Genomic DNA, 72,089 nt, shown 5'->3' on the forward strand with positions numbered 1-72,089 from the left:
CAGTCAGGACCCGTCCCCCCAGCCGAAGGCGGAGGGAGGCTACCCTTTCGTCCACTGAGTTGAACTCCAACGTGCAGGGTTTGAGCCGGGGGGAAACAAGAATTGCCACGTTAGCCCGTCGCCTCTCACTGCCGGCAACGCCAGAGTGGAAGAGAGTCCAGCCCCTCCAGCCGGAATTTCTCCACTTCGCGCACTAGCTCAGGGTCCTTCTCCCCCAGTGAGGTGACGTTCCACGTCCCAAGAGCTAGCTTCTGTAGCCGAGGATCGGACCGCCAAGTGCCCTGCCTTCGGCGTCCGCCCAGCTCACATCGCACCCGACCTCTCTGGCCCCTGCTATGGGTGGTGAGCCCATTGGAGGGGTGGCCCACGTTGTCTCTTCGGGCTGTGCCCGGCCGAGCCCCATGGGAACAGGATCGGCCACCAAGTGCTCGCCATCGTGCCCCACCTCAGCGCCCGGCTCCAGAAGGGGGCCCCGGTGACCCGCGTCTGGGCGAGGGAAATCTGGGTCCATGCTTTGTCTTCTTCATAATGGTGTTCGAGCTGCTCTTTGTCTGATCCTTCACCTAGGACCTGTTTGTCTTGGGAGACCCTACCAGGGGGCATAAAACTCCCGGACAACATAGCTCCTAGGATCATTGGGACAAGCAAACTCCTCTACCACGATAAGGTGGCAGCTCAGAGAGTATGACAATTATACTGTTATATTGAATAAAAAAACTACCTCATTTCTTTGAGAACCTTAAAAAACATATTTTTTCTAGTAAAACTGACAAAGAGAAATATCTCTACACTGTAAAAGAAAATCTTTAAAAAAAAAACGGTCATCTACTGGCAGCTATGGCTGCCAAACGAATACTATAAAATATAAGTAAACACTCAATATGACAGTTATTTAATCATAACTCCTTACACCACACATGAAAATGGCTAATAATGCCTGAAATAATGTATCTTTGGCAGTTTTACTCGGTTCACAAAGACACAAGTTGTTTTTTTATTCTATATAACAGTATAACTGTCATACTAAATATGAAAGGTTTATAATCATAACTCCAAAACCAAACATGAAATGTGTCTATAAAAGCCTGTAATATTGAATTTATGTGAGTTTTAACGGAATCAGGTATTTTGGAAAGGTTCACAAATACAAAAATCAGGTTTTACTGGCCTCATATTGGTCAAACTCAAAATGTCCGTTTTTGAAACATAACTCCAAAAATACACTTGCAAAATGTCTAATAATGCCTGAAGAAATGCATCTTTGAGAGTTTTACTGAAAAAAAAACATTTGGTAGGGTTTGCAAAAACAGAAAGTAATTTTTTACTCAATTTGACAGTAATGTACTTAGAATCCGGAGCTAATGCGAAAAAAAAATCAATAATAATGTATTCCAACATAATTCCTAATCCAAACGTACAAAATGTCTAAAAATGCCTGTGATATTGAAAACTTGTGAGTTTTACTAGATAAAGTTGTTTTTCTAGGGTTTGCAAATACAAAAATGAGGTATTACTCAATATGACTGTATACTGTAACACTCAATATGACAGTTATTTAATCATAACTCCTACACCACACATGAAAAATTGCTAATAATGCCTGAAATAATGTATATTTGGCAGATTTACTCGAAACATGTGCTTTTTTAAATCTTGCAAATCCAAAAAGTAGTTTTTACTCAATATGACTATAATTTACTTAGAATCCTGAGATAATGCGAAAAAAGCAATAAAAATGTATTCAAACATAACTTCTAAACAAAACATGCAAAATGATTATAATGCCCAAAGATATGAATTTTTTTAGTTGTACTAGAAAAATGATCTTTTGTGAGGTTCACAAAGACACAAGTTAGTTTTTTTATTCAATATAACAGTATAACTGTCATACTATAGATACTATATAACAGTATGATTTTCATACTAAATATGAAAGTTTTATAATGATAATTCTAAAACCAAACATGAAATTTGTCTAAAAAAGCCTGTAATATTGAATTTATGTGAGTTTTACCCGAATCAGGTATTTTGGAAAAGTTCACAAATACAGAAATCAGGTTTTACTGGCCTCATATTGGTCAAACTCAAAATGTCAATTTTTGAAAGATAACTCCAAAAATACACATGCAAAATGTCTAATAATGCCTGAAAAAATGCATCTTTGAGAGTTTTACTGAAAAAAACAAACATTTGGTAGGGTTTGCAAAAACAAGAAGTAATGGTTTACTCAATTTGACAGTAATGTACTCAGAATCCTGAGATAATGCGAAAAAAGCAATAAAAATGTTTTCCAACATAACTCCTAATCCAAACGTGCAAAATGTCTAAAAATGCCTGTGATATTGAATACATGTGAGTTTTACTAGATACAGTTGTTTTTCAATGGTTTGCAAATACAAAAATGAAGTATTACTCAATATGACTGTATACTGTAACACTCAATATGACAGTTATTTAAACATAACTCCTACACCACACATGCAAAATGTCTAATATTGCCTGAAGAAATGCATCTTTAAGAGTTTTACTGAAAAAAAAAAAATTTGGTAGGGTTTGCAAAAACAAGAAGTAATGGTTTACTCAATTTGACAGTAATGTACTCAGAATCCTGAGATAATGCGAAAAAAGCAATAAAAATGTATTCCAACATAATTCCTAATCCAAACGGGCAAAATATCTAAAAATGCCTGTGATATTGAATACATGTGAGTTTTACTAGATACCGTTGTTTTTTTATGGTTTGCAAATGCAAAAATGAGGTATTATTCAATATGACTGTATACTGTAACACTCAATATGACAGTTATTTAAACATAACTCCTACACCACACATGAAAAATGGCTAATAATGCCTGAAATAATGCATCTTTGGGAGTTTTACTAAAAAAAAACATTTGGTAGGGTTTGCAAAAACAAGAAGTAATGGTTTACTCAATTTGACAGTAATATACTCAGAATCCTGAGATAATGCGAAAAAAGCAATAAAAATGTATTCCAACATAATTCCTAATCCAAACGGGCAAAATGTCTAAAAATGCCTGTGATATTGAATACATGTGAGTTTTACTAGATACCATTGTTTTTTTATGGTTTGCAAATGCAAAAATGAGGTATTATTCAATATGACTGTATACTGTAACACTCAATATGACAGTTATTTAAACATTACTCCTACACCACACATGAAAAATGGCTAATAAGGCCTGAAATAATGCATCTTTGGGAGTTTTACTAAAAAAAAAACATTTGGTAGGGTTTGCAAAAACAAAAAGTAATGGTTTACTCAATTTGACAGTAATGTACTCAGAATCCTGAGATCATGCGAAAAAAGCAATAAAAATGTATTCCCACATAACTCCTAATCCAAACCTGCAAAATGTCTAAAAATGCCTGTGATATTGAATACATATGAGTTTTACTAGATCCAGTTGTTTTTCTATGGTTTGCAGATACAAAAATGAGGTATTACTCAATATGACTGTATACTGTAACACTCAATATGACAGTTATTTAAACAAAACTCCTACACCACACATGAAAGAATGGCTAATAATGCCTGAAATAATGCATCTTTGGGAGTTTTACTCGAAACATATGCTTTTTTAAATCTTGCAAAAACAAGAAGTAATTTTTTACTCAATTTGACAGTAATGTACTCAGAATCCTGAGATAATGCAAAAAAAGCAATACAAATGTATTCCAACATAATTCCTAATCCAAACGTGCAAAATGTCTAAAAATGCCTGTGATATTGGATACATGTGAGTTTTACTAGATACAGTTGTTTTTCTATGGTTTGCAAATACAAAAATGAGGTATTACTCAATATGACTGTATACTGTAACACACAATATGACAGTTATTTAAACATAACTCCTACACCACACATGAAAAATGGCTAATAATGCCTGAAATAATGCATCTTTGGGAGTTTTACTCGAAACATATGCTTTTTTAAATCTTGCAAAAACAAGAAGTAATTTTTTACTCAATTTGACAGTAATGTACTCAGAATCCTGAGATAATGCAAAAAAAAGCAATACAAATGTATTCCAACATAATTCCTAATCCAAACGTGCAAAATGTCTAAAAATGCCTGTGATATTGGATACATGTGAGTTTTACTAGATACAGTTGTTTTTCTATGGTTTGCAAATACAAAAATTAGGTATTACTCAATATGACTGTATACTGTAACACACAATATGACAGTTATTTAAACATAACTCCTACACCACACATGAAAAATGGCTAATAATGCCTGAAATAATGTATCTTTGGGAGTTTTACTAAAAAAAACATTTGGTAGGGTTTGCAAAAACAAGAAGTAATGGTTTACTCAATTTGACAGTAATATACTCAGAATCCTGAGATAATGCAAAAAAAGCAATAAAAATGTATTCCAACATAATTCCTGATCCAAACGGGCAAAATGTCTAAAAATGCCTGTGATATTGAATACATGTGAGTTTTACTAGATACCGTTGTTTTTTTATGGTTTGCAAATGCAAAAATGAGGTATTATTCAATATGACTGTATACTGTAACACTCAATATGACAGTTATTTAAACATAACTCCAAGACCACACATGAAAAATGGCTAATAAGGCCTGAAATAATGCATCTTTGGGAGTTTTACCCGAAACATATGCTTTTTTTAATATTGCAAATGCAAAAAGTAGTTTTTACTCAATATGACTATAATGTTCTTAGAATCCTGAGATAATGCGAAAAAAGCAATAAAAATGTATTCAAACATAACTTCTAAACAACACATGCAAAATTGCTAATAATGCCTAGAGATATGTATTTTTGTTAGTTGTACTAGGAAAATGATCTTTTGTGAGGTTCACAATGACACAGGTTAGTTTTTTTGTATTCAATATAACAGTATGACTTTCATACTAGATATGAACGGTTTATAATGATAACTCTAAAACCAAACATGAGATTTGTCTAAAAAAAACTGTAATATTGAATTTATGTGAGTTTTACCGGAATCAGGTATTTTGGAAAAGTTCACAAATACAGAAATCTTGTTTTAATGGCCTCGTATTGGTCAAACTCAAAATGTCGATTTTTGAAACATAACTCCAAAAATACACATGCAAAATGTCTAATAATGCCTGAAGAAATGCATCTTTGAGAGTTTTACTGAAAAAAAAAACATTTGGTAGGGTTTGCAAAAACAAGAAGTAATGGTTTACTCAATTTGACAGTAATGTACTCAGAGTCCTGAGATAATGCGAAAAAAGCAATAAAAATGTATTCCCACATAACTCCTAATCCAATCGTGCAAAATTTCTATAAATGCCTGTGATATTGAATACATGTGAGTTTTACTAGATACAGTTTTTTTTCTATGGTTTGCAAATACAAAAATTAGGTATTACTCAATATAACTGTATACTGTAACACTCAATATGTCAGTTATTTAAACATAACTCCTACACCACACATGAAAAATGGCTAATAATGCCTGAAATAATGCATCTTTGGGAGTTTTACTTGAAACATATGCTTTTTTAAATCTTGCTAATGCTAAAAGTAGTCTTTTACTCAATATGGCTATAATGTTCTTAAAATCCTGAGATAATGCAAAAAAAGCAATAAAAATGTATTCAAACATAACTTCTAAACAAGACATGCAAAATTGCTAATAATGCCTAGAGATATGTATTTTTGTTAGTTGTACTAGGAAAATGATCTTTTGTGAGGTTCACAATGACACAGGTTAGTTTTTTTTATGCAATATAACAGTATAACTGTCATACTAAATATGAAAGGTTTATAATGATAACTCCAAAACCAAACATGAGATTTGTCTAAAAAAGCCTGTAATATTGATTCTATGTGAGTTTTACCGGAATCAGGTATTTTGGAAAAGTTCACAAATACAAAAATCAGGTTTTACTGGCCTCATATTGGTCAAACTCAAAATATCAATTTTTGAAACATAACTCAAAAAATACACATGCAAAATGTCTAATAATGCCTGAAATAATGCATCTTTGGGAGTTTTACTCGAAACATATGCTTTTTTAAATCTTGCAAAACAAGAAGTAATTTTTTACTCAATTTGACAGTAATGTACTCAGAATCCTGAGATCATGCGAAAAAAGCAATAAAAAGGTATTCCAACATAATTCCTAATCCAAACGTGCAAAATGTCTAAAAATGCCTGTGATATTGAATACATGTGAGTTTTACTAGACACAGTTGTTTTTCTATGGTTTGCATATACAAAAATTAGGTATTACTCAATATGACTGTATACTGTAACACTCAATATGACAGTTATTTAAACATAACTCCTACACCACACATGAAAAATGGCTAATAATGCCTGAAATAATGCATCTTTGGGAGTTTTACTAAAAAAAAACTTTTGGTAGGGTTTGCAAAAACAAGAAGTAATGGTTTACTCAATTTGACAGTAATGTACTCAGAATCCCGAGATAATGCGAAAAAAGCAATAAAAATGTATTCCAACATAATTCCTAATCCAAACGTGCAAAATGTCTAAAAATGCCTGTGATATTGAATACATCTGAGTTTTACTAGATACAGTTGTTTTTCTATGGTTTGCAAATACAAAAATTAGGTATTACTCAATATGACTGTATACTGTAACACTCAATATGACAGTTATTTAAACATAACTCCTAGACCACACATGAAAAATGGCTAATAATGCCTGAAATAATGCATCTTTGGGAGTTTTGCTCGAAACATATGCTTTTTTAAATCTTGCAAATGCAAAAATTAGTCTTTTACTCAATGTGGCTATAATGTTCTTAGAATCCTGAGATAATGCGAAAAAAAAATTTATTCAAACATAACTTCTAAACAACACTTGCAAAATTGCTAATAATGCCTAGAAATATGTATTTTTGTTAGTTGTACTAGGAAAATTATCTTTTGTGAGGTTCACAATGACACAGGTTTGTTTTTTTATTCAATATAACAGTATGATTTTCATACTAAATATGAAAGTTTTATAATGATAACTCTAAAACCAAACATGAAATTTGTCTAAAAAAGCCTGTAATATTGAATTTATGTGAGTTTTACCCGAATCAGGTATTTTGGAAAAGTTCACAAATACAGAAATCAGGTTTTACTGGCCTCATATTGGTCAAACTCAAAATGTCAATTTTTGAAACATAACTCCAAATATACACATGCAAAATGTCTAATAATGCCTGAAGAAATGCATCTTTGAGAGTTTTACTGAAAAAAACAAACATTTGGTAGGGTTTGCAAAAACAAAAAGTAATGGTTTACTCAATTTGACAGTAATGTACTCAGAATCCTGAGATAATGCGAAAAAAGCAATAAAAATGTATTCCCACATAACTCCTAATCCAAACGTGAAAAATGTCTAAAAATGCCTGTGATATTGAATACATGTGAGTTTTACTAGATACAGTTGTTTTTCAATGGTTTGCAAATACAAAAATGAGGTAGTATGACTGTATACTGTAACACTCAATATGACAGTTATTGAAACATAACTCCTACACCACACATGAAAAATGGCTAATAATGCCTGAAATAATGCATCTTTGGGAGTTTTACTAAAAAAAAACATTTGGTAGGGTTTGCAAAAACAAGAAGTAATGGTTTACTCAATTTGACAGTTATGTACTCAGAATCCTGAGATAATGCGAAAAAAGCAATAAAAATGTATTCCAACATAATTCCTAATCCAAACGTGCAAAATGTCAAAAAATGCCTGTGATATTGAATACATGTGAGTTTTACTAGATACAGTTGTTTTTTTATGGTTTGCAAATGCAAAAATGAGGTAATATTCAATATGACTGTATACTGTAACACTCAATATGACAGTTATTTAAACATTACTCCAAGACCACACATGAAAAATGGCTAATAATGCCTGAAATAATGCATCTTTGGGAGTTTTACCCGAAACTAATGCTTTTTTTAATATTGCAAATGCAAAAAGTAGTTTTTACTCAATATGACTATAATGTTCTTAGAATCCTGAGATAATGCGAAAAAAGCAATAAAAATGTATTCAAACATAACTTCTAAACAACACATGCAAAATTGCTAATAATGCCTAGAGATATGTATTTTTGTTAGTTGTACTAGGAAAATGATCTTTTGTGAGGTTCACAACGACACAGGTTAGTTTTTTTTATGCAATATAACAGTATAACTGTCATACTAAATATGAAAGGTTTATAATGATAACTCCAAAACCAAAAATGAGATTTGTCTAAAAAAGCCTGTAATATTGAATTTATGTGAGTTTTACTGGAATCGGGTATTTTGTAAAGGTTCACAAATACAGAAATCAGGTTTTACTGGCCTCATATTGATCAAACTCAAAATGTCAATTTTTGAAACATAACTCCAAAAATACACATGCAAAATGTCTAATAATGCCAGAAGAAATGCATCTTTGAGAGTTTTACTGAAAAAAAAAACATTTGGTAGGGTTTGCAAAAACAAGAAGTAATGGTTTACTCAATTTGACAGTAATGTACTCAGAATCCTGAGATCATGCGAAAAAAGCAATAAAAATGTATTTCCACATAACTCCTAATCCAAACGTGCAAAATGTCTAAAAATGCCTGTGATATTGAATACATGTGAGTTTTACTAGATCCAGTTGTTTTTCTATGGTTTGCAGATACAAAAATGAGGTATTACTCAATATGACTGTATACTGTAACACTCAATATGACAGTTATTTAAACATAACTCCTACACCACACATGAAAAATGGCTAATAATGCCTGAAATAATGCATCTTTGGGGGTTTTACTAAAAAAAAACATTTGGTAGGATTTGCAAAAACAAGAAGTAATGGTTTACTCAATTTGACAGTAATGTACTCAGAATCCTGAGATAATGCGATAATGCGAAAAAAGCAATAAAAATGTATTCCAACATAATTCCTAATCCAAACGTGCAAAATGTCTAAAAATGCCTGTGATATTGAATACATGTGAGTTTTACTAGATACAGTTGTTTTTCTATGGTTTGCAAATACAAAAATGAGGTATTACTCAATATGACTGTATACTGTAACACTCAATATGACAGTTATTTAAACATAACTCCTACACCACACATGAAAAATGGCTAATAATGCCTGAAATAATGCATCTTTGGGAGTTTTATTCGAAACATGTGCTTTTTTAAATCTTGCAAATGCAAAAAGTAGTCTTTTACTCAATATGGCTATAATGTTCTTAGAATCCTGAGACAATGCGAAAAAAGCAATAAAAATGTATTCAAACATAACTTCTAAACAACACATGCAAAATTGCTAATAATGCCTAGAGATATGTATTTTTGTTAGTTGTACTAGGAAAATGATCTTTTGTGAGGTTCACAATTACACAGGTTAGTTTTTTTTATTCAATATAACAGTATGACTTTCATACTAAATATGAAAGGTTTATAATGATAACTCTAAAACCAAACATGAAATTTGTCTAAAAAAGCCTGTAATATTGAATTTATGTGAGTTTTATCCGAATCAGGTATTTTGGAAAAGTTCACAAATACAGAAATCAGGTTTTACTGGCCTCATATTGGTCAAACTCAAAATATCAATTTTTGAAACTTAACTCCAAAAATACACATGCAAAATGTCTAAGAATGCCTGAAGAAATGCATCTTTGAGAGTTTTACTGAAAAAAAACATTTGGTAGGGTTTGCAAAAACAAGAAGTAATGGTTTACTCAATTTGACAGTAATGTACTCAGAATCCTGAGATAATGCGAAAAAAGCAATAAAAATGTATTCCAACATAATTCCTAATCCAAACGGGCAAAATGTCTAAAAATGACTGTGATATTGAATACATGTGAGTTTTACTAGATACAGTTGTTTTTTTATGGTTTGCAAATGCAAAAATGAGGTATTATTCAATATGACTGTATACTGTAACACTCAATATGACAGTTATTTAAACATAACTCCAAGACCACACATGAAAAATGGCTAATAAGGCCTGAAATAATGCATCTTTGGGAGTTTTACCCGAAACATATGCTTTTTTTAATATTGCAAATGCAAAAAGTAGTTTTTACTCAATATGACTATAATGTTCTTAGAATCCTGAGATAATCCGAAAAAAGCAATAAAAATGTATTCAAACATAACTTCTAAACAAAACATGCAAAATTGCTAATAATGCCTAGAGATATGTATTTTTGTTAGTTGTACTAGGAAAATGATCTTTTGTGAGGTTCACAATGACACAGGTTAGTTTTTTTTTATTCAATATAACAGTATGACTTTCATACTAAATATGAACGGTTTATAATGATAACTCTAAAACCAAACATGAGATTTGTCTAAAAAAGCCTGTAATATTGAATTTATGTGAGTTTTACCGGAATCAGGTATTTTGGAAAAGTTCACAAATACAGAAATCAGGTTTTACTTGCCTCATATTCGTCAAACTCAAAATGTCAATTTTTGAAACATAACTCCAAAAATACACATGCAAAATGTCTAATAATGCCTGAAGAAATGCATCTTTGAGAGTTTTACTGAAAAAAAAAAAACATTTGGTAGGGTTTGCAAAAACAAGAAGTAATGGTTTACTCAATTTGACAGTAATGTACTCAGAGTCCTGAGATAATGCGAAAAAAGCAATAAAAATGTATTCCCACATAACTCCTAATCCAAACGTGCAAAATGTCTAAAAATGCCTGTGATATTGAATACATGTGAGTTTTACTAGCTACAGTTTTTTTTCTATGGTTTGCAAATACAAAAATGAGGTATTACTCAATATGACTGTATACTGTAACACTCAATATGACAGTTATTTAAACATAACTCCTACACCACACATGAAAGAATGGCTAATAATGCCTGAAATAATGCATCTTTGGGAGTTTTACTCGAAACATATGCTTTTTTAAATCTTGCAAAAACAAGAAGTAATTTTTTACTCAATTTGACAGTAATGTACTCAGAATCCTGAGATAATGCGAAAAAAGAAATAAAAATGTATTCCAACATAATTCCTAATCCAAACGTGCAAAATGTCTAAAAATGCCTGTGATATTGAATACATGTGAGTTTTACTAGATACAGTTGTTTTTCTATGGTTTGCAAATACAAAAATTAGGTATTACTCAATATGACTGTATACTGTAACACTCAATATGACAGTTATTTAAACATAACTCCTACACCAAACATGAAAAATGGCTAATAATGCCTGAAATAATGCATCTTTGGGAGTTTTACTAAAAAAAACCATTTGGGAGGGTTTGCAAAAACAAGAAGTAATGGTTTACTCAATTTGACAGTAATGTACTCAGAATCCTGAGATAATGCGAAAAAAGCAATAAAAATGTATTCCAACATAATTCCTAATCCAAACGTGCAAAATTTCAAAAAATGCCTGTGATATTGAATACATGTGGGTTTTACTAGATACAGTTGTTTTTTTATGGTTTGCAAATGCAAAAATGAGGTAATATTCAATATGACTGTATACTGTAACACTCAATATGACAGTTATTTAAACATAACTCCAAGACCACACATGAAAAATGGCTAATAATGCCTGAAATAATGCATCTTTGGGAGTTTTACCCGAAACTAATGCTTTTTTTAATATTGCAAATGCAAAAAGTAGTTGTTACTCAATATGACTATATTGTTCTTAGAATCCTGAGATAATGTGAAAAAAGCAATAAAAATGTATTCAAACATAACTTCTAAACAACACATGCAAAATTGCTAATAATGCCTAGAGATATGTATTTTTGTTAGTTGTACTAGGAAATTGATCTTTTGTGAGGTTCACAATGACACAGGTTAGTTTTTTTTATGCAATATAACAGTATAACTGTCATACTAAATATGAAAGGTTTATAATGATAACTCTAAAACCAAACATGAAATTTGTCTAAAAAAGCCTGTAATATTGAATTTATGTGAGTTTTACCCGAATCAGGTATTTTGGAAAAGTTCACAAATACAGAAATCAGGTTTTACTGGCATCATATTGGTCAAACTCAAAATGTCACTTTTTGAAACATAACTCCAAATACACATGCAAAATGTCTAATAATGCCTGAAGAAATGCATCTTTGAGAGTTTTACTGAAAAAAACAAACATTTGGTAGGGTTTGCAAAAACAAGAAGTAATGGTTTACTCAATTTGACAGTAATGTACTCAGAATCCTGAGATAATGCGAAAAAAGCAATAAAAATGTATTCCCACATAACTCCTAATCCAAACGTGCAAAATGTCTAAAAATGCCTGTGATATTGAATACATGTGAGTTTTACTAGATACAGTTTTTTTTCTATGGTTTGCAATTACAAAAATGAGGTATTACTCAATATGACTGTATACTGTAACACTCAATATGACAGTTATTTAAACATAACTCCTACACCACACATGAAAGAATGGCTAATAATGCCTGAAATAATGCATCTTTGGGAGTTTTACTCGAAACATATGCTTTTTTTAAATCTTGCAAAAACAAGAAGTAATTTTTTACTCAATTTGACAGTAATGTACTCAGAATCCTGAGATAATGCGAAAAAAGAAATAAAAATGTATTCCAACATAATTCCTAATCCAAACGTGCAAAATGTCTAAAAATGCCTGTGATATTGAATACATGTGAGTTTTACTAGATACAGTTGTTTTTCTATGGTTTGCAAATACAAAAATTAGGTATTACTCAATATGACTGTATACTGTAACACTCAATATGACAGTTATTTAAACATAACTCCTACACCAAACATGAAAAATGGCTAATAATGCCTGAAATAATGCATCTTTGGGAGTTTTACTAAAAAAAAACATTTGGGAGGGTTTGCAAAAACAAGAAGTAATGGTTTACTCAATTTGACAGTAATGTACTCAGAATCCTGAGATAATGCGAAAAAAGCAATAAAAATGTATTCCAACATAATTCCTAATCCAAACGTGCAAAATGTCAAAAAATGCCTGTGATATTGAATACATGTGGGTTTTACTAGATACAGTTGTTTTTTTATGGTTTGCAAATGCAAAAATGAGGTAATATTCAATATGACTGTATACTGTAACACTCAATATGACAGTTATTTAAACATAACTCCAAGACCACACATGAAAAATGGCTAATAATGCCTGAAATAATGCATCTTTGGGAGTTTTACCCGAAACTAATGCTTTTTTTAATATTGCAAATGCAAAAAGTAGTTGTTACTCAATATGACTATATTGTTCTTAGAATCCTGAGATAATGTGAAAAAAGCAATAAAAATGTATTCAAACATAACTTCTAAACAACACATGCAAAATTGCTAATAATGCCTAGAGATATGTATTTTTGTTAGGTGTACTAGGAAATTGATCTTTTGTGAGGTTCACAATGACACAGGTTAGTTTTTTTATGCAATATAACAGTATAACTGTCATACTAAATATGAAAGGTTTATAATGATAACTCCAAAACCAAAAATGAGATTTGTCTAAAAAAGCCTGTAATATTGAATTTATGTGAGTTTTACTGGAATCGGGTATTTTGTAAAAGTTCACAAATACAGAAATCAGGTTTTACTGGCCTCATATTGATCAAACTCAAAATGTCAATTTTTGAAACATAACTCCAAAAATACACATGCAAAATGTCTAATAATGCCAGAAGAAATGCATCTTTGAGAGTTTGACTGAAAAAAAAAAACATTTGGTAGGGTTTGCAAAAACAAGAAGTAATGGTTTACTCAATTTGACAGTAATGTACTCTGAATCCTGAGATCATGCGAAAAAAGCAATAAAAATGTATTCCCACATAACTCCTAATCCAAACGTGCAAAATGTCTAAAAATGCCTGTGATATTGAATACATGTGAGTTTTACTAAATCCAGTTGTTTTTCTATGGTTTGCAGATACAAAAATGAGGTATTACTCAATATGACTGTATACTGTAACACTCAATATGACAGTTATTTAAACATAACTCCTACACCACACATGAAAAATGGCTAATAATGCCTGAAATAATGCATCTTTGGGAGTTTTACTCGAAAAATATGCTTTTTTAAATCTTGCAAATGCAAAAATTTGTCTTTTACTCAATGTGGCTATAATGTTCTTAAAATCCCGAGATAATGCGAAAAAAAATGTATTAAAACATAACTTCTAAACAACACTTGCAAAATTGCTAATAATGCTTAGAGATATGTATTTTTGTTAGTTGTACTAGGAAAATTATCTTTTGTAAGGTTCACAATGACACAGGTTAGTTTTTTTATTCAATATAACAGTATGATTTTCATACTAAATATGAAAGTTTTATAATGATAACTCTAAAACCAAACATGAAATTTGTCTTAAAAAGCCTGTAATATTGAATTTATGTGAGTTTTACCCGAATCAGGTATTTTGGAAAAGTTCAAAAATACAGAAATCTGGTTTTACTGGCCTCATATTGGTCAAACTCAAAATGTCAATTTTTGAAACATAACTCCAAAAATACACATGCAAAATGTCTAATAATGCCTGAAGAAATGCATCTTTGAGAGTTTTACTGAAAAAAAAACATTTGGTAGGGTTTGCAAAAACAAGAAGTAATGGTTTACTCAATTTGACAGTAATGTACTCAGAATCCTGAGATAATGCGAAAAAAGCAATAAAAATGTATTCCAACATAATTCCTAATCCAAACGTGCAAAATGTCTAAAAATGCCTGTGATATTGAATACATGTGAGTTTTACTAGGTGCAGTTGTTTTTCTATGGTTTGCAAATACAAAAATGAGGTATTACTCAATATGACTGTATACTGTAACACTCAATATGACAGTTATTTAAACATAACTCCTACACCACACATGAAAAATGGCTAATAATGCCTGAAATAATGCATCTTTGGGAGTTTTACTCGAAACATATGCTTTTTAAAATCTTGCTAATTCAAAAAGTAGTCTTTTACTCAATATGGCTATAATGTTTTCTAAAATCCTGAGATAATGCGAAAAAAACAATAAAAATGTATTCAAACATAACTTCTAAACAACACTTGCAAAATTGCTAATAATGCTTAGAGATATGTATTTTTGTTAGTTGTACTAGGAAAATTATCTTTTGTGAGGTTCACAATGACACAGGTTAGTTTTTTTATTCAATATAACAGTATAATTTTCATACTAAATATGAAAGTTTTATAATGATAACTCTAAAACCAAACATGAAATTTGTCTAAAAAAGCCTGTAATATTGAATTTATGTGAGTTTTACCCGAATCAGGTATTTTGGAAAAGTTCACAAATACAGAAATCTGGTTTTACTGGCCTCATATTGGTCAAACTCAAAATGTCAATTTTTGAGACATAACTCCAAAAATACACATGCAAAATGTCTAATAATGCCTGAAGAAATGCATCTTTGAGAGTTTTACTGAAAAAAAAACATTTGGTAGGGTTTGCAAAAACAAGAAGTAATGGTTTACTCAATTTGACAGTAAAGTACTCAGAATCCTGAGATAATGCGAAAAAAGCAATAAAAATGTATTCCAACATAATTCCTAATCCAAACGTGCAAAATGTCTAAAAATGCCTGTGATATTGAATACATGTGAGTTTTACTAGATACAGTTGTTTTTCTATGGTTTGCAAATACAAAAATGAGGTATTACTCAATATGACTGTATACTGTAACACTCAATATGACAGTTATTTAAACATAACTCCTACACCACACATGAAAAATGGCTAATAATGCCTGAAATAATGCATCTTTGGGAGTTTTACTCGAAACATATGCTTTTTAAAATCTTGCTAATTCAAAAAGTAGTCTTTTACTCAATATGGCTATAATGTTCCTGGAATCCTGAGATAATGCGAAAAAAGCAATAAAAATGCAAAACAACATAATTCCTAATCCAAACCTGCAAAATGTCTAAAAATGCCTGTGATATTGAATACATGTGAGTTTTACTAGATAAAGTTGTTTTTCTAGGGTTTGCAAATCCAAAAATGAGGTATTCCTCAATATGACTGTATACTGTAACACTCAATATGACAGTTATTTAAACATAACTCCTACACCACACATGAAAAATGGCTAATAATGCCTGAAATAATGTATCTTTGGGAGTTTTACTCGAAACATATGCTTTTTTAAATCTTGCAAATGCAAAAAGTAGTTTTTTACTCAATATGAATATAATTTTCTTAGAATCCTGAGATAATGCGAAAAAAGCAATAAAAATGTATTCAAACATAACTTCTAAACAACACATGCAAAATTGCTTATAATGACTAGAGATATGTATTTTTGTCAGTTGTACTAGGAAAATGATCTTATGTGAGGTTCACAATTACACAGGTTAGTTTTTTTTATTCAACATAACAGTATGACATTCATACTAAATATGAAAGGTTTATAATGATAACTCTAAAACCAAACATGACATTTGTCTAAAAAAGCCTGTAATATTGAATTTATGTGAGTTTTACCCGAATCAGGTATTTTGGAAAAGTTCACAAATACAGAAATCAGGTTTTACTGGCCTCATATTGGTCAAACTCAAAATGTCAATTTTTGAAACATAACTCCAAAAATACACATGCAAAATGTCTAATAATGCCTGAAAAAATGCATCTTTGAAAGTTTTACTGAAAAAAAAAAACATTTGGTAGGGTTTGCAAAAACAAGAAGTAATGGTTTACTCAATTTGACAGTAATGTACTCAGAATCCTGAGATAATGCGAAAAAAGCAATAAAAATGTATTCCAACATACTTCCTAATCCAAACGTGCAAAATGTCTAAAAATGCCTGTGATAGTGAATACATGTGAGTTTTACTAGATACAGTTGTTTTTCTATGGTTTGCAAATACAAAAATTAGGTATTACTCAATATGACTGTATACTGTAACACTCAATATGACAGTTATTTAAACATAACTCCTACACCACACATGAAAAATGGCTAATAATGCCTGAAATAATGCATCTTTGGGAGTTTTACTCGAAACATATGCTTTTTAAAATCTTGCTAATTCAAAAAGTAGTCTTTTACTCAATATGGCTATAATGTTCTTAAAATCCTGAGATAATGCGAAAAAAGCAATAAAAATGTATTCAAACATAACTTCTAAACAACACATGCAAAATTGCCAATACTGCTTAGAGATATGTATTTTTGTTAGTTGTACTAGAAAAATGATCTTTTGTGAGGTTCACAATGACACAGGTTAGTTTTTTTATGCAATATAACAGTATAACTGTCATACTAAATATGAAAGGTTTATAATGATAACTCCAAAACCAAACATGAGATTTGTCTAAAAAAGCCAGTAATATTGAATTTATGTGAGTTTTACCGGAATCAGGTATTTCGGAAAAGTTCACAAATACAGAAATCAGGTTTTACTGGCCTCATATTGGTCAAACTCAAAATGTTAATTTTTGAAACATAACTCCAAAAATACACATGCAAAATGTCTAATAATGCCTGAAGAAATGCATCTTTGAGAGTTTTACTGAAAAAAAAAAACATTTGGTAGGGTTTGCAAAAACAAGAAGTAATGGTTTACTCAATTTCACAGTAATGTACTGAGAATCCTGAGATGATGCGAAAAAAGCAATAAAAATGTATTCCCACATAACTCCTAATCCAAACGTGCAAAATGTCTAAAAATGCCTGTGATATTGAATACATGTGAGTTTTACTAGATACAGTTGTTTTTCTATGGTTTGCAAATACAAAAATTAGGTATAACTCAATATGACTGTATACTGTAACACTCAATATGACAGTTATTTAAACATAACTCCTACACCACACATTAAAAATGGCTAATAATGCCTGAAATAATGCATCTTTGGGAGTTTTACTGAAAAAAAAACATTTGGTAGTGTTTGCAAAAACAAGAAGTAATGGTTTACTCAATTTGACAGTAATGTACTCAGAATCCTGAGATAATGCGAAAAAAGCAATAAAAATGTATTCCAACATAATTCCTAATCCAAACGTGCAAAATGTCTAAAAATGCCTGTGATATTGAATACATGTGAGTTTTACTAGATAAAGTTGTTTTTCTAGGGTTTGCAAATCCAAAAATGAGGTATTACTCAATATGACTGTATACTGTAACACTCAATATGACAGTTATTTAAACATAACTCCTACACCACACATGAAAAATGGCTAATAATGCCTGAAATAATGCATCTTTGGGAGTTTTACTCGAAACATATGCTTTTTAAAATCTTGCTAATTCAAAAAGTAGTCTTTTACTCAATATGGCTATAATGTTTTCTAAAATCCTGAGATAATGCGAAAAAAACAATAAAAATGTATTCAAACATAACTTCTAAACAACACTTGCAAAATTGCTAATAATGCTTAGAGATATGTATTTTTGTTAGTTGTACTAGGAAAATGATCTTATGTGAGGTTCACAATTACACAGGTTAGTTTTTTTATTCAATATAACAGTATGACTTTCATACTAAATATGAAAGGTTTATAATGATAACTCTAAAACCAAACATGAAATTTGTCTAAAAAAGCCTGTAATATTGAATTTATGTGAGTTTTACCCGAATCAGGTATTTTGGAAAAGTTCACAAATACAGAAATCAGGTTTTACTGGCCTCATATTGGTCAAACTCAAAATGTCAATTTTTGAAACATAACTCCAAAAATACACATGCAAAATGTCTAATAATGCCTGAAGAAATGCATCTTTGAAAGTTTTACTGAAAAAAAAAAACATTTGGTAGGGTTTGCAAAAACAAGAAGTAATGGTTTACTCAATTTGACAGTAATGTACTCAGAATCCTGAGATAATGCGAAAAAAGCAATAAAAATGTATTCCCACGTAACTCCTAATCCAAACGTGCAAAATGTCTAAAAATGCCTGTTTTATTGAATACATGTGAGTATTACTAGATACAGTTGTTTTTCTATGGTTTGCAAATACAAAAATGAGGTATTACTCAATATGACTGTATTCTGTAACACTCAATATGACAGTTATTTAAACATAACTCCTACACCACACATGAAAAATGGCTAATAATGCCTGAAATAATGCATCTTTGGGAGTTTTACTAAAAAAGAAACATTTGGTAGGGTTTGCAAAAAGAAGAAGTAATGGTTTACTCAATTTGACAGTAATGTACTCAGAATCCTGAGATAATGCGAAAAAAGCAATAAAAATGTATTCCAACATACTTCCTAATCCAAACGTGCAAAATGTCTAAAAATGCCTGTGATAGTGAATACATGTGAGTTTTACTAGATACAGTATTTTTCTATGGTTTGCAAATACAAAAATTAGGTATTACTCAATATGACTGTATACTGTAACACTCAAAATGTCAATTTTTGAAACATAACTCCAAAAATACACATGCAAAATGTCTAACAATGCCTGAAGAAATGCATCTTTGAGAGTTTTACTGAAAAAAAAAACATTTGGTAGGGTTTGCAAAAACAAGAAGTAATGGTTTACTCAATTTGACAGTAATGTACTCAGAATCCTGAGATAATGCGAAAAAAGCAATAAAAATGTATTCCCACATAACTCCTAATCCAAACGTGCAAAATGTCTAAAAATGCCTGTGATATTGAATACATGTGAGTTTTACTAGATACAGTTGTTTTTCTATGGTTTGCAAATACAAAAATTAGGTATTACTCAATATGACTGTATACTGTAACACTCAATATGACAGTTATTTAAACATTACTCCTACACCCTCCATCCATCCATTTTCTACCGCTTATTCCCTTTCGGGGTCGCGGGGGGCGCTGGCGCCTATCTCAGCTACAATCGGGCGGAAGGCGGGGTACACCCTGGACAAGTCGCCACCTCATCGCAGGGCCAACACAGATAGACAGACAACATTCACACTCACATTCACACACTAGGGCCAATTTTAGTGTTGCCAATCAACCTATCCCCAGGTGCATGTCTTTGGAAGTGGGAGGAAGCCGCAGTACCCGGAGGGAACCCACGCATTCATGGGGAGAACATGCAAACTCCACACAGAATGATCCCGAGCCTGGATTCGAACCCAGGACTGCAGGACCTTCGTATTGTGAGGCAGACGCACTTACCCCTCCACACATGAAAAATGGCTAATAATGCCTGAAATAATGCATCTTTGGGAGTTTTACTAAAAAAAAAACATTTGGTAGTGTTTGCAAAAACAAGAAGTAATGGTTTACCCAATTTCACAGTAATGTACTCAGAATCCTGAGATAATGCGAAAAAAGCAATAAAAATGTATTCCAACATAACTCCTAATCCAAACGTGCAAAATGTCTAAAAATGCCTGTGATAGTGAATACATGTGAGTTTTACTAGATACAGTTGTTTTTCTATGGTTTGCAAATACAAAAATGAGGTATTACTCAATATGACTGTATACTGTAACACTCAATATGAGAGTTATTTAAACATAACTCCTACACCACACATGAAAAATGGCTAATAATGCCTGAAATAATGCATCTTTGGGAGTTTTACTCGGAACATATGCTTTTTAAAATTTTGCTAATTCGAAAAGTAGTCTTTTACTCAATATGGCTATAATGTTCTTAAAATCCTGAGATAATGCGAAAAAAACAATAAAAATGTAATCAAACATAACTTCTAAACAACACATGCAAAATTGCTACTAATGCCTAGAGATATGTATTTTTGTTAGTTGTACTAGGAAAATGATCTTTTGTGAGGTTCACAATGACGTAGGTTAGTTTTTTTATGCAATATAACAGTATAACTGTCATACTAAATATGAAAGGTTTATAATGATAACTCCAAAACCAAACATGAGATTTGTCTAAAAAAGCCTGTAATATTGAATTTATGTGAGTTTTACCGGAATCAGGTATTTTGGAAAAGTTCACAAATACAGAAATCAGGTTTTACTAGCCTCATATTGGTCAAACTCAAAATGTCAATTTTTGAAACATAACTCCAAAAATACACATGCAAAATGTCTAACAATGCCTGAAGAAATGCATCTTTGAGAGTTTTACTGAAAAAAAAAAAACATTTGGTAGGGTTTGCAAAAACAAGAAGTAATGGTTTACTCAATTTGACAGTAATGTACTCAGAATCCTGAGATAATGCGAAAAAAGCAATACAAATATATTCCCACATAACTCCTAATCCAAACGTGCAAAATGTCTAAAAATGCCTGTGATATTGAATACATGTGAGTTTTACTAGATACAGTTGTTTTTCTATGGTTTGCAAATACAAAAATGAGGTATTACTCAATATGACTGTATACTGTAACACTCAATATGACAGTTATTTAAACATAAATCCTACACCACACATGAAAAATGGCTAATAATGCCTGAAATAATGCATCTTTGGGAGTTTTACTCGAAACATATGCTTTTTTAAATCTTGCAAAAACAAGAAGTAATGGTTTACTCAATTTGACAGTAATGTACTCAGGATCATGAGATAATGCGAAAAAAGCAATAAAAATGTATTCCAACATAATTCCTAATCCAAACGTGCGAAATGTCCAAAAAATTCCTGTGATATTGAACACATGTGAGTATTACTAGATACAGTTGTTTTTCTATGGTTTGCAAATACAAAAATGAGGTATTACTCAATATGACTGTATACTGTAACACTCAGTATGACAGTTATTTAAACATAACTCCTACACCACACATGAAAAATGGCTAATAATGCCTGAAATAATGCATCTTTGGGAGTTTCACTCGAAACATATGCTTTTTTAAATCTTGCAAATGCAAAAAGTAGTCTTTTACTCAATATGGCTATAATGTTCTTAAAATCCTGAGATAATGCGAAAAAAGCAATAAAAATGTATTCCCACATAACTCCTAATCCAAACGTGCGAAATGTCTAAAAATGCCTGTGATGTTGAATACATGTGAGTTTTACTAGATCCAGTTGTTTTTCTATGGTTTGCAGATACAAAAATGAGGTATTACTCAATATGACTGTATACTTTAACACTCAATATGACAGTTATTTAAACATAACTCCTACACCACACATGAAAAATGGCTAATAATGCCTGAAATAATGCGTCTTTGGTAGTTTTACTAAAAAAAAAAACATTTGGTACGGTTTGCAAAAACAAGAAGTAATGGTTTACTCAATTTGACAGAAATGTACTTTTTTCGCATTATCTCAGGATTCTAAGTACATTACTGTCAAATTGAAGAAAATTATAGTCATATTGAGTAAAAAACTACTTTTTGCATTTGCAAGATTTAAAAAAGCATATGTTTCGAGTAAAACTCCCAAAGATACATTATTTCAGTTATTATTAGCCATTTTTCATGTGTGGTGTAGGATTTATGTTTAAATAACTGTCATATTGAGTGTTACAGTATACAGCCATATTGAGTAATACCTAATTTTTGTATTTGCAAACCATAGAAAAACAACTGTATCTAGTAAAACAAATTTCATGTTTGGTTTTGGAGTTATGGTTATAAACCTTTCATATTTAGTATGACAATTAAACTTTTATATTGAATAAAAAAACTAACTTGTGTCTTTGTGAACCTCCCATCAGATCATTTTACTAGTACAACTAAAAAAAAAACATATCTCTAGGCATTATCAGCCATTTTGCATTTGTTGTTTAGAAGTTATGTTTGAATACATTTTTATTGCCTTTTTCGCATTATCTCAGGATTGTAAAACAATTATAGTCATATTGAGTAAAAAACTACTTTTTGCATTTGCAGTATACAGTCATATTGAGTAAAACCTCATTTGTGTATTTCTAAACCATAGAAAAACAACTGTATCTAGTAAAACTCACATGTATTCAATATTACAGGCATTTTTAGACATTTTGCACGTTTGGATTAGGAATTATGTTGGAATACATTTTTATTGCTTTTTTCGCATTATCTCAGGATTCTAAGTATATTACTGTCAAATTGAGTAAAAAAAAACTTTTGGTTTTTGCAAACCCTACCAAATGTTTTTTTTTTCAGGAAAACTCTCAAAGATGCATTTCCTCAGGCATTATTAGACATTTTGCATGTGTATTTTTGGAGTTATGTTTCAAAAACTGACAATTTGAGTTTGATCAATATGAGGCCAGTATGAAGTATTTGTGAACCTTTCCAAAATACCTGATTCCAGTAAAACTCCCATAAAATTCAATATTACAGGCTTTTTTAGATACATTTCATGTTTGGTTTTGGAGGTATAATTATAAACCTTTCATATTTAGTATGAGAGGATTTAGTATCTCAGGATTCTAAGTACATTACTGTCAAATTGAGTAAAAACATACGTTTTGTTTTCGCAAACCCTACCAAATGTTTTTTTTTTTTCAGGAAAACTCTAAAAGATGCATTTCTTCAGGCATTATTAGACATTTTGCATGTGTATTTTATGAGTTATGTTACAAAATCTGACATTTTGAGTTTGACCAATATGAGGCCAGTAAAACCTGATTTTTGTATTTGAGAACCTTTCCAAAATACCTGATTCCGGTAAAACTCACATAAATTCAATATTACAGGATTTTTTGGACACATTTCATGTTTGGTTTTGGAGTTATGGTTATAAACCTTTCATATTTAGTATGACAGTTACACTGTTATATTGAATAAAAAAAACTAACTTGTGTCTTTGTGAACCTCCCATCAGATCATTTTGTAGTACAACTAACACAAAAACATATCTCTAGGCATTGTTAGCCATTTTGCATGTGTTGTTTAGAAGTTATGTTTGAACACATTTTTATTGCCTTTTTCGCATTATCTCAGGATTGCATGACTACTATAGTCATATTGATTAAAAAAACTACTTTTTGCATTTGCAAGATTTGAAAAAGCATATGTTTCGAGTAAAACTCCCAAAGATATATTATTTCAGGCATTATTAGCCATTTTTCATGTGTGGTGTAGGAGTTATGTTTAAATGACTGTCATATTGAGTGTTACAGTATACAGTCATATTGAGTAATACCTAATTTTTGTATTTGCAAACCCGAGAAAAACAACTTTATCTAGTAAAACTCACATGTATTCAATATCACAGGCATTTTTAGACATTTTGCAACCACAAAACCCCGCCCACCTCAACCGATGCTGGAGGGTGGCGGTGATGTGGGGTGGTGGCGGGGGTGTAACCCGGAAGAGTAGCGCTACATGGCATTCTGGGTATTTGTTAATTTGTGTTTATTTTGTGTTATGGTGAAGATGTTCTCCCGAAATGTGTTTGTCATTCTTGTTTGATGAGGGTTCACAATATGTGGCGCATATTTGTAACTGTGTTAATTTTTTTTGTACAGCCACCGTCAGTGTGATCTGTATGGCTGTTGATCAAGTACACTTAAAAATATTTCACAAGATTTGCTTGAAAAAACGTTTGTAAGTATTTGCAAGCAAATGATTTAAGTAAAATGTAATGCTGCAATATTAAGTAACACTCACTTGCCAGTCCCAAGTAAACTCTACCTACCATCTAACATAACAGTTGTGAAGATATTAAGTAACAGTTACCTATTTTCATTCAAGTTTAAAGTTATTTTTATTTAAACAATTTAAGTATAGTCTACTTGTTTTTCATTGGCAGGAACATTATTTTACTCATAATTTTAAGTAAATTTTATATACTGTATTTCCTTGAATAACCTTCGGAGCACTAATTATTTTAAATCCTCTTCTCACTCCTGCGCTTATTAATGGCGTGCGGTAAGAAATTGGGTGTGATTAAAAAGACTTTGAAAAAAGGTTTGTTGCAAGAAATCGAGTGTGATTAAAAAGACTTTGTTGATGCCATATTCTGCCGCCGGAGCCCAGTGGTTGGGGACCACTGCTCTGCTGCATGTTATTGCGCTCATTTTTACACCAAGCTGTCTACGTACTCGAAAGATGCATGCGTTTTGCTATTTTAGACAATGAGATTGCAATGCATACTTAGTCAACAGCCATATCTTTTACACTGACGGTTGTGATGTGGACAACTTTAACATTCTTACTAATATGCGCCACACTCTGTGAACCCACACCAAATACATTTATGGAGAACATTGACTCTGTAACACATTATAAACGCAAGATAACAATTACCCATAATGCCACCTTGCAGTTTTCTGTGAAGTGATCCTAACGGCCGGAGCAGAACCAGTAGGCCAGAGCCTGCTGTGCTGTGTGCATGAGTCCTCGTGCATGCGTTTCAAAACACTACATTTTCAGAGCAAAGTTTATGTAATAATTTTAGGTTTATGTACGTACAACTATTAACATTTAAATAGTATGAGGAAACATAAGTAAAACTTACTCTTCCGCCAATATTCATGTATTAAGTTAATAAAATGTTTAATTTTACTTAAGAAACTCTAATTCTTACTGAATGTTAAAAATATTAGGTATAAATTATGACAGTTACTCTAATAGAGTTTATAGGACCAAAAAGTCACTTTTTTCAGTGTACGTCTTGTAGTCAACATTGTATGACCAACGAATTCTTGAACAACATGCGTACGTCTCAGTCGGCACGCTGTTGGTTTGCTGAATGAGCAAACACAATAATGCATGAAGAAATGTATCATTGTGAGTTTAACTGGGAAAAAAACATTTGGTAAGGTTTGCAAAAACAAAAAGTAATTTTTTACTCAACATGACATTTATGTTCTTAGAATCCTGAGATAATGCGAAAAAAGCATTAAAAACGTATTCAAACATAACTTCTAAACATTACATGCAAAATGGCTAATAATGCCTAGAAATGTGTATCTTTATTAGCGGTACTAGAAAATGATCTTTTGTAAAAAGTAATTTATTACTCAATTTGAAAAGAATGCACATACAATTCTGAGAAAAAGCAATAAAAATGTATTCCAGCATAATTCCTAATCCAAACGTGCAAAATGTCTAAAAATGCCTGTTATATTGAATCCATGTGGGTTTTACGAGATACAGTTGTTTTTCTATAGTTTGCAAATACAAAAATTAGATTTTACTCAATATGACTGTTTACTGTAAAACTCAATATGACAGTTATTTAAACATAACTTCTAAACCACAGATGAAAAATGGCTAATAATGCCTGAAATAATGCATCTTTGGGAGTGCTGCGGGAAACATATGCTTTTGTAAATCTTGCAAATGCAAAAAGTAGTTTATTACTCAATATGACGAGCATTTTCTTAGAATCCTGAGATAATGCGAAAAAAGCAATACAAAGGTATTCGAACATAACTTCTAAACAACACATGCAAAATGGCTAATAATGCCTACACCGTAAAAAAAATTAAAATCTTATTTTTATGGTTAATTTACTCTAAATTTCTACTGTGATTTTTCTATTTTTTAAAAAAGGTTAAAAAATTGTAGAATTGAAGACATTATCTGTAAATAACCAAACTGCCTGTTATTTTAAGTAATATGCCAGTAATGACAGACTATAGATTTCTATTTTTTTACAGAAAAATACCAAATTAATAATACATATCATTTTCTGCTTTCTCAAATTACTTTGTAATTCATGTGAAATTACAGTAATTAACATTCAGTTAACATTTAACTTGTTTATGTTAAAGTCCATGTCCATATTAACAATTTAACAGTTTTGTATGTGATTTTAAGGAAATCTTATTTTATTAATATTTATGTGAATTTTTATATTTAAGTTGAATAACATATGTAGCCTGTTCTATATAAAAGTTTATGTTTTACTAACAATTTTAACCTTTTCTCTGTAGTATGACTCATGCTGGCGGGTGCAAAACATACTTGATCAACAGCCACACAGGTCACACTGACGGTGGCCGTACAAAAAAATGTCACATTGTTACAAATATGCCCCACCCAGTGAACCCACATCAAACAAGAATGACAAACACATTTCGGGAGAACATCTTCACCGTAACACAAAATAAACACAAAAGAACAAATACCCAGAATGCCATGCAGTGCTACTCTTCCCGGCTACACCCCCGCAACCACTAAACCCCGCCCACCTCAACCGACGCGTGAAGGGGGCCGGTGATGTGGGGTGGTGGCGCGGGTGTAGCCCGGAAGAGTAGCGCTGCATGGCATTCTGGGTATTTGTTCTTTTGTGTTTATTTTGTGTTACAGTGAAGATGTTCTCCCGAAATGTGTTTGTCATTCTTGTTTGATGTGAGTTCACAATATGTGGCACATATTTGTAACAGTGTTAATTTTTTTTGTATAGCCACCGTCAGTGTGATCTGTATGGCTGTTGATCAAGTACGACTTGTAGTTAGTCTTGCGTTACCTTTAACACTTTGCACAACTTGCATGCGTCTCAGTCTGCCTGCCGTTGATTTGCTGAATTAATGATAACGATGAAATTTATTTTAGGAACTTGATGTCAGTGTTGTCACGGCACTACCACAAAGCACTTGCCCTGTGGGTGTTGGGACAATCCTTCACAAGCGTAAGAGGAAGGCTCTCGTCAAAATTGGGGGGATTGACAAGTATGTCGCTAGGTAGGGATATCCAATCGAAGAAGGTGAATCCATTTTTCACATAGTTCAGCATCCAGTGGTCCCCAGTTAAATTGAGTTTGAAACCCCTGATTTTAACATTTCAGAGAAAATCTGTAAAATAATGGTATTTTTCTGTGGAACTGCCAGCATTGTCACTTCATTAAAGTTGGTTGATCGTGTTAATTTGGAAATACTCTGTAGAATAAAGGTTTTTTTCTGCAAAACTGTTTGCATCATTACTTTATTAAAGGTGGTTGATCTAAAAATCTAGTAAAAATCTGTAAAATTGCAATATTTTTCTGCAAAACGTTTCATGAAAATTTCTGTAAATATAATGTTTTTGATTATTATTTGGTTTACAATGTTTTACTTATATTTTATAGTATTCATTTGGCAGCCATAGCTGCCAGTAGATGACTGTTTTTTTACAGATTTTCTTTTACAGTGTAGAGATATTTCTCTTTGTCAGTTTTACTAGAAAAAATATGTTTTTTAAGGTTCTCAAAGACACGAGGTAGTTTTTTTATTCAATATAACAGTATAATTGTCATACTCTCTGAGCTGCCACCTTATCGTGGTAGAGGAGTTTGCTTGTCCCAATGATCCTAGGAGCTATGTTGTCCGGGAGTTTTATGCCCCTTGGTAGGGTCTCCCAATACAAACAGGTCCTAGGTGAAGGATTAGACAAAGAGCAGCTCGAAGACCAATATGAAAAAAACAAAGCAAGGACCCAGATTTCCCTCGCCCAGACGCGGGTCACCGGGGCCCCCTTCTGGAGCCGGGCGCTGAGTTGGGGCACGATGGCGAGCACTTTGTGTCCGATCCTGGTCCCATTGGGCTCGGCCGGGCACAGCAGAGACAACGTGGGCCACCCCTCCAATGGGCTCACCACCCATAGCAGGGGCCAGAGAGGTCGGGTGCGATGTGAGCTGGGCGGACGCCGAAGGCAGGGCACTTGGCGGTCCGATCCTCGGCTACAGAAGCTAGCTCTTGGGACGTGGAACGTCACCTCACTGGGGGAGAAGGACCCTGAGCTAGTGCGCGAAGTGGAGAAATTCCGGCTGGAGGGGCTGGACTCTCTTCCACTCTGGGGTTGCCGGCAGTGAGAGGCGACGGGCTAACGTGGCAATTCTTGTTTCCCCCCGGCTCAAACCCTGCACGTTGGAGTTCAACCCAGTGGACGAAAGGGTAGCCTCCCTCCGCCTTCGGGTGGGGGGACGGGTCCTGACTGTTGTTTGTATTTGCGCACCAAACAGCAGTTCAGAGTACCCACCCTTTTTGGGTACACTCGAGGGAGTACTGCAGAGTGCACCCCCGGGTGATTTCCTTGTCCTACTAGGGGACTTCAACGCTCATGTTGGCAATGAAAGTGAAACCTGGAGAGGCTTGATTGAGAAGAATAGCTGCCCGCATCCGAACCCGAGTGGTGTTTTGTTATTGGACTTTTGTGCTCGTCACAGATTGTCCAAAAAAACCACCATGTTCAAACATAAGGGTGTCCATATGTGCACTTGGCACCAGGACACCCTGGGCCGCAGATCCATTATCGACTTTGTAGTTGTGTCATCGGATTTGCGGCCTCATATTTTGGACACTCGGGTGAAAAGAGGGGCGGAGCTTTCTACCGATCACCACCTGGTGGAGAGTTGGCTGCAATGGTGGGGGAGGATGCCGGACGGACCTGGCAGGCCCAAACGCATTGTGAGCATCTGCTGGGAACGTCTGGTAGAGTCTCCTGTCAGAGAGAGTTTCAATTCCCACCTCCGGAAGAACTATGAACATGTCACGAGGGAGGTGCGGGACATTGAGTCCGAGTGGACTATGTTCCACACCTCTATTGTCGAGGCAGCTGTTTGGAGCCGTTGGTGGACATCGGCGGTGAGGGATGCCGTCAAGCTGCAGAAAAAATCATATTGGGTTCTTTTGGCTCATAGGACTCCGGAGGCAGCGGACAGGTACCGACAGTCCAAACAGTGTGCGGCTTCAGCAGTTGCGGAGACAAAAACTGTCAACACCGCGTATGGTGTGGATGGTGTTCTGCTGACCTCAACTGCGGATGTTGTGGATGGGTGGAAGGAATACTTCGAAGACCTCCTCAATCCCACCAACACGTCTTCCTATGAGGAAGCAGTGCCTGGGGACTCTGTGGTGGGCTCTCCTATATCTGGGGCTGAATTTGCTGAGGTAGTTAAAAAGCTCCTCGGTGGCAAGGCCCCAGGGGTGGATGAGATGCTGGATGCTGTGGAGCTGTCTTTGTTGACAAGACTCTGCAGCATTGCGTGGACATCGGGGACGGTACTTCTGGATTGGCAGACCGGGGTGGTGGTTCCTCTCTTTAAGAAGGGGGACCGGAGGGTGTGTTCCAACTATCGTGGGATCACACTCCTCAGCCTTTTCCGGTAAGGTTTATTCAGGTGTACTGGAGAGGAGGCTACGCCGGATAGTCGAACCTCGGATTCAGAAGGAACAGTGTGCTTTTCGTCTTGGTCTTGGAACTGTGGACCACCTCTATACTCTCTGCAGGGTTCTTGAGGGTGCATGGAAGTTTTCCCAACCAGTCTACATGTGCTTTGTGGATTTGGACAAGGCATCCGAGTGTGTCCCTCCGGAAGTCCTGTGGGGAGTGCTCAGAGAGTATGGGGTATCGTACTGTCTTATTGTGGTGGTCCACTCCCTGTACGATCAGTGTCAGAGCTTGGTCCGCACGTTTCCAGTGAGGGTTGGACTCCGCCAAGGATGCCCTTTGTCACCGATTCTGTTCATAACTTTTACGGACAGAATTACTAGGCGCAGTCAAGGCGTTGAGGGGTTCCGGTTTGGTGGTCGCGGGATTATGTCTCTGCTTTTTGCAGATGATGTGGTCCTGATGGTTTCATCTGGCCAGGATCTTCAGCTCTCACTGGATCGGTTCACAGCCTATTGTGAAGTGACCGGAATGGGAATCAGCACCTCCAAGTCCGAGTCCTTGGTTCTCTCCCGGAAAAGGGTGGAGTGTCATCTCCAGGTTGGGCAGGAGACCCTGCCCCAAGTGGAGGAGTTCAAGTACCTAGGAGTCTTGTTCACGAGTCGGGGAAGAGTGGATCGTGAGATCAACAGGCGGATCGGTGCGGCGTCTGCAGTAATGCGGACGTTGTACCGATCCGTTATGGTGAAGAAGGAGCTAAGCCGGAAGGCGAAGCTCTCAATTTACCGGTCGATCAATGTTCTCATCCTCGCCTATGGTCATGAGCTTTGGGTCTTGACCGAAAAGATAAGATCACAAGTACAAGCGGTCGAAATGAGTTTCCTCTGCCGTGTGGCGGAGCTCTCCCTTAGAGATAGGGTGAGAAGCTCTGTCATCCGGGAGGAACTCAAAGTAAAGCCACTGCTCCTCCACATCGAGAGGAGCCAGATGAGGTGGTTCGGGCATCTGGTCAGGATGCCACCCGAACGCCTCCCTAGGGAGGTGTCCAACCGGTAGTTGGCCAAGGGGAAGACCCAGGACACATTGGGAAGACTATGTCTCCCGGCTGGCCTGGGAACGCCTCGGGATCCTCCGGGAGTAACTAGACGAAGTGGCTGGGGAGAGGGAAGTCTAGGCTTTCCTGCTTAGGCTGCTGCCCCCGCGACACGACCTCGGATAAGCAGAAGAAGATGGATGGATGGAATATGAAAGATTTATACACATAATGTTGCGATCTGTGACTCAGATCTTCACATGTTTATTTTTCCATCTTTGTTTCATTCTCTTCTGACCCACTTACTTCCTGTTTAGTCCGTTACCATGGTTACACATTGATTTCACCTGCTCCTCGTTTTCTACACACCTGGTTCTCCTTGATTTCTCCCTATATAAGCTTTCCTCTTTTCTTTGTTCAGTCTCGGATCCTAATTTGCCCACGCGCAACAGTGACGACTCTCGACCTGCATCTTTCAGTGTTTTTGTTCCTAGCCTTTTATTATTTAATAAATCCATTTATAACTTACCTTGTTGTGTTCATCGCTTCGACGCATCCCCGGAAGAACCAATCCGGCATTACAATGCCACACAAGCGTCACAGTAGGATCCGAGCATCAAAATGTTTTTCCGCGTCGAAACCACGGGAGGAACCCTTCGACTTGGGTTTGTGGTTGGAGCTCGTGGCTTGGGAGCAGGAAAGACTTGACTGTGGGCCTGAAGTCCCCTCCGAAGCCGTTCGCGCTGCCCCGAAGAGGCGGGGGGTCCAGTGGAGAGGTCCCCCGCACGGCAGTAATTATCCAGCACCACTTCATCCTTCCTACGAACACAGCAAAATTCACCCCGACCAGGATTCACCTTCCACTACCGGTAATCCAGCTTGTTTTTTTTCCCCTGACTCTAGCAGTCACGACATTTGGGGTACGCCCACCGGTGACGCAACACCGCCCCCTGTTGTTGACATTTTTTCAGAAGATTTTTATATTGTGGACAGTACTTTTCATTCCCAACCTTTTTCGAATACCAATAACATTTATGATAAAATACGTAATTATCAGGATATTTTTTCTCATTATTCTAGTCAACCTCAGTCACCTAGTTTTTCTTCAACTCCACCTGTAAAACCTCATTCCCAGCCCAAGTCCAAGGTTTTTTCTCCCTTTTCAAAGGGACACTCTGGACAATATAGAGGGGAGGAGTCTGCCCGCCTCCAAACCTCCCACCACCCTCCCTTATGGTCAGTCCCTGACCACAGGGAACGGGTCTGGGATTCCCGTCTGGAGGGGGGGGCTATGGCCTATAGCTGTGTTGCGGAGGTAGCGCAGACGCTACCATTTCTTAAAACTGTCAAACCGCAACCTCCTATGAGGCCACCCTTACCTGTTTTTCGGCCCGTTAAACCGCTAGCTCCTCCTAGACCTCCTCCACCTGTGTTTCCCCCGGCCAAGTCTCAACGGCCTTGTAGACCTCCTCCACCTGTTTTTCCCCCGGCCAAGTCTCAACGGCCTTGTAGACCTCCTCCACCTGTGTTTCCCCCGGTCAAATCACAACGACCAAAAGTAGACTCTCGCCTGGTTTTCACACCAGAAGAGGTTCCTAACCTTGTTCCCACACCAGCTTCGGTCTCTCGCCTGGTTCACACACCAGCACCGAATCCTAGTCTGGTTCTCACGCCAGCAATCGACTCTTTCCTGGTCCTCGCACCAGCACCTGTTCCTAAGCTGGAACCCACTCCAGCACCAGCCTTAAAGCTGGAACCCAGTCCAGCATTAGCTCCAAAGCTGGAGCACACTCTATCACCAGCTCCAGAGCTAGAGCCCACTCCAGTACCAGCTCCAGAGCTGGAGCCTACTCCAGTACCAGCTCCACGCCGCCAAGCGCCGGTACCAGCTCCGCGCCGCCAAGCACCGCCGACGACGGGGCTGGAGCCCACACCAGCGTCGACGACGGGGCTGGAGCCCACACCAGCGTCGACGACGGGGCTGGAACCTTCACCTATGTCGACAGGGCTGGAGCCCACTCCAGTGCCAGCTCCTCGACAAGCGCCGGTACCAGCTCCACGCCGCCAAGCACTGCCGACGAAGAAGCTGGAGCCCACACCGGCGCCGACGATGAGGCTGGAGCTCACACCAGTCACGACTCCTGCGGCTCCCAGGCCGCCTCCGACGACTCCTGCGGCTCCCAGGCCGCCTCCGACGACTCCTGCGGCTCCCAGGCCGCCTCCGACGACTCCTGCGGCTCCCAGGCCGCCTCCGACGACTCCTGCGGCTCCCAGGCCGCCTCCGACGCCTTCTTCGGCTGCAGCACCCGCATCATCCTCGCCAGCTGCACTCGGGCCTGCTTTGGCTGCAGTCCCCGCACCCTCGTCTGCTGCTTCCAAGCCTGCTGGGATTTCGGTGCTGAGGCGTCGTCCACCACGTCGATCACGGGCGTGGCCTCTGCGAGGTCATCCTCCTCGCCAGACACTCCCTCCTCCATGTCGGCCACGGATGTGGCCGTGCCCGGGTCGTCCGCCTCGCCGGGCACCTCATCCTGCGATGCGGCCACTAATGTGGCCTTTTCGAGGTCGCCCGCCAAAACTTTTTCGGCAGCGGCGTTCCATCCGCCGCCGCCACTTGACTTGTCCTCGGTGGATTCGGGGACACACGACTTGGCGACCCTCCACCGTGGCCTCCCTCCGCCCTCCCTTCGTTTGTGGACTCTGTTTTTGGGGAGGGGGTTCAAGTTGTTTCTTATTTGTTTTTGTTTTCTTTGAGACATCTGGAATCTGTCTTTTTGGGGGGGGGAATACTGTTGCGATCTGTGACTCAGATCTTCACATGTTTATTTTTCCATCTTTGTTTCATTCTCTTCTGACCCACTTACTTCCTGTTTAGTCCGTTACCATGGTTACACATTGATTTCACCTGCTCCTCGTTTTCTACACACCTGGTTCTCCTTGATTTCTCCCTATATAAGCTTTCCTCTTTTCTTTGTTCAGTCTCGGATCCTAATTTGCCCACGCGCAACAGTGACGACTCTCGACCTGCATCTTTCAGTGTTTTTGTTCCTAGCCTTTTATTATTTAATAAATCCATTTATAACTTACCTTGTTGTGTTCATCGCTTCGACGCATCCCCGGAAGAACCAATCCGGCATTACAATGCCACACAAGCGTCACACATAACTCCAAAACAAAACATGGAATCCGTCTAAAAAGCCTGTAATATTGAATTTATGTGAGTTTTACCAGAATCAGCTATTTTGGAAACGTTCACAAATACAAAAATTAGGTTTTACTGGCCTCATATTGGTCACACTCAATGAGACAGTTTTTGAAACATAACTCCAAAAATACACATGCAAACTGTCTAATAATGCCTGAAGAAATGTATCATTGTAAGTTTAACTGGGGAAAAAAAATTAATAAGGTTTTGAAAAACAAAAAGTAGTTTTTTACTCAATATGACAATTATGTTCTTAGAATCCTCGGATAATGCGAAAAAAAGCACTAAAAATGTAGTCAAACATAACTTCTAAAAAACACATGCAAAATGACTAATAATGCCTAGAGATATGTATCTTTAATAGTTGTACTAGAAAATGATCGTTTGTAAGGTTTGCAAAGAAACAAGTTTTTTTTTAATTCAATATAACAGTATAACTGTCATACTAAATATGAAAAGTTTATCAACATAACTCCAAAAACAAACATAAAAGCTGTCTAACAAAGCCTGTAATATAGAATAATTGTGAGTTTTACCAGAATCAGGTATTTTAGAAAGGTTCATGAATACAAAAAATTTGGTTTTACTGGCTTCATATCGGTCATACTCAATATGACAGTTTTTGAAACATAACTACAAAAATACACATGCAAACTGTCTAAAAAAAAACCTGAAGAAATGTATCTTTGTGAGTTTTCCTGGAAAAAAACATTTCGTAAGATTTGCACAAACAAAAAGTTTTTTTTTAACCCAATTTGACAGTAATGTACGTAGAATTCTGAGATAATGCAAACAAAGCAATACAAATGTTTTCCATCATAATTCCTAATCCAAATGTGCAAAATGTCTAAGAATGCCTGTAATATTGAATCCATGTGAGTTTTACTAGATACAGTTGTTTTTCTATGGTTTGCAAATACAAAGATTAGGTTTTCTCAATATGACTGTATAGTGTAACACTCAATATGACTGTTATTTAAGCATAACTCCTACACCACACATGCAAATCGGCTAAAAGGGCCTGAATTAATGCATCTTTGGGAGTTTTACTGGAAACGTGCTTTTTTATATCTTGCAAATGCAAAAACTAGTTTTTTACTCAATATGACAATAATGTTCTTAGAATCTGAGATAATGCGAAAAAAGCAATACAGTTGTATTCAAATATAACTTCTAAACAACACATGCAAAAATGGCTAATAATGTATATTTAGTAGTTATACTACAAAAATTATCTTTTGTAAGGTTTGCAAAGACACAAGTTAGTTTTTTTAATTCTGTATATCAGTATAACTGTCATACTAAATATGATAAGTTCATAAACATAACTCCAAAACCAATCATGAAATCTTTCAAAAAAAAAAAGCCTGTAATATTAAATTCATGTGAGTTTTACCAGAATCAGGTATTTTGAAAAGGTTCACGAATACACAAATTAAGTTTTACTGGCATCACATTGGTCACACTCAATATGACAGTTTTTCAAACATAACTTCTAAAAAACACATGCAAAATGACTAATAATGCATGGAGATATGTATCTTTAATAGTTGTACTAGAAAATGATATTGTGTAAGGTTTGCAAAGAAACAAGTTAGTTTTTTTTAAATTCAATATAACAGTACAACTGTCATACTAAATATGAAAAGTTTATGAACATAACTCCAAAAACACACATGAAAGCTGACTAAAAAAGCCTGTAATATTGAATAATTGTGAGTTTTACCAGGATCAGGTATTTTATAAAGGTTCATAAATACAAAAAATTAGGTTTTACTGGCTTCATATTGGTCATACTCAATATGACAGTTTTCTAAACATAACTCCAAAAATACACATACAAAATGTCTAATAATGTCTGAAGAAATGTATCTTTGTTTATTTTACTGGAAAAAAAAACATTGGGTAATGTTTGCAAAAACAAAAAGTAATTGTTTTACCCAATTTGACAGTAATGTACTTAAAATCCTGAGATAATGTGAAAAAAGCAATAAAAAGTTATTCTAACATTATTCCTATTTCAAACGTGCAAACTGTCTAATAATGCCTGTGATATTGAATCCATGTGAGTGTTTCTAGATACAGTTGTTTTTTCATGGTTTGCCCATACAAAAATTAGGTTTTACTCAATATGACTGTAAACTGGATGTAAGGACAAGTCATCACTTGCAGGGCATTACTGCCTGAGGGACCTCCGACAGTGCCATGTGGGTCATCAGTCGGGAGCCACCCTTCACGGATGTTTTGCTCTTTTAATCCCGGAACATCTCTGGGTGGTGGAGCAGCCGCCCCCTACAACCAGCTAAAGGGTCCATACTGTACCCACATTCCAACCCGGGTGTTATTGCTGTTGTGTACATGGAAAGAGTCCTAAGGGACTATGCATGGCAGGGACGTCCATCTCCCAGAGTCAAGCCTAAAACTCAATATGACAATAATCACAATATGACAATAATGTTCTTAGAATCCTGAGATAGTGTGAAAAAAGTAATAAAAATGTATTTGGACGTAACATCTAAACAACACATGCAAAATGGCCAATAATGCCTAGAGATATGTATCTTTAATAGTTGTATTAGAAAAATTATATTTTGTAAGGTTTGCAAAGACACAAGTTGGCTTTTTTATTCAATATAACAGTATAACTGTCATACTAAATATAAAAAGTCTGTAAACATAACTCCAAAACCAAACATGAAATGTTTCTAAAAAAAAAGCCTGTATTATTGAATTTATGTGAGTTTTACAAGAATCAGGTATTTTGGAAAGGTTCAAAAACACAGTAATTAGGTTTTATGGCCTCATATTGGTCACACTCAATATGACAGTTTTTGAAACAAAACTCCAAAAATACACGTGCAACTGTCTAAAAAAAAAACCTGAAGAAATGTATCTTTGTGAGTTTTCCTGGAAAAAAATATTTGGTAAAATTTGCACAAACAAAAAGTAGTTTTTTTTTTTAACAATTTGACAGTAATGTACGTAGAATCCTGAGATAATGCGAAAAAAGCAATACAACTGTTTTCCATCATAATTCCTAATCAGAACGTGCAAAATGTCTAAGAATGTCTGTAATATTGAATCCATGTGAGTTTTACTAGATACAGTTGTTTTTCTATGGTTTGCAAATACAAAGATTGGATTTTACTCAATATGACTGTATACTGTAACACTCAATATGACAGTTATTTAAACATAACTCCTACACCACACATGCAAATCGGCTAAAAAGGCCTGAATTAATGCATCTTTGGGAGTTTTACCCGAAACATATGCTTTTTTAAATCTTGCAAATGCAAAAAGTAGTTTTTATTCAATATGACAATAATGTATGACAATTATCTTGAGATAATGCAAAAAAAGCAATAAAAATGTATTCAAACATAACTAATAAACAACACATGCAAAATGCCCCATAATGCCTAGAGATATGTATCTTTGTTTGTGGTACTAGAAAAATGATCTTTTGTAAAAAGTAATTTTTTACTCAATTTGACAAGAATGTACATACAATTCTGAGATACTAAAAAAAAAGCAATAAAAATGTATTCCAACATAATTCCTAATCCAAACGTGCAAAATGTCAAAAAATGCCTGTGATATTGAATCCATGTGAGTTTTACTAGTTACAGTTGTTTTTTTATGGTTTGCAAATACAAATATTTGATTTTACTCGATATGACTGTATACTGCAACAATATGACAGTTATTTAAACATAATTCCTACACCACAAATAAAAACTGGCTAATAATGCCTGAAATTATGTATCTTTGGGAGTTTTACTCGAAACATATGGTTTTTTAAATCTTGCAAATGCAAAAAGTTGTTTTTTACTCAATATGACTATAATTTTCTTAGAATCCTGAGATAATGCGAAAAAAGCAATTAAAATGTATTCAAACATAACTTCTAAACAAAACATGCAAAATTGCTATTAATGCCTAAAGATATGTATTTTTGTTAGTTGTACTAGAAAAATTATCTTTTGTGAGGTTCACAAAGACACAAGTTAGTTTTTTTATTCAATATAACAGTATAACTGTCATACTAAATATGAAAGGTTTATAATCATAACTCCAAAACCAAACATGAAATATGTCTAAAAAAGCCTGTAATATTGAATTTATGTGAGTTTGAACGGAATCAGGTATTTTGGAAAGGTTCACAAATACAAAAATCAGGTTTTACTGGCCTCATATTGGTCAAACTCAAAATGTCAGTTTTTGAAACATAACTCCAAAAATACCCATGCAAAATGTCTAATAATGCCTGAAGAAATATATCTTTGAGAGTTTTCCTGAAAAAAAAAACATTTGGTAGGGTTTGCAAAAACAAAAAGTAATTTTTTACTCAATTTGACAGTAATGTACTTAGAATCCTGAGATACTAAATCCTCTCATACTAAATATGAAAGGTTTATAATCATAACTCCAAAACCAAACATGAATTTTGTCTAAAAAAGCCAATAATATTGAATTTTATGTGAGTTTTACCGGAATCAGGTATTTTGGAAAGGTTCACAAATACAAAAATCAGGTTTTACTGGCCTCATATTGGTCAAACTCAAAATGTCAGTTTTTGAAACATAACTCCAAAAATACACATGCAAAATGTCTAATAATGACTGAAGAAATGCATCTTTGAGAGTTTTCCTGGAAAAAAAAAACCATTTGGTAGGGTTTGCAAAAACAAAAAGTAATTTTTTACTCAATTTGACAGTAATGTACTTAGAATCCTGAGATAATGCGAAAAAAGCAATAAAAATGTATTCCTACATAATTCCTAATCCAAACGTGCAAAATGTCTAAAAATGCCTGTGATATTGATTACATGTGAGTTTTACTAGATACAGTTGTTTTTCTAGGGTTTGCAAATACAAAAATGAGGTATTACTCAATATGACTGTATACTGTAACACTCAATATGACAGTTATTTAAACATAACTCCTACGCCACACATGAAAAATGGCTAATAATGCCTGAAATAATGCATCTTTGGGAGTTTTACTCGAAACATATGCTTTTTTAAATCTTGCAAATGCAAAAAGTAGTCTTTTACTCAATATGGCTATAATGTTCTTAGAATCCTGAGATAGTGCTAAAAAAGCAATAAAAATGTATTCAAACATAACTTCTAAACAACACATGCAAAATGGCTAATAATGCCTAGAGATATGTATTTTTGTTAGTTGTACTAGAAAAATGATATGATGTGAGGTTCACAAAGACACAAGTTAGTTTTTTTATTCAATATAACAGTGTAACTGTCATACTAAATTTGAAAGGTTTATAACCATAACTCCAAAACCAAACATGAAATGTGTCCAAAAAACCCTGTAATATTGAATTTATGTGAGTTTTACCGGAATCAGGTATTTTGGAAAAGTTCACAAATACCTCATACTGGCCTCATATTGGTCAAATTCAAAATGTCAGTTATTGAAACAAAACTCCAAAAATACACATGCAAAATGTCTAATAATGCCTGAAGAAATGAGTCGTTGAGAGTTTTCAGGAAAAAAAAAACCTTTGGTAGGGTTCGCAAAAACAGAAAGTAATTTTTTACTCAATTTGACAGTAATGTACTTGGAATCCTGAGCTAATGCGAAAAAAAATCAATAATAACATGAAATTCAGGTTTTACTGGCCTCATATTGGTCAAACTCAAAATATCGATTTTTGAAACATAACTCTAAAAGTACACATGAAAAATGTCTAATAATGCGAAAAAAAGCAATAAAAATGTATTCCCACATAACTCCTAATCCAAACGTGCAAAATGTCTAAAAATGCCTGTGATATTGAATACATGTGAGTTTTACTAGATACAGTTGTTTTTCTATGGTTTGCAAATACAAAAATGAGGTATTACTCAACATGACTGTATACTGTAACACTCAATATGACAGTTATTTAAACATAACTCCTACACCACACATGAAAAATGGTTAATAATGCCTGAAATAATGCATCTTTGGGAGTTTTACTAAAAAAACAAACATTTGGTAGGGTTTGCAAAAACAAGAAGAAATGGTTTACTCAATTTGACAGTAATGTACTCAGAATCCTGAGATAATGCGAAAAAAGCAATAAAAATGTATTCCCACATAACTCCTAATCCAAACGTGCAAAATGTCTAAAAATGCCTGTGATATTGAATACATGTGAGTTTTACTAGATCCAGTTGTTTTTCTATGGTTTGCAGATACAAAAATGAGGTATTACTCAATATGACTGTATACTCTAACAATCAATATGACAGTTATTTAAACATAACTCCTACACCACACATGAAAAATGGCTAATAATGCCTGAAATAATGCATCTTTGGGAGTTTCACTCGAAACATATGCTTTTTAAAATCTTGCTAATTCAAAAAGTAGTCTTTTACTCAATATGGCTATAATGTTCTTAAAATCCTGAGATAATGCGAAAAAAGCAATAAAAATGTATTCAAACATAACTTCTAAACAACACATGCAAAATTGCTAATAATGCCTAGAGATATGTATTTTTGTTAGTTGTACTAGGAAAATGATCTTTTGTGAGGTTCACAATGACACAGGTTAGTTTTTTTTATGCAATATAACAGTATAACTGTCATACTAAATATGAAAGGTTTATAATGATAACTCCAAAACCAAACATGAGATTTGTCTAAAAAAGCCAGTTATATTGAATTTATGTGAGTTTTACTGGAATCAGGTATTTTGGAAAAGTTCACAAATACAGAAATCAGGTTTTACTGGCCTCATATTGGTCAAACTCAAAATGTCAATTTTTGAAACATAACTCCAAAAATACACATGCAAAATGTCTAATAATGCCTGAAGAAATGCATCTTGGAGAGTTTTACTGAAAAGAAAAACATTTGGTAGGGTTTGCAAAAACAAGAAGTAATGGTTTACTCAATTTGACAGTAATGTACTCAGAATCCTGAGATAATGCGAAAAAAGCAATAAAAATGTATTCCCACATAACTGCTAATCCAAACGTGCAAAATGTCTAAAAATGCCTGTGATATTGAATACATGTGAGTTTTACTAGATACAGTTGTGTTTCTATGGTTTGCAAATACAAAAATGAGGTATTACTCAATATGACTGTATACTGTAACACTCAATATGACAGTTATTTAAACATAACTCCTACACCACACATGAAAAATGGCTAATAATGCCTGAAATAATGCATCTTTGGGAGTTTTACTAAAAAAAACATTTGGTCGGGTTTGCAAAAACAAGAAGTAATGGTTTACTCAATTTGACAGTAATGTACTCAGAATCCTGAGATAATGCGAAAAAAGCAATAAAAATGTATTCCCACATAACTCCTAATCCAAACGTGCAAAATGTCTAAAAATGCCTGTGATATTGAATACATGTGAGTTTTACTAGATACAGTTGTTTTTCTATGGTTTGCAAATACAAAAATTAATATGACTGTATACTGTAACACTCAATATGACAGTTATTTAAACATAACTCCTACACCACACATGAAAAATGGCTAATAATGCCTGAAATAGTGCATCTTTGGGAGTTTTATTCGGAACATATGCTTTTTTAAATCTTGCAAATGCAAAAAGTAGTCTTTTACTCAATATGGCTATAATGTTCTTAAAATCCTGAGATAATGCGAAAAAAGCAATAAAAATGTATTCCCACATAACTGCTAATCCAAACGTGCAAAATGTCTAAAAATGCCTGTGATATTGAATACATGTGAGTTTTACTAGATCCAGTTGTTTTTCTATGGTTTGCAGATACAAAAATGAGGTATTACTCAATATGACTGTATACTGTAACAATCAATATGACAGTTATTTAAACATAACTCCTACACCACACATGAAAAATGGCTAATAATGCCTGAAATAATGCATCTTTGGGAGTTTTACTAAAAAAAAAAAACATTTGGTACGGTTTGCAAAAACAAGAAGTAATGGTTTACTCAATTTGACAGTAATGTACTTTTTTCGCATTATCTCAGGATTCTAAGTACATTACTGTCAAATTGAAGAAAATTATAGTCATATTGAGTAAAAAACTACTTTTTGCATTTGCAAGATTTAAAAAAGCATATGTTTCGAGTAAAACTCCCAAAGATACATTATTTCAGGCATTATTAGCCATTTTTCATGTGTGGTGTAGGAGTTATGTTTAAATAACTGTCATATTGAGTGTTACAGTATACAGTCATATTGAGTAATACCTAATTTTTGTATTTGCAAACCCTAGAAAAACAACGTTATCTAGTAAAACTCACATGTATTCAATATCACAGGCATTTTTAAAAATTTTGCACGTTTGGATTAGGAATTATGTTGGAATACATTTCCATTGCTTTTTTCGCATTATCTCAGGATTCTAAGTATATTACTGTCAAATTGAGTAAAAAATTACTTTTTGTTTTTGCAAACCCTACCAAATGTTTTTTTTTTCAGTAAAACTCTCAAAGATGCATTTCTTCAGGCATTATTAGACATTTTACATGTGTATTTTTGGAGTTATGTTTCAAAAACTGACATTTTGAGTTTGACCAATATGAAGCCAGTAAAACCTGATTTTTGTATTTGTGAAGCTTTCCAAAATACCTGATTCCGTTAAAACTCACATAAATTCAATATTACAGGCTTTTTTAGACACATTTCATGTTTGGTTTTGGAGTTATGATTAAAAACATTTCATATTTAGTATGAGAGTTATACTGATATATTGAATAAAAAAACGAACTTGTGTCTTTGTGAACCTCACAAAAGATCATTTTTCTAGTACAACTAACAAAAATACATATCTTTAGGCATTATTAGCCATTTTGCATGTTATGTTTAGAAGTTATGTTTGAATACATTTTATTGCTTTTTTGCATTATCTCAGGATTGCAAGACTATTATAGTCATATTGAGTAAAAAACTACTTTTTGCATTTGCAAGATTTAAAAAAATATATTTTTCGAGTAAAACTCCCAAAGATACATTATTTCAGTTATTATTAGCCATTTTTCATGTGTGGTGTAGGACTTATGTTTAAATAACTGTCATATTGAGTGTTACAGTATACAGTCATATTGAGTAAAACCTCATTTGTGTATTTGCAAACCATAAAAAAACAACTGTATCTAGTAAAACTCACATGTATTCAATATCATAGGCATTTTTAGACATTTTGCACGTTTGGCTTAGGAATTATGTTGTTATATATTTTTATTGCCTTTTTCGCATTATCTCAGGATTCTAAGTACATTACTGTCAAATTGAGTAAAAAATTACTTTTTGTTTTTGCAAACCCTACCAAATGTTTTTTTTTCAGGAAAACTCTCAAAGATGCATTTCTTCAGGCATTATTATACATTTTGCATGTGTATTTTTGGAGTTATGTTTCAAAAACTGACATTTTGAGTATGGCCAATATGAGGCCAGTAAAACCTGATTTTTGTATTTGTGAAACTTTCCAAAATACCTGATTCCGGTAAAACTCACATAAATTCAATATTACAGGATTTTTTGGACACATTTCATGTTTGGTTTTGGTGTTACATTTTTATTACTTTTTTCGCATTATCTCAGGATCCTAAAACAATTATAGTCATATTGAGTAAAAACTACTTTTTGCATTTGCAAGATTTAAAAAAGCATATGTTTCGAGTAAAACTCCCAAAGATACATTATTTCAGGCATTATTAGCCATTTTTCATGTGTGGTGTAGGAGTTATGTTTAAATAACTGTCATATTGAGTGTTACAGTATACAGTCATATTGAGTAATACCTAATTTTTGTATTTGCAAACCCTAGAAAAACAACTTTATCTAGTAAAACTCACATGTGTTCAATATCACAGGCATTTTTGGACCTTTTGCAGGTTTGGATAAGAATTATGTTGTTATATATTTTTATTGCTTTTTTCGCATTATCTCAGGATTCTAAGTACATTACCGTCAAATTGAATAAAAAATTACTTTTTGTTTTTGCAAACCCTACCAAATGTTTTTTTTTTACAGGAAAACTCTCAAAGATGCATTTCTTCAGGCATTATTAGACATTTTGCATGGGTATTTTTGGAGATATGTTTCAAAAACTGACATTTTGAGTTTTACCAATATGAGGCCAGTAAAACCTGATTTTTGTATTTGTGAACCTTTCCAAAATACCTGATTCCGTTAAAACTCACATAAATTCAATATTACAGGCTTTTTTAGACAAATTTCATGTTTGGTTTTGGAGTTATGATTATAAACCTTTCATATTTAGTGTGACACTTATACTGTTATATTGAATAAAAAAACTAACTTGTGAACCTCACAAAAGATCATTTTTCTAGTACAACTAACAAAAATACATATCTTTAGGCATTAATAGCAATTTTGCATGTTTTGTTTAGAAGTTATGTTTGAATACATTTTAATTGCTTTTTTCGTATTATCTCAGGATTCTAAGAAAATTATAGTCATATTAAGTAAAAAACTACTTTTTGCATTTGCAAGATTTAAAAAAGCATATGTTTCGAGTAAAACTCCCAAAGATACATCATTTCAGGCATTATTAGCCAGTTTTTATTTGTGGTGTAGGAATTATGTTCAAATAACTGTCATATTGTTACAGTATACAGTCATATCGAGTAAAACCAAATATTTGTATTTGCAAACCATAAAAAAACAACTGTAACTAGTAAAACTCACATGGATTCAATATCACAGGCATTTTTTGACATTTTGCACGTTTGGATTAGGAATTATTTTGGAATACATTTTTATTGCTTTTTTTTAGTATCTCAGAATTGTATGTACATTCTTGTCAAATTGAGTAAAAAATTACTTTTTACAAAAGATAATTTTTCTAGTACCACAAACAAAGATACATATCTCTAGGCATTATGGGACATTTTGCATGTGTTGTTTATTAGTTATGTTTGAATACATTTTTATTGCTTTTTTTGCATTATCTCAAGATTCTAAGAACATTATTGTCATATTGAATAAAAACTACTTTTTTAAAAAAGCATATGTTTCCAGTAAAACTCCCAAAGATGCATTAATTCAGGCCTTTTTAGCCGATTTGCATGTGTGGTGTATGAGTTGTGTTTAAATAACTGTCATATTGAGTGTTACAGTATACAGTCATATTGAGTAAAACCCAATCTTTGTATTTGCAAACCATAGAAAAACAACTTCATCTAGTAAAACTCACATGGATTCAATATTACAGACATTCTTAGACATTTTGCACGTTCTGATTAGGAATTATGATGGAAAACATTTGTATTGCTTTTTTCGCATTATCTCAGGATTCTATGTACATTACTGTCAAATTGTTAAAAAAAAAAAAACTTTTTGTTTGTGCAAATTTTACCAAATATTTTTTTCCAGGAAAACTCACAAAGATACATTTCTTCAGGTTTTTTTATAGACAGTTGCACGTGTATTTTTGGAGTTTTGTTTCAAAAACTGTCATATTGAGTGTGACCAATATGAGGCCATAAAACCTAATTACTATGTTTTTGAACCTAACCAAAATACCTGATTCTTGTAAAACTCACATAAATTCAATAATACAGGCTTTTTAAAGAAAAATTTCATGTTTGGTTTTGGAGTTATGTTTACAGACTTTTTATATTTAGTATGACAGTTATACTGTTATATTGAATAAAAAAGCTAACTTGTGTCTTTGCAAACCTTACAAAAGATAATTTTTCTAATACAACTATTAAAGATACATATCTCTAGGCATTATTGGCCATTATGCATGTGTTGTTTAGATGTTACGTCCGAATACATTTTTATTGCTTTTTTCACACTATCTCAGGATTCTAAGAACATTATTGTCATATTGTGATTATTGTCATATTGAGTTTTAGGCTTGACTCTGGGAGATGGACGTCCCTGCCATGCATAGTCCCTTAGGACTCTTTCCATGTACACAACAGCAATAACACCTGGGTACAGTATGGACCCTTTAGCTGGTTATAGGGGGCGGCTGCTCCACCACCCAGAGATGTTCCGGGATTAAAAGAGCAAAACATCCGTGAAGGGTGGCTCCCGGCTGATGACCCTGCAGCCAGCGCCACATGGCACTGTCGGAGGTCCGTCAGGCAGTAATGCCCTGCAAGTGATGACTTGTCCTTACATCCAGTTTACAGTCATATTGAGTAAAACCTAAATTTTGTATGGGTAAACCATGAAAAAACAACTGTATCTAGAAAAACTCACATGGATTCAATATCACAGGCATTTTTAGACAGTTTGCACGTTTGAAATAGGAATAATGTTAGAATAATTTTTTATTGCTTTTTTCGCATTATCTCAGGATTTTAAGTACATTACTGTCAAATAGGGTAAAACAATTACTTTTTGTTTTTGCAAACATTACCAAATGTTTTTTTCCAGTAAAATAAACAAAGATACATTTCTTCAGACATTATTAGACATTTTTTATGTGTATTTTTGGAGTTATGTTTCAAAAACTGTCATATTGAGTATGACCAATATGAAGCCAGTAAAACCTAATTTTTTGTATTTATGAACCTTTATAAAATACCTGATTCTGGTAAAACTCACAATTATTCAATATTACAGGCTTTTTTAGTCAGCTTTCATGTGTGTTTTTGGAGTTATGTTCATAAACTTTTCATATTTAGTATGACAGTTGTACTGTTATATTGAATTTAAAAAAAACTAACTTGTTTCTTTGCAAACCTTACAAAATATCATTTTCTAGTACAATTATTAAAGATACATATCTCTATGCATTATTAGTCATTGTGCATGTGTTTTTTAGAAGTTATGTTTGAAAAACTGTCATATTCAGTGTGACCAATGTGATGCCAGTAAAACCTAATTTTTGTATTCGTGAACCTTTTCAAAATACCTGATTCTGGTAAAACTCACATGAATTTAATATTACAGGCTTTTTTTTTTTGAAAGATTTCATGATTGGTTTTGGAGTTATGTTTATGAACTTATCATATTTAGTATGACAGTTATACTGATATACAGAATTAAAAAAACTAACTTGTGTCTTTGCAAACCTTACAAAAGATAATTTTTGTAGTATCCATCCATCCATTTTTCTACCGCTTATTCCCTTTTGGGGTCGCGGGGGGCGCTGGCGCCTATCTCAGCTACAATCGGGCGGAAGGCGGGGTACAGTTATGTTTCAAAAACTGTCATATTGAGTATGACCGATTTGAAGCCAGTAAAACCAAATTTTTTGTATTCATGAACCTTTCTAAAATACCTGATTCTGGTAAAACTCACAATTATTCTATATTACAGGCTTTTTTAGACAGCTTTTATGTTTGTTTTTGGAGTTATGTTGATTAACTTTTCATATTTAGTATGACAGTTATACTGTTATATTGAATTAAAAAAAACACTTGTTTCTTTGCAAACCTTACAAAAGATCATTTTCTAGTACAACTATTAAAGATACATATCTCTAGGCATTATTAGTCATTTTGCATGTGTTTTCTAGAAGTTATGTTTGACTACAATTTTAGTGCTTTTTTTAGCATTATCTCAGGATTCTAAGAACATAATTGTCATTTTGAAAACCTTATTAAATGTTTTTTCCCCAGTTAAACTTACAATGATACATTTCTTCAGGCATTATTAGACAGTTTGCATGTGTATTTTTGGAGTTATGTTTCAAAAACTGTCTCATTGAGTGTGACCAATATGAGGCCAGTAAAACCTAATTTTTGTATTTGTGAACGTTTCCAAAATAGCTGATTCTGGTAAAACTCACATAAATTCAATATTACAGGCTTTTTAGACGGATTCCATGTTTTGTTTTGGAGTTATGTGTATAAATCTTTCATATTCCATCCATCCATCTTCTTCTGCTTATCCGAGGTCGTGTCGCGGGGGCAGTCTCCCCAGCCACTTCGTCTAGTTCCTCCCGGGGGATCCCGAGGCGTTCCCAGGCCAGCCGGGAGACATAGTCTTCCCAATGTGTCCTGGGTCTTCCCCTTGGCCACCTACCGGTTGGACACCTCCCTAGGGAGGCGTTCGGGTGGCATCCTGACCAGATGCCCGAACCACCTCATCTGGCTCCTCTCGATGTGGAGGAGCAGTGGCTTTACTTTGAGTTCCTCCCGGATGACAGAGCTTCTCACCCTATCTCTAAGGGAGAGCTCCGCCACACGGCAGAGGAAACTAATTTCAACCGCTTGTACTTGTGATCTTATCTTTTCGGTCAAGACCCAAAGCTCATGACCATAGGCGAGGATGAGAACATTGATCGACCGGTAAATTGAGAGCTTTGCCTTCCGGCTTAGCTCCTTCTTCACCATAACGGATCGGTACAACGTCCGCATTACTGCAGACACCGCACCGATCCGCCTGTTGATCTCACGATCCACTCTTCCCCGACTCGTGAACAAGACTCCTAGGTTCTTGAACTCCTCCACTTGGGGCAGGGTCTCCTGCCCAACCTGGAGATGACACTCCACCCTTTTCCGGGAGAGAACCAAGGACTCGGACTTGGACTTGCTGATTCCCATTCCGGTCACTTCACAATAGGCTGTGAACCGATCCAGTGACAGCTGAAGATCCCGGCCAGATGAAACCATCAGGACCACATTATCTGCAAAAAGCAGAGACATAATCCCGCGACCACCAAACCGGAACCCCTCAACGCCTTGACTGCGCCTAGAGATTCTGTCCGTAAAAGTTATGAACAGAATCAGTGACAAAGGACATCCTTGGCGGAGTCCACCCCTCACTGGAAACGTGCGAACCAAGCTCTGACACTGATCGTACAGGGAGCGGACCACCACAATAAGACAGTACGATACCCCATACTCTCTGAGCACTCCCCACAGGACCTCCGGAGGGACACACTCGGATGCCTTGTCCAAATCCACAAAGCACATGTAGACTGGTTGGGAAAACTTCCATGCACCCTCAAGAACCCTGCAGAGAGTATAGAAGTGGTCCACAGTTCCACAACCTGGACGAAAAGCACACTGTTCCTTCTGAATCCGAGGTTCGACTATCCGGCGTAGCCTCCTCTCCAGAACACCTGAATAAACCTTACCGGAAAAGGCTGAGGAGTGTGATCCCACGATAGTTGGAACACACCCTCCGGTCCCCCTTCTTAAAGAGAGGAACCACCACCCCGGTCTGCCAATCCAGAAATACCGTCCCCGATGTCCACGCAATGCTGCAGAGTCTTGTCAACAAAGAAAGCCCCACAGCATCCAGCATCTCATCCACCCCTGGGGCTTTGCCACCGAGGAGCTTTTTAACTACCTCAGCAAACTCAGCCCCAGATATAGGAGAGCCCACCACAGAGTCCCCAGGCACTGCTTCCTCATAGGAAGACGTGTTGGTGGGATTGAGGAGGTCTTCGAAGTATTCCTTCCACCCATCCACAACATCCGCAGTTGAGGTCAGCAGAACACCATCCGCACCATACGCGGTGTTGACAGTTTTGGTCTCCGCAACTGCTGAAGCCACACATTGTTTGGACTGTCGGTACCTGTCCGCTGCCTCCGGAGTCCTATGAGCCAAAAGAACCCAATATGATTTTTTCTGCAGCTTGACGGCATCCCTCACCGCCGATGTCCACCAACGGCTCCAAACAGCTGCCTCGACAATAGAGGTGTGGAACATGGTCCATTCGGACTCAATGTCCCGCACCTCCCTCGTGACATGTTCATAGTTCTTCCGGAGGTGGGAATTGAAACTCTCTCTGACAGGAGACTCTACCAGACGTTCGACAATGCGTTTGGGCCTGCCAGGTCCGTCCGGCATCCTCCCCCACCATTGCAGCCAACTCTCCACCAGGTGGTGATCGGTAGAAAGCTGCGCCCCTCTTTTCACCCGAGTATCCAAAATATGAGGCCGCAAATCCGATGACACAACTACAAAGTCGATAATGGATCTGCGGCCCAGGGTGTCCTGGTGCCAAGTGCACATATGGACACCCTTATGTCTGAACATGGTGGTTTTTTTGGACAATCTGTGACGAGTACAAAAGTCCAATAACAAAACACCACTCGGGTTCGGATGCGGGCAGCTATTCTTCACAATCAAGCCTCTCCAGGTTTCACTTTCATTGCCAACATGAGCGTTGAAGTCCCCTAGTAGGACAAGGAAATCACCCGGGGGTGCACTCTGCAGTACTCCCTCGAGTGTACCCAAAAAGGGTGGGTACTCTGAACTGCTGTTTGGTGCGCAAGTACAAACAACAGTCAGGACCCGTCCCCCCACCCGAAGGCGGAGGGAGGCTACCCTTTCGTCCACTGGGTTGAACTCCAACGTGCAGGGTTTGAGCCGGGGGGAAACAAGAATTGCCACGTTAGCCCGTCGCCTCTCACTGCCGGCAACGCCAGAGTGGAAGAGAGTCCAGCCCCTCCAGCCGGAATTTCTCCACTTCGCGCACTAGCTCAGGGTCCTTCTCCCCCAGTGAGGTGACGTTCCACGTCCCAAGAGCTAGCTTCTGTAGCCGAGGATCGGACCGCCAAGTGCCCTGCCTTCGGCGTCCGCCCAGCTCTCATCGCACCCGACCTCTCTGCCCCCTGCTATGGGTGGTGAGCCCATTGGAGGGGTGGCCCACGTTGTCTCTTCGGGCTGTGCCCGGCCGAGCCCCATGGGAACAGGATCGGCCACCAAGTGCTCGCCATCGTGCCCCACCTCAGCGCCCGGCTCCAGAAGGGGGCCCCGGTGACCCGCGTCTGGGCGAGGGAAATCTGGGTCCATGCTTTGTCTTCTTCATAATGGTCTTCGAGCTGCTCTTTGTCTGATCCTTCACCTAGGACCTGTTTGTCTTGGGAGACCCTACCAAGGGGCATAAAACTCCCGGACAACATAGCTCCTAGGATCATTGGGACAAGCAAACTCCTCTACCACGATAAGGTGGCAGCTCAGAGAGTATGACAATTATACTGTTATATTGAATAAAAAAACTACCTCTTGTCTTTGAGAACCTTAAAAAATATATTTTTTCTAGTAAAACTGACAACGAGAAATATCTCTACACTGTTAAAGAAAATCTGTAAAAAAAACGGTCATCTACTGGCCGCTATGGCTGCCAAACGAATACTATAAAATATAAGTACAACATTGTAAACCAAATAATAATCCAAAACATTATATTTACAGAAATTTTCATGAAACGTTTTGCAGAAAAATATTGCAATTTTACAGATTTTTACTAAATTTTTAGATCAACCACCTTTAATAAAGTAATGATGCAAACATTTTTGCAGAAAAAAACCTTTATTCTACAGAGTATTTCCAAATTAACACGATCAACCAACTTTAATGAAGTGACAATGCTTGCAGTTCCACAGAAAAATACCATTATTTTACAGATTTTTCTCTGAAATGTTGAAATCAGGGGTTTCAAACTCAATTTAGCTGGGGACCACTGGATGCTGAAGTATGTGAAAAATGGATTCACCTTCTTCGATTGGATATCCCGAACAAGCAACATACTTGCCATTCCCCCCAATTTTTGCGAGAGCCTTTCTCTGACCCTCGTGAAGGATTGTCCCAATATCCACAGGGCAAGTGCTTTATGGTAGTGCAGTGACAACACTGACATCAAATTTCTCAACAAACTTTCGTCATGATCATTAATTCAGCTAATCAACAGCAGGCAGACTGAAACACACGTATGTTATGCAAGGTTTCATATGTCATCCTCTGCTAACTACAAGTCGTACTTGTTCAACAGCCATACAGATCACACTGACGGTGGCTATACAAAAAAAAATTAACACTGTTACAAATATGCGCAACATATTGTGAACCCACATCAAACAAGAATGACAAACACATTTCGGGAGAACATCTTCACTGCAACACAAAATAAACACAAAAGAACAAATACCCAGAATGCCATGCAGAGCTACTCTTCCGGGCTACACCCCCGCCACCACCCCACATCACCGGCCCCCTTCACGCGTCGGTTGAGGTGGGCGGGGTTTAGTGGTTGCGGGGGTGTAGCCGGGAAGAGTAGCACTACATGGCATTCTGGGTATTTGTTCTTTTGTGTTTATTTTGTGTTACGGTGAAGATGTTCTCCCGAAATGTGTTTGTCATTTTGTTTGATGTGGGTTCACTGGGTGGGGCATATTTGTAACAATGTGAAATGTTTTTGTACGGCCACCGTCAGTGTGACCTGTGTGGCTGTTGATCAAGTATGTTTTGCACCCACCAACATGAGTCATAATACAGAGGAGAATGTTAAAACTGTTAGTAAAAACATAAACCTTTATATAGAACAGGTCACAAATGTTTTTCAACTTGAATATAAAAATGCACAAACAAATTTATAAAACAAGATTTTCCCTAAAATCACATACAAATCTGTTAAATTGTTAATATGGAAATGATCTTTTATGTAAAAAGCTACATATTAAATGAAAGTTAATTACTGTAATTTCACATGAATTACAAAGTAATTTGTAAAAACAGAAAATGTTATGTATTATTAATTTGGTATTTATCTGTAAAAAAATTGAAATCTATAGTTTGTCATTACTGGCATTTTACTTAAAATAACAGGCGGTTTGGTTATTTACAGATAATGTCTTCAATTCTACAATTTTTTAACCTTTTTTAGAAAAATAGAAAAATCACAGTAGAAATTTAGAGTAAATTAAACATAAAAATTGGATTTTTTTTTTTACAGTGTAGGCATTATTAGCCATTTTGCATGTGTTGTTTAGAAGTTATGTTTGAATACCTTTGTATTGCTTTTTTCGCATTATCTCAGGATTCTAAGAAAATTCTCGTCATATTGAGTAATAAACTACTTTTTGTATTTGCAAGATTTACAAAAGCATATGTTTCCAGCAAAACTCCCAAGGATGCATTATTTCAGGCATTATTAGCCATTTTTCATGTGTGGTTTAGAAGTTATGTTTAAATAACTGTCATATTGAGTTTTAGAGTAAATAGTCATATTGAGTAAAATCTAATTTTTGTATTTGCAAACTATAGAAAAACAACTGTATCTCGTTAAACCCACATGGATTCAATATCACAGGCATTTTTAGACATTTTGCACATTTGGATTAGGAATTACGCTGGAATACATTTTTATTGCTTTTTCTCAGAATTGTATGTGCATTCTTGTCAAATTGAGTAAAAAATTACTTTTTAAAAAAGATCATTTTCTAGTACCACTAATAAAGATACATATTTCTAGGCATTATTAGCCATGTTGCATGTAATGTTTAGAAGTTATGTTTGAATACGTTTTTAATGCTTTTTTCGCATTATCTCAGGATTCTAAGAACATAATTGTCATGTTGAGTAAAAAATTACTTTTTGTTTTTGCAAACATTACCAAATGTTTTTTTCCCAGTTAAACTCACAATGATACATTTCTTCATGCAAACCAATAGTGTGCCGACTGAGACGTACGCATGTTGTTCAAGGATTCGTTGGTCATACAATGTTGACTACAAGACGTACACTGAAAAAAGTGGCTTTTTGGTCCTATAAACTCTATTGGAGTAACTGTCATAATTTATACCTAATATTTTTAACATTCAGTAAGAACTAGAGTTTCTTAAGTAAAATTAAACATTTTATTAACTTAATACATGAATATTGGCGGAAGAGTAAGTTTTACTTATGTTTCCTCATACTATTTAAATGTCTAATAGTTGTACGTACATAAACCTAAAATTATTACATAAACTTTGCTCTGAAAATGTAGTGTTTTGAAACGCATGCACGACGACTCATGCACACAGCACAACAGACTCTGGCCTACTGGCTCTGCTCCGGCCACTTCACAGAAAACTGCAAGGTGGCATTATGGGTAATTGTTATCTTGCGTTTATAATGTGTTACAGAGTCAATGTTCTCCAGAAATGTATTTGGTGTGGGTTCACAGAGTGTGGCGCATATTAGTAAGAATGTTAAAGTTGTCCACATCACAACCGTCAGTTTAAAAGATATGGCTGTTGAATAAGTATGCATTGCAATCTCACTGTCTAGAACAGCAAAATGCATGCATCTTTCGAGTACGTAGACAGCTTGGTGTAAAAATGAGCGCAATAACATGCCGAAGAGCAGTGGTCCCCAACCACTGGGCTGCTGCGGCAGAATACTTTACCGTCAAAGTCTTTTTAATCACACCCAATTTCTTGCTACAAACCATTTTTTTAAGTCTTTTTAATCACACTCAATGTCTTACTGCACGCCATTAATAAGCGCAGGAGTGAGAAGAGGATTTAAAATAATTAGTGCTCCGAAGGTTATTCAAGGAAATACAGTATATAAAATGTACTTAATATGAGTAAAATAATGTTCCTGCCAATGAAAAACAAGTAGACTACACTTAAATTGTTTAAATAAAAATAACTTTAAACTTGAATGTAAATAGGTAACTGTTAATTAATATCTTCACAACTGTTATGTTAGATGGTAGGTAGAGTTTACTTGGGACTGGCAAGTGAGTGTTACTTAATATTGCAGCATTACATTTTACTTTAGTCATTTGCTTGCAAATACTTACAAACATTTTTTCAAGCAAATCTTATGAGTTATTTTTTTCAGGATCAACAGCCATACAGCCATACAGCTTTTTTTGTACAGCCATAGAGCTGTACAAAAAAAATTAACATTGTTACAAATATGCGCCACATATTGTGAACCCAAATCAAACAAGAATGACAAACACATGCAGCGCTACTCTTCCGGGTTACACCCCCGCCACCACCCCACATCACCGCCCCCTTCCATGTGTCGGTTGAGGTGGGCAGGGTGTTGTGGTTGCGGGGGTGTAGCCCGGAAGAGTAGCGCTGCATGACATTCTGGGTATTTGTTGTTTTGTGTTTATTTTGTGTTATGGTGAAGATGTTCTCCGTAAAAGTGTTTGTCATTCTTGTTTGATGTGGGTTCACAGTGTGGCACTTATTTGTAACAGTGTGAAATTTGTTTGTACGACCACCGTCAGTGTGACCTGTGTGGCTGTTGGCTGTTGATCAAGTATGTCTTGCATTCACCAACGTGTGTCAAATTACAGAGAAAAATGTAAAATTTTTAGTAAAAGCATAAACCTTTATATAACAGGCTACAAATATTTTTCAACTTGAATATATAAATACACATAAATAATAGAAAAATAAGATTTTCCTTAAAATTACATATAAAACTGTTAGATATGTTAATATGGACACGGACTTTTATATAACAAGCTACATATTAAATGAAAGTTAATTACTGTAATTTTACATGAATTTGAAAGTAATTTGAGAAAACTGAAAATTATATGTATTATTAATTTGGTATTTTTCTGTAAAAAAATAAAAATATACAGTTTGTCATTACTGGCATATTACTTAAAATAACAGGCGGTTTGTTTATTTACAGATAATGTCTTCAATTCTACCATTTTATAACCTATTTTAAAAAAAAATGGAAAAATCACAGTAGAAATTTAGAGTTTTTCGCATTATCTCAGGATTCTAAGTACATTACTGTCAAATTGAGTAAAAAATTACTTTTTGTTTTTGCAAACCCTACCAAATGTTTTTTTTTTTCAGGAAAACTCTCAAAGATGCATTTCATCAGGCATTATTAGACATTTTGCATTTGTATTTTTGGAGTTATGTTTCAAAAACTGACATTTTGAGTTCGACCAATATGTATCCAGTAAAACCTGATTTTTGTATTTGTGAACCGTTCCAAAATACCTGATTCCGGTAAAACTCACATAAATTCAATAGTACAGGCTTTTTTAGACAAATTTCATGTTTGGTTTTGGAGTTATGATTATAAACCTTTCATATTTAGCATGACAGTTATACTGTTATATTGAATAAAAAAACTAATTTGTGTCTTTGTGAACCTCACAAAAGACATTTTCTAGTACAACTAACAAAAATACATATCTTTAGGCATTATTAGCCATTTTGCATGTTTTGTTTAGAAGTTATGTTTGAATACATTGTTATTGCTTTTTTAGCACTATCTCAGGATTCTAAGAACATTGTAGTCATATTGAGAAAAAAACTACTTTTTGCTTTTGCAAGATTTAAAAAAGCATATGTTTCGAGTAAAACTCCCAAAGATACATTATTTCAGGCATTGTTTGCCAATTTTCATGTGTGGTATAGGAGTTATGTTTAAATAACTGTCATATTGAGTGTTACAGTATACAGTCATATTGAGTAATACCTCATTTTTGTATTTGCAAACCCTAAAAAAACAACTGTATCTAGTAAAACTCACATGTATTCAATATCACATACTGTATACTGTAACACTCAATATGACAGTTATTTAAACATAAATCCTACACCACACATGAAAAATGGCTAATAATGCCTGAAATAATGCGTCTTTGGGAGTTTTACTCGAAACATATAACTTTTTTAAATCTTGCAAATGCAAAAAGTAGTTTTTTACTCAATAAGACCATAAGTTCTTAGAATCCTGAGATAATGCGAAAAAACCAATAAAAATGTATTCAAACATAACTTCTAAACAAAACATGCAAAATTGCTAATAAAGCCTAAATATATGTATTTTAGTTAGTTGTACTAGAAAAATTATCTTTTGTGAGGTTCACAAAGACACAAGTTAGTTTTTTTATTCAATATAACAGTATAACTGTCATACTAAATATGAAAGGTTTATAATCATAACTCCAAAACCAAACATGAAATTTGTCTAAAAAAGCCTTTAATATAGAATTTATGTGAGTTTTACCGGAATCAGGTATTTTGGAAAAGTTCACAAATACAAAAATCTGGTTTTACTGGCCTCATATTGGTCAAACTCAAAATGTCAGTTTTTGAAACATAACTCCAAAAATAAACATGCAAAATGTTTAATAATGCCTGAAGAAATGCATCTTTGAGAGTTTTCCTGAAAAAAAAAAAAAACATTTGGTAGGGTTTGCAAAAACAAAAAGACATTTTTTACTCAATTTGACAGTAATGTACTTAGAATACTGAGATAATGCGAAAAAAGCAATAAAAATGTATTCCAACATAATTCCTAATCCAAACGTGCAAAATGTCTGAAAATGCCTGTGATATTGAATACATGTGAGTTTTACTAGATACAGTTGTTTTTCTATGGTTTGCAAATACAAAAATTAGGTTTTACTCAATATGACTGTATACTGTAACACTCAATATGAGAGTTATTTAAACATAACTCCTACACCATACATGAAAAATGGCTAATAATGCCTGAAATAATGCATCTTTGGGAGTTTTACTAGAAACATATGCTTTTTTAAATCTTGCAAATGCAAAAAGTAGTTTTTTACTCAATATGACTATAATAGTCTTACAATCCTGAGATAATGCGAAAAAGGCAATAAAAATGTATTCAAACATAACTTCTAAACAACACATGCAAAATGGCTAATAATGCCTAGAGATATGTATTTTTGTTAGTTGTACGAGAAAAATGATCTGATGTGAGGTTCATAAAGACACAAGTTAGTTTTTTTATTCAATATAACAGTGTAACTGTCATACTAAATATGAAAGGTTTATAACCATAACTCCAAAACCAAACATGAAATTTGTCCAAAAAATCCTGTAATAGTGAATTTATGTGAGTTTTACCGGAATCAGGTATTTTGGAAAGGTTCACAAATACCTCATACATGGCCTCATATTGGTCAAACTCAAAATGTCAGTTTTTGAAACATAACTCCAAAAATACACATGCAAAATGTATAATAATGCATGAAGAAATGCATCTTTGAGAGTTTTCCTGAAAAAAAAAAAAAAAATTGGTAGGGTTTGCAAAAACAAAAAGTAATTTTTTAGTCAATTTGACAGTAATGTACCTAGAATCTTTAGATAATGCGAAAAAAGCAATATAAATCTATTCCAACATAATTCCTAATCCAAACGTGCAAAATGTCCAAAAATGCCAGTGATATTGAATACATGTGAGTTTTACTAGATATAGTTGTTTTTCTAGGGTTTGCAAACACAAAAATTAGGTATTACTCAATATGACTGTATACCGTAACACTCAATATGACAGTTATTTAAACGTAACTCCTACACCACACATGAAAAATGTCTAATAATGCCTGAAATAATGTATCTTTGGGAGTTTTACTCGAAACATATGCTTTTTTAAATCTTGCAAATGCAAAAAGTAGTTTTTTACTCAATATGACTATACTATTCTTAGAATCCTGAGATAATGCGAAAAAAGCAATAAAAATGTATTCAAACATAATTTCTAAACAAAACATGCAAAATGGCTAATAATGCCTAATGATATGCATTTTAGTTAGTTGTACTAGAAAATTATCTTTTGTGAGGTTCACAAAGACACAAGTTAGTTTTTTTATTCAATATAACAGTACAACTGTCGTACTAAATAGGAAAGGTTTATAATCATAACTCCAAAACCAAGCATGAAATTTGTCTAAGAAAAAGCCTGTAATATTGAATGTATGTGAGTTTTGCCGGAATCAATTATTTTGGAAAAGTTCACAAATACAAAAATCTGGTTTTACTGGCCTCATATTGGTCGAACCCAAAATGTCAGTTTTTGAAACAAAACTCCAAAAATACACATGCAAAATGTCTATTAATGCCTGAAGAAATGCATCTTTGATAGTTTTCCTGAAAAAAAAAACATTTGGTAGGGTTTGCAATAACAAGAAGTAATGGTTTACTCAATTTGACAGTAATGTACTTAGAATCCTGAGATAATGCAAAAAAGCAATAAAAATGTATTCCAACATAATTCCTAATCCAAACGTGCAAAATGTCTAAAAATGCCTGTGATATTGAATACATGCGAGTTTTACTAGATACAGTTGTTTTTCTATGGTTTGAAAATACACAAATGAGGTTTTACTCAATATGACTGTATACTGTAACACTCAATATGACAGTTATTTAAACATAACTCCTACACCACACATGAAAAATGGCTAATAATGCCTGAAATAATGCATCTTTGGGAGTTTTACTCGAAACATATGCTTTTTTAAATCTTGCAAATGCAGAAAGTCGTTTTTTACTCAATATGACTATAATAGTCTTCCAATCCTGAGATAATGCGAAAAAGGCAATAAAGATGTATTCAAACATAACTTCTAAACAACACATGCAAAATGGCTAATAATGCTTAGAGATATGTATTTTTGTTAGTTGTACTAGAAAAATTATCTGATCTGAGGATCACAAAGGCAAAAGTTAGTTTTTTTATTCAATATAACTGTAACTGTCATACTAAATATGAAAGGTTTATAGCCATAACTCCAAAACCAAACATGAAATTTGTCCAAAAAAATCCTGTTATCTTGAATGTATGTGAGTTTTATCGAAATCAGGTATTTTGAAAAGTTTCACAAATACCTCATACTGGCCTCATATTGGTCAAACTCAAAATGTCAGTTTTTGAAACATAACTCCAAAAATACACATGCAAAATGTCTAATAATGCTTGAAGAAATGCATGTTTTTAGAGTTTTCCTGAAAAAAAACACCAATTGGTATGATTTGCTAAAACAAAAAGTAATTTTTTACTCAATTTGACAGTAATGTACTTAGAATCCTGAAATAATGTGAAAAAAGCAATAAAAATGTCTTCCAACATAATTGCTAATCCAAACATGCAAAATGTCTAAAAATGCCTGTGATATTGAATACATGTGAGTTTTACTAGATACAGTTGTTTTTCTATGGTTTGAAAATACACAAATGAGGTTTTACTCAATATGACTGTATACTGTAACACTCAATATGACAGTTATTTAAACATTACTCCTACACCACACATGAAAAATGGCTAATAATGCCTGAAATAATGCATCTTTGGGAGTTTTACTCGAAACATATGCTTTTTTAAATCTTGCAAATGCAAAAAGTAGTTTTTTACTCAAAATGACTATAATGTTCTTAGAATCCTGATATAATGCGAAAAAACCAATAAAAATGTATTCCAACATAACTTCTAAACAACACATGCAAAATGCATTATTAGATATTTTGCAAGTGTCTTTTTGGAGTTATGTTTCAAAAACTGACATTTTGAGTTTGACCAATATGAGTTCAGTAAAACCTGATTTTTGTATTTGTGAACTTTTGCAAAATACCTGATTCTGGTAAAACTCACATAAATTCCATAATACAGGATTTTTTAGACAAATTTTATGTTTGGTTTTGGAGTTATGATTATAAACCTTTCATATTTAGTAGGACAGTTATACGGTTGTATTGAATAAAAAAAACTAACTTGTGTCTTTGTGAACCTCACAATAGATAATTTTCCTAGTACAACTAACAAAAATACATATCTCTAGGCATTATTAGCCATTTTGCATGTGTTGTTTAGAAGTTATGTTTGAATACATTTTTATTGCTTTTTTTCGCATTATCTCAGGATTGTAAGACACTTATAGTCATATTGAGTAAAAAAATACTTTTTGCATTTGCAAGATTTAAAAAAGCATATGTTTCGAGTAAAACTCCCAAAGATGCATTTTTTCAGGCATTATTAGCCATTTTTCATGTGTGGTGTAGGAGTTATGTTTAAATAACTGTCATATTGAGTGTTACAGTATACATTCATATTGAGTAAAACCTCATTTGTGTATTTGCAAACCCTAGAAAAACAACTGTATCTAGTAAAACTCACATGTATTCAATATCACAGGCATTTTTTAGACATTTTGCACGTTTGGATTAGGAAGTATGTTGGAATAAATTTTTATTGCTTTTTTCGCATTATCTCAGGATTCTAAGTACATTACTGTCAAATTGTGTAAACAATTTCTTTTTGTTTTTGCAAACCCTACCAAATGTTTTTTTTTTTCAGGAAAACTCTCAAAGATGCATTTCTTCAGGCATTATTAGACATTTTACATATGTATTTTTGGAGTTATGTTTCACAAACTGACAATTTGAGTTTGACCAATATGAGGCCAGTATGAGGATATTTGTGAACCTTTCCAAAATACCTGATTCCGGTAAAACTCACATAAAATTCAATATTACAGGCTATTTTAGATAAATTTCATGTTTGGTTTTTGAGTTATGATTATAAACCTTTCATATTTAGTATGAGAGGATTTAGTATCTCAGGACTCTAAGTACATTACTGTCAAATTGAGTAAACAATTACTTTTTGTTATTGCAAACCCTACCAAATGTTTTTGTTTCAGGAAAACTCTCAAAGATGCATTTCTTCAGGCTTTATTAGTGATTTTTCATGTGTGGTCTAGGAGTTATGTTTAAATAATTGTCATATTGAGTGTTACAGTATACAGTCATATTGAGTAATACCTCATTTTTGTATTTGCAAACCTTAGAAAAACAACTTTATCTAGTAAAACTCACATGTATTCAATATCACAGGCATTTTTAGACATTTTGCAGGTTTGGATTAGGAATTGTGTTGGAATATATTTTTATTGCTTTTTTCGCATTATCTCAGGATTCTAAGTACATTACTGTCAAATTGAGTAAAAAACAACTTTTTGCATTTGCAAGATTTAAAAAAGCATATGTTTCGAGTAAAACTCCCAAAGGTACATTATTTCAGGAATTATTAGCCATTATTCATGTGTGGTGTAGGAGTTATGTTTAAATAACTGTCATATTGAGTGTTACAGTATACAGTCATATTGAGTAATACCTCATTTTTGGATTTGCAACCCTACAAAAAACAACTGTATCTTGTAAAACTCACATGTATTCAATATCACAGGCATTTATAGACATTTTGCACTTTTGGATTAGGATTTATGTTGGAATACATTTGTATTGCTTTTTTCGCATTATCTCAGGATTCTAAGTACATTACTGTCAAATTGAGTAAAAAATAACTTTTTGTTTTTGCAAACCCTACCAAATGGTTTTCTTTTTTAAGGAACACTCTAAAAGATGCATTTCTTCAGGCATTATTAGTCATTTTGCATGTGTATTTTTGGAGTTATGTTTCAAAAACTGACAATTTGAGTTTGACCAATATGAGGCCAGTATGAGGTATTTGTGAACCTTTCCAAAATACCTGATTCCGGTAAAAGTCACATAAATTCAATATTACAGGATTTTTTGGACAAATTTCATGTTTGGTTTTGGAGTTATGGTTACAAACCTTTCATATTTAGTATAACAGTTACACTGTTATATTGAACACAAAAAATAACTTGTGTTTCTTTGTGAACCTCACATCAGATCATTTTTCTAGCACAACTAACAAAAAAACATATCTCTAGGCATTATTAGCCATTGTGCATGTGTTGTTTAGAAGTTCTGTTTGAATACATTTGTATTGCCTTTTTCGCATTATCTCAGGATTGTAAGACTATTATAGTCATATTGAGTAAAAAACTACTTTTTGCATTTGCAAGATTTAAAAAAGCATATGTTTCGAGTAAAAATCCCAAAGATTCATTATTTCAGGCATTATTAGCCATTTTTCATGTCTGGTGTAGGAGTTATGTTTAAATAACTGTCATATTGGGTGTTACAGTATACAGTCATATTGAGTAAAGCCTCATTTGTGTATTTGCAAACCATATAAAAACAACTGTATCTAGTAATATTCACATGTATTCAATATCACAGGCTTTTTCATATATTTTGCACGTTTGGAATAGGAATTATGTTGGAATACATTTTTATTGCTTTTTTCGCATTATCTCAGGATTCTGAGTACATTACTGTCAAATTGAGTAAACCATTACTTCTTGTTTTTGCAAACCCTACCAAATGTTTTTTTTTTTCGGGAAAACTCTCAGAGATGCATTTCTTCAGGGATTATTAGACATTTTGCATGTGTATTTTTGGAGTTATGTTTCAAAAACTGACATTTTGAGTTTGACCAATATGAGGCCAGTAAAACCTGATTTTTGTATTTGTGAACCTTTCCAAAATACCTGATTCCGGTAAAACTCACATAAATTCAATATTACAGGCATTTATAGACATTTTGCACGTTTGGATTAGGAATTATGTTGGAATACATTTTTATTGCTTTTTTCGCATTATCTCAGGATTCTAAGTACATTACTGTCAAATTGAGTAAAAAAATACTTTTTGTTTTTGCAAACCCTACCATATGTTTTTTTTTTCAGGAAAACTCTCAGAGATGCATTTCTTCAGGCATTATTAGTCATTTTGCATGTGTATTTTTGGAGTTATGTTTCAAAAACTGACAATTTGAGTTGACCAATATGAGGCCAGTATGAGGTATTTGTGAACCTTTCCAAAATACCTGATTCCGGTAAAACTCACATAAATTCAATATTACAGGATTTTTTGGACAAATTTCATGTTTGGTTTTGGAGTTATGGTTATAAACCTTTCATATTTAGTATGAAATTTACACTGTTATATTGAATAAAAAAACTAACTTGTGTCTTTGTGAACCTCACATCAGATCATTTTTCTAGCACAACTAACAAAAAAACATATCTCTAGGCATTATTAGCCATTTTGCATGTGTTGTTTAGAAGTTATGTTTGAATACATTTTTATTGCCTTTTTCGCATTATCTCAGGATTGTAAGACTATTATAGGCATATTGAGTAAAAAAATACTTTTTGCATTTGCAAGATTTAAAAAGGCATATGTTTCGAGTAAAACTTCCAAAGATGCATTATTTCAGTTATTATTAGCCATTTTTCATGTGTGGTGTAGGAGTTATGTTTAAATAACTGTCATATTGAGTGTTACAGTATACAGTCATATTGAGTAAAACCTCATTTGTGTATTTGCAAACCATAGAAAAACAACTGTATCTAGTAAAACTCACATGTATTCAATACAGTAAAACTCACATGTATTCAATATCACAGGCATTTTTAGACATTTTGCACGTTTGGATTAGGAATTGTGTTGGAATACATTTTTATAGCTTTTTTTCGCATTATCTAAAGATTCTAAGTACATTGCTGTCAAATTGTGTAAAAAATTACTTTTTGTTTTTGCAAACCCTACCAAATGTTTTTTTTTCACCAGGAAAACTCTCAAAGATGCCTTTCTTCAGGCATTATTAGACATTTCGCATGTGTATTTTTGGAGTTATGTTTCAAAAACTGACATTTTGAGTTTGACCATTATGAGGCCAGTAAAACCTGATTTTTGTATTTGTGAACTTTTCCAAAATACCTCATTCCGGTTAAAACTCACATGAATTCAATATTACAGGCTTTTTTAGACAAATTTCATGTTTGGCTTTGGAGTTATGGTTATAAACCTTTCATATTTAGTATGACAGTTACACTGTTATATTGAATAAAAAAAACTAACTTGTGTCTTTGTGAACCTCACATCAGATCATTTTCCTAGTACAACTAACAAAAATAAATATCTCTAGGCATTATTAGCCATTTTGCATGTGTTGTTTGGAAGTTATGTTTGAATACATTTTTATTGCTTTTTTCGCATTATCTCAGGATTCTAAGAACATTATAGTCATATTGAGTAAAAAACTACTTTTTGCATTTGCAAGATTTAAAAAAGCATATGTTTCGAGTAAAACTCCCAAAGATGCATTATTTCAGGCATTCTTAGCCATTTTTCATGTGTGGTGTAGGAGTTATGTTTAAATAACTGTCATATTGAGTGTCACAGTATACAGTCATATTGAGTAAAACCTCATTTGTGTTTCATATTTAGTATGACAGTTACACTGTTATAGTCCATCCATCCATCCATCATCATCCGCTTATCCGAGGTCGGGTCGCGGGGGCAACAGCCTAAGCAGGGAAACCCAGACTTCCCTCTCCCCAGCCACTTCGTCTAGCTCTTCCCGGGGGATCCCGAGGCGTTCCCAGGCCAGACGGGAGACATAGTCTTCCCAACGTGTCCTGGGTCTTCCCCGTGGCCTCCTACCGGTTGGACGTGCCCTAAACACCTCCCTGACCAGATGCCCGAACCACCTCATCTGGCTCCTCTCGATGTGAAGGAGCAGCGGCTTTACTTTGAGTTCCTCCCGGATGGCAGAGCCTCTCACCCTATCTCTAAGGGAGAGCCCCGCCACACGGCGGAGGAAACCCATTTCGGCCGCTTGTACCCGTGATCTTATCCTGTCGGTCATGACCCAAAGCTCATGACCATAGGTGAGGATGGGAACGTAGATCGACCGGTAAATTGAGAGCTTTGCCTTCCGGCTCAGCTCCTTCTTCACCACAACGGACCGGTACAACGTCCGCATTACTGAAGACGCTGCACCGATCCGCCTGTCGATCTCACGATCCACTCTTCCCTCACTCGTGAACAAGACTCCTAGGTACTTGAAGTCCTCCACTTGGGGCAGGGTCTCCTCCCCAACCCGGAGATGGCACTCCACCCTTTTCCGGGCGAGAACCATGGACTCGGACTTGGAGGTGCTGATTCTCATTCCGGTCGCTTCACACTCGGCTGCAAACCGATCCAGCGAGAGCTGAAGATCCCGGTCAGATGAAGCCATCAGGACCACATCATATGCAAAAAGCAGAGACCTAATCCTGCGGTTACCAAACCGGAACCCCTCAACGCCTTGACTGCGCCTAGAAATTCTGTCCATAAAAGTTATGAACAGAATCGGTGACAAAGGACAGCCTTGGCGGAGTCCAACCCTCACTGGAAATGTGTTCGACTTACTGCCGGCAATGCGGACCAAGCTCTGGCACTGATCGTACAGGGAACGGACCGCCACAATAAGACAGTCCGATACCCCATACTCCCCACAGGACATCCCGAGGGACACGGTCGAATGCCTTCTCCAAGTCCACAAAGCACATGTAGACTGGTTGGGCAAACTACCATGCACCCTCAAGAACCCTGCCGAGAGTATAGAGCTGGTCCACAGTTCCACGACCAGGACGAAAACCACACTGTTCCTCCTGAATCTGAGGTTCGACTATCCGACGTAGCCTCCTCTCCAGTACACCTGAATAAATAACTGTCATATTGAGGGTCACTTAGGGACCTTCTCCCCCAGTGAGGTGACGTTCCACGTCCCAAGAGCTAGCTTCTGTAGCCAAGGATCGGACCGCCAAGTGCCCTACCTTTGGCGTCCGCCCACCTCACATCGCACCCGACCTCTCTGGCCCCTGCTATGGGTGATGAGCCCATCGGAGGGGTGGCTCACGTTGTCTCTTCGGGCTGTGCCCGGCTGAGCCCCATGGGAACAGGATCGGCCACCAAGTGCTCGCCATCGTGCCCCACCTCAGGGCCCGGCTCAAGAAGGGGGCCCCGGTGACCCGCGTCCGGGCGAGGGATATCTGGGTCCATGCTTTGTCTTCTTCATATTGATCTTCGAGCTGCTCTTTGTCTGATCCTTCACCTAGGACCTGTTTGTCTTGGGAGACCCTACCAGGGGGCATAAAACTCCCAGACAACATAGCTCCTAGGATCGTTGGGACAAGCAAACTCCTCTACCACGATAAGGTGGCAGCTCAGAGAGTATGACAATTATACTGTTATATTGAATAAAAAAAACTACCTTGTGTCTTTGAGAACCTTAAAAAACATATTTTTTCTAGACGAACTGACAAAGAGAAATATCTCTACACTGTAAAAGAAAATCTGTAAAAAAACAGTCATCAACTGGCAGCTATGGCTGCCAAACGAATACTATAGAATATAAGTAAAACATTGTAAACCAAATAATAATCAAAAACATTATATTTACAGAAATTTTCATGAAACGTTTTGCAGAAAAATATTGCAATTTTACAGATTTTTACTAAATTTTTGGATCAACCACCTTTAATAAAGTAATGATGCAAACAGTTTTGCAGAAAAATACCTTTATTCTACAGAGTCTTTCCAAATTAACACGATCAACCAACTTTAATGAAGTGACAATGTTGGCTGTTTCACAGAAAAATACCATTATTTTACAGATTTTTCTCTGAAATGTTGAAATCAGGGGTTTCAAACTCAATTTAACTGGGGGCCACTGGATGCTGAACTATGTGAAAAATGGATTTACCCTCTTCGATTGGTTATCTCGACCTAGCAACATACTTGTCAGTCCTCCCAATTTTAACGAGAGCATTCCTCTGACCCTCGCGAAGGGATTGTCCCAATATCTACAGGACAAGTGCTTTATGGTAGTGCTGTGGCAACACTGAAATCAAATTTCTCAATACACTTTCATTCTGATCGTTAATTCAGCAAACCAACAACAGGTAGACTGAGACGAATGCATGTTGTGCAAAATTTCATAAGTCGCACAACGCCAACTACAAGTCGTACTTGATCAACAGCCATACAGATCACACTGACGGTGGATACACACAAAAAAATTAACACTTTTACAAATGTGCGCCACATATTGTGAACCCACATCAAACAAGAATGACAAACACATTTCGGGAGAACATCTTCACCGTAACACAAAATAAACACAAAAGAACAAATACCCAGAATGCCATGCAGAGCTACTCTTCCGGGCTGCACCCCCGCCACCACCCCACATCACCGGCCCCCTTCACGCATCGGTTTAGGTGGGCGGGGTTTAGCGGTTGCGGGGGTGTAGCCGGGAAGAGTAGCACTGCATGGCATTCTGGGTATTTGTTCTTTTGTATTTATTTTGTGTTACGGTGAAGATGATCTCTCGAAATGTGTTTTTCATTCTTGTTTGATGTGGGTTCACGGGGTGGGGCATATTTGTAACAGTGTGAAATGTTTTTGTACGGCCACCGTCAGTGTGACCTGTGTGGCTGTTGATCAAGTATGTTTTGCACCCAACAAAAATGTGTCATATTACAGAATTTTTTTTTATAATTGTTAGTGAAAGTATAAGCCTTTGTATAACAGGGTACAAATATTTTTCAACTTAAATATAAAAATACACGTAAACATTAAAAAAAAATAGGTTTTCCCTAAAATCACATGCGAAATGGTTAGATTGTTAATATTGACATGAACTTTTATATAACAAGCTACATATCAAATGAAAGTAAATCACTGTAATTTTACATGAATTTGAAAGTGATTTGAGAAAACAGAACATGATATGTATTATTAATTGGGTATTTTTCTGTAAAAAATAGAAATATATATTTTGTCATTACTGGCATATTACTTAAAATAACAGGCGGTTTGGTTATTTAAAGATAAGGTCTTCAAATCTACAATTTTTTAACCTTTTTTAGAAAAATAGAAAAATCACAGTAGAAATTTAGAGTAAATTAACCATAAAAATAGGATTTTTTTTTTACAGTGTAGGCATTATTAGCCATTTTGCATGTGTTGTTTAGAAGTTATGTTTGAATACGTTTGTATTGCTTTTTTCACATTATCTCAGGATTCTAAGAAAATTCTCGTCATATTGAGTAAAAAACTACTTTTTGCATTTGCAAGATTTAGAAAAACATATGTTAACAGCAAAATTCCAAAAGATGCATTATTTCAGGCATTATTAGCCATTTTTCATGTGTGGTTTAGAAGTTATGTTTAAATAACTGTCATAGTGAGTTTTACAGTATACAGTCATATTGAGTAAAATCTAATTTTTGTATTTGCAAACTATAGAAAAACAACTGTATCTCGTAAAACCCACAGATATTCAATATCACAGGCATTTTTAGACATTTTGCACGTTTGGATTAGGAATTACGATGGAATAAATTTTTATTGATTTTTCTCAGAATTGTATGTGCATTCTTGTCAAATTGAGTAAAAAATTACTTTTTACAAAAGATCATTTCCTAGTACCAGTAACAAAGATACATATTTCTAGGCATTATTAGCCATTTTGCATGTAATGTTTAGAAGTTATGTTTGAATACGTTTTTAATGCTTTTTTTGCATTATCTCAGGATTCATAAGAACATAATTGTCATGTTGAGTAAAAAATTACTTTTTGTTTTTGCAAACCTTACCAAATATTTTTTCCAGTTAAACTCACAATGATACATTTCTTCATGCATTATTGTGTTTGCTCATTCAGCAAACCAACAGGGTGCCGACTGAGAGGTACGCATGTTGTTCAAGGATTCGTTGGTCATACAATGTTGACTACAAGACGTACACTGAAAAAAGGGACTTTTTGGTGCTATAAACTCTATTAGAGTAACTGTCATAATTTATACCTAATATTTTTAACATTCAGTAAGAACTAGAGTTTCCTAAGTAAAATTAAACATTTGATTAATTTAATACATGAATATTGGGGGAAGAGTAAGTTTTACTTATGTTTCCTCATACTATTTAAATGTCTAATAGTGGTACGTACATAAACCTAAAATTATTACATAAACTTTGCTCTGAAAATGTAGTGTTTTGAAACGCATGCACGACGACTCATGCGCACAGCACAACAGGCTCTGGCCGACTGGCTCTGCTCCGGCCGTTAGGATCACTTCACAGAAAACTGCAAGGTGGCATTATGGGTAATTGTTATCTTGCGTTTATAATGTGTTACAGAGTCAATGTTCTCCATAAATGTATTTGGTGTGGGTTCACAGAGTGTGGCGCATATTAGTAAGAATGTTAAAGTTGTCCACATCACAACCGTCAGTGTAAAAGATATGGCTGTTGACTAAGTATGCATAGCAATCTCATTGTCTAAAATAGCAAAACGCATGCATCCTCCGAGTACGTAGACAGCTTGGTGTAAAAATGAGCGCAATAACATGCAGCAGAGCAGTGGTCCCCAACCACTGGGCTCCGGCGGCAGAATATGGCATCAACAAAGTCTTTTTAATCACACTCGAATTCTTGCAACAAACCACTCTTTGAAGTCTTATAATTCACACCCAATTTCTTACTGCACGCCATTAATAAGCGCAGGAGTGAGAAGAGGATCTAAAATAAATAGTGCTCAACGGCAATTCAAGGGAACACAGTATATAAAATGTAATTAAAATCATCAGTAAAATAATGTTCCTGCCAATGAAAAAAAGTAGACTATACTTAAATTGTTTAAATAAAAATAACTTTAAACTTGAATGTAAATAGGTAACTGTTACTTAATAACTTCACAACTATTATGTTAAACGGTAAGTGGAGTTTACTTGGGACTGGCAAGTGAGTATTACTTAATATTGCAGCATTACATTTTACTTTAGTCATTTGCTTGCAAATACTTACAAATATTTTTTTCAAGCAAATCGTGTGAGTGACTTTTTTCAGTGTACTTGATCAACAGCCATACAGATCACACTGACGGTGGCTGTACAAAAAAAAATTAACACTGTTACAAATATGCGCCACATGTTGGGAACCCACATCAAACAAGAATGACAAACGCATTTTGGGAGAACATCTTCACCATAACACAAAATAAACACAAAATAACAAATACCAAGAATGCCATACAGCGCTACACCCCCGCCACCACCCCACAAATACCTGCCCCCCTCCATGCGTCGGTTGAGGTGGGCGGGGTTTTGTATCTCGTAAAACCCACATGGATTAAATAACACTGGCATTTTTAGACATTTTGCACGTTTGGAAAAGAAATTATGTTGGAATACATTTTTATTGCTTTTTTGGCAAAATCTCAAAATTTTATGTACATTCTTGTCAAAATGAGTAAAAAATTACTTATTACAAGAGATAATTTTCTAGTACCACTAACAAAATACATATCTCTAGGCATTATTTGCATGTAATGTTTAGAAGTTATGTTTGAATACGTTTTAAATGCTTTTTTCGCATTATCTCAGGATTCTAAGAACATTATTGTCATATTGAGTAAAAAACTACTTTTTGTATTTGCAAGATTTAAAAAAGCATATGTGTTGAGTAAAACTCCCAAAGATGCATTATTTCATTATTATTTTTTTTGCAAACCTTACCAAATGTTTTTTTTCCAGAACATGTCACAAACATACATTTCTTTAGACATTATTAAACATTTTGCATTTGTTTTTTTGGATTTATGTTTCGATAAACTGTCATATTGAGTGTGACCAATATGAGGCTAGTAAAACCTAATTTATGTATTTGTGAACCCTTTCCAAAGTACCTGATTCTGTTAAAACTCACATAAATTCAGTATAACAGGCTTTTTTTAAAGACAGAGTTCATGTTTGGTTTTGGAGTTATGTTTATAAACATTTCCAATTTAGTATTACAGTTACACTGTTATATTGAATAAAAAAAAATAATTTGTGTCTTTGCAAACCTCACAAAATATCATTTTTCTTGAACAACTATTAAAGATACATATCTCTAAGTATTATTAGCCATTTTGCATGTGTTGTTTAGAAGTTATGTTTGAATACATTTGTATTGCTTTTTTTGCATTATCTCAGGTTTCTAAGAACATTATTGTCATATTGAGTAAAAACTACATTTTGCATTTGCAAAATTTTAAAAAGCCTATGTTTCGAGTTAAACTCCCAAAGATGCATTATTTCAGGCATTATTAGCCATTTTTCATATGTGGTGTAGGAGTTATGTTTAAAAAACTGTCATATTGAGTGTTACAGTATACAGTCATATTGAGTAAATCCTCATTTTTCTTTATGCAGACCATTGAAAAACAACTGTATCTAGTAAAAATAACATGGACTCAACATCACAGGCATTTTTAGACATTTTGCACGTTTGGATTAGGAATTATGTTGGAATACATTTGTATTGCTTTTTTCGCATGATCTCAGGATTATAAGTACATTACTGTCAAATTGGGTAAAAAATAACTTTTTGTTTTTGCAAACCTTACCAAATGTCTTTTTTCCAGGAAATGTCACAAACAAACATTTCTTCAGGCATTATTAGACATTTTGATTGTGTATTTTTTCGGGTTATGTTTCAAAAACTGTCATGTTGAGTGTGACCAACATGACAACAGGAGGTTGTAAAACCTACATTTTTGTATTTGTGAACCTTTTTTTAAAATACCTGATTCTGTTATAACTCACATAAATTCGATATTACAGGCTTTTTTTTTTAGACTGATTTCATGTTTGGTTTTTGGGTTATGTTTACAAACCTTTTTATATTTAGTATGACAGTTATACTGTTATATTCAATAAAAAAACTAACTTGTGTCTTTGCAAACCCTACAAAAAAATCATTTTTCTAGTAGAATTAACAAATATACAAATATGTAAGCATTATTAGCCATAT

The sequence above is a fragment of the Nerophis ophidion genome, linkage group LG03 (genome assembly GCF_033978795.1).
Source record: "Nerophis ophidion isolate RoL-2023_Sa linkage group LG03, RoL_Noph_v1.0, whole genome shotgun sequence".
Classification (NCBI taxonomy): domain Eukaryota; kingdom Metazoa; phylum Chordata; class Actinopteri; order Syngnathiformes; family Syngnathidae; genus Nerophis; species Nerophis ophidion.